The 60,948-nt window shown below is 41.9% G+C and overlaps 1 protein-coding gene across 1 annotated transcript; it reads right to left on the bottom strand.

Annotated features, from left to right (window-relative positions):
- Positions 1-5,154: 5,154 nt before the first annotated feature.
- znf469 (zinc finger protein 469) lies at positions 5,155-55,019 on the bottom strand. Its single transcript, XM_084734281.1, has 2 exons — positions 54,770-55,019; positions 5,155-18,374 (listed from the first exon to the last, which is right to left on the bottom strand). Exon 2 carries the CDS (start codon positions 18,183-18,185, stop codon positions 6,291-6,293), a length of 11,895 nt encoding a protein of 3,964 aa, XP_084590407.1. The 5' UTR covers positions 18,186-18,374; positions 54,770-55,019; the 3' UTR covers positions 5,155-6,290.
- Positions 55,020-60,948: the final 5,929 nt, after the last annotated feature.

The following is a 60,948-nucleotide window of genomic DNA, read 5'->3' as shown; positions in this document are numbered from 1 at the left end:
GGAACAACAAAAAAGCAGGTGGGTGACTGCGATAAAGGGTGAAAGAAGCAAATGGGGAGAGGCAGGAGCAAAAAATGGGAAGAGGGGGAAATTGATGGAGAAGAGAGAAGAAAAGGAGGAGTAAGTAGAATGAGGGTGGCAGTGGAAGAAAATAGACGGAGGGGGGAAAGTGGGAGATCAGATGAGACACGCAGGGAGACTCAGAAATGGAGTGAGAAGGAGAGAGAAGAGATGCTATTTCAAGACCATACTTACTGATAATGTCACTCTACTTCAAAGTGAAAAGCGTTCCTGTCATGCTCCTGCATGACTGTGCCTCTGGAGAATTTCCTCATAGATCAGATGATAAAAAGACGGCTGACACTGGTGTGCGTGCGTGGGGCTGCTACTCACTCACTCACTGTGTGACACATTTTAAACTGTGACAAAACATACTGAGATCTCTGCTTTCATTCTGTCTTAATCAACACAGTCACAGCTGCTGACCACTGGACCTGGAGGAAATGCATTCAGGTGCAGCAAGATCAAGCATGCCATGAAGATCAGGTAAAATCCAGGTAAAGACATAATATATGTAATTTTCCTAAAAAAACAATGTATAAACTCATCCCTTTCAGATGTCACCCACTAGTAGTGTGTAGGGGTGGCTGTATCTAGAGAGATTTTGCCCTCTGCCTGCGTTTGCTTATTTTCTTTTTTTTGATTTTGCTGTGCTTGGGACGCTTTACCAGCCCAAAATGTTGACGTCCTGGGAATGAGACTCAAAAATCAACTTGGCTGTCTTTCTGGTGTGGTTACAAACAGCTCGGACAAATGCTACCTAGCATCAGCCATCATTTTTGTGATAAATTACCAGCAAAACATGACACAAATCAGCAAAATAGATCAGCAAGTCCATTGTGTAAAATGTAGAGGTATTTGTTGGCAGAATGTGTCAAAAATGGATTATAATATTCATAGATTTTCATTAGTGAATAATTGCCTGAAAACAAGAATCACTGTGTTTTTATTACCTCATGGCAGTGATTTCTAAAGTCTGGGCTGTGGCCTCCTGGTGGGCTGTGAAGGTTAATTTTGTAAGTTGAAAACTGACATTAAATGTACGTTTAATTGTTAAAAAGTAATCAGAACTAATATAACAAAGTCATGGGACTGAAATTTCATATCAATATTTATTTTTCTGACCTAGTTTTTCAGGTGTATTGGGGGACCTGTCACATTAACATGGAATTTATCTTATATTTTATCATTGGTACGATTAGTATAGTGTGCTGATCAGAGGTGTGATCAGAAGTTTGCGTGGTCGTCAGAATTTCAAACTTGGCCATGGCAGTCTTGAGTTTGGGGATGACTGACTGAGTTTTTATTGTCATTATAGATTCTCCTAAATGCTCAGAAGGGGAGGGTTAGATGAGGTGTTTGCAGTCTGCTAGATGCCACAAAATCCTACGTATTTGTCCTTTAATGGACAGCATTTGAAATACATAAAAAGCATGTGTCGCTGTTATTTGGCTTCTATTATAATTGTTCAGTTTAACATGTTAATCACAGCCATTTCATTTTCATGTCTTGATGGCTCAGATGTCCCACAGTCATCAATCATGTAGCCTTCAGGCGCCACACTCATCATCACCGAATCCCTGACTGGTCAAGATTCATGCAGTGTAAAGCCAGAGATATACTTGCTGTTTAATCATGCGTTTGCATATGTGTGGCATTAATTTCTGAGGACGCGCACAGCCATCGCTGCAAATGGATGCAGGATACACGAGGCAGCCATGAAGCATCGGGATGCGTGGGGGTGCGTATGCGAACGTGTAGTTAAAAGCAAGTATACCTCCAGCCTAATGAATTCAATCTCAGTTTGGAGAATGAACCATGCCTCCTCTGCCTGATTGATTAATTGATTATTTAACTAGATTTAATTTTGCAGTATTCACATAGACACTCTGATAACATTGTTTTTGTGTTTTAGATATTATTAAGAACAGTACAAATTCTTCTATGAGTTTTTCCTATTTTCCATATTTTTCTTTTTACATGATTAAATTCCATGTTTAAACTAAAACCCATTGTAATTCTCAGTAAGTGTTCTCTTCTTTTATAACTAATGTTGATACTACTGCCACTGGATCAATGGCATCCATTTATAGCAGGAAGACCCACACACACCACAACAATAACAACAACAACAACAGATGGTCATCCATCTTCCCACTCTGATTCTTTTCATTTGGTTTATGCAGTGTGAATCTACAAATATAAGGACAGTCAATACTCTCCTGTGGTTTAAATAAAGAAGGCATTTCACAAAAATCACAAAGCATTTTATTTCAGTGAAACACTTTGATATTCCCCTGTTGACTCTCAACAAAACAGCAGTAGACATTTAACAGCATGTCAGCTGACAGCAATATCAAGTGTTTCAGTGGGCAGAGAGGCATTTTCAGGTGATTAACAAATGATCTGCAGGATATACACTGACTCTATATCTTATAAATCTTTAAATCTGAGCTCTCCAGTGCAGCTGCCTCTAATATAGCTTTGTTCTGACAGGAATTCAGAACTTTTTGTTCAATTTAGAGTAACAGATCAATAAACACAAACACTGAGTTCTTCATGACTGAGAAAACAAACTAGCACAAACTAGTATTAGTCTGATAAATGACAGATTGTCATAGTAAAAAATGGCCAAAACAGTTTGTCAGTATTGGTGTTTATTGTATGAAAAGACCTCTTACTGCTAACTTGATAACTTATATATGGCATGTACATCATTATACTGTATACCTTATTTCATTTTTGCACCTATTTAATTTATATGTACTTTATTTTTCTTAATTTCATTCTCTATATTTGTCTTCATTGTATTTGTGTTTTGGCGACACAAGTCAAAATAAAGCATACTGAATTGAACTGAATTACTGAAGGCAGATTGTTTAGATTATGTAAACTAGTGATAACTGCAAGTTTAACTATACAAAATACTTTCAAATACAATGTACTTGGTATTTATGATCCAATTCCAAGTACAATGCAACCAAAAATGGGCACTGAAAAACACTTTCACTGGCAGTGTATGCCAGCTAACAATATCTTGATTACTGAAACATCAATGTAATTGTGTCAGTCTCTCAGGCATTTGAGTGAGGTCAGTCTTAAGTTTTGGCATTTAAAAGACATTTAAGTCAAGAATTTCTGTCTATGAAGCCCATATCTAAAACGTTTAACTGAATAAAATCTTACAGGTATTACAATCAGATACCTAAAATTCTTTTATGTGTTTTATCCAATAAAGGATTCAAACATTTTCTGAACATAAAGGTTATTTTTGTAAATAAATGATGATGGATGCAGCCTCATTAGCTTGGCAAAATGCCGTCATGACAACTCCTCATCTGCTTCAAGGAAACTGAGAGTGAATTCATATCTTTAAGATGCTGTTCAAGACTTGATCTGTACTGTACTAACAGAGGTCATGATGTAACACATCAGGCAGCATACCTTCATGAATTTGAATTGTGTATCCTGGTGGAGGTACTTTGATACAGTGACTTGAGAGGAATAGACAAGTAGACGGGGATTCGGGCCTGTAATTTGCAGAGTTATGCCTGCTGTATTTTCTGTTGTCATCAGTGTGTCCAAAAATATGGTCTCTGCGGGTGCTGCCAAACCAGTATTCCCACCAAATTAATTAGAGAAGTTATTTCAACAACAACAGCAACACTGTGGTGGTGTTTCCTCCACACTTCCTCTGAATGTCTGCCATGGTCACCCAATTAACACATGAGCTGATTGTTTTTTATGATGTTTTCAGAAAGCACAAACATGTTCATAACACTTTATAAACTTTTATGAAAAATCAGTAGAGTGATTATGACCATGTGACATATTATGGATATACTGTAGTTATAAGCTATCCTAATGTCCATAATGAAACCTCATTTCAACTTATGATACATTATGCATGTGTTATGTAAATGTACAGTATATTATACATTACATACATATTATATGAAGAAAAAGTTTCCACATTTTCATATGTAAAAATATATTATTATCAATATACCAGTGGTGGAAAGCAAGTACACTTACTCAAGTATTGCACTTAAGTACAATGTTGATGTAATTGTGTATGTATTTTAAAGCTTTAGTTACTAGCTATTTAGCATATTTTGATTATCAATATATTATATGTATTATTATTGATTAAGCTACCCATTTGTGTATAATAAGCATGTAAAATAAGCTCCACCATTCCCAGATACAACATTGAAGTGATGAACTCATTAATGAATCGTTAATTATAATCCACTAAGTGTATTTTAACGCTAATACTTTTGTACTTTTATTTAAGTAGAATTTTGAATTCAGGGCTTTTACTTGTAACTGAGTTTTTTTTCACACTGTAGTATAGTAATTTAATTAAGTAAATGACTTAAATACTTCATCTACCACCGCAACACAGACTGGTGAGTTTGTTTATTAAAGTCTGTTGGTGTTTGGTCTTTTATCACAATTCTCAATTTCAGTCACATACTACTGAGATAGAGCGTTACCTTCTATTATATTCACAATAGCTTAATACTTGATAAACTGAATAAGCTCTTTTCTTTCTTCTCTCTGTCTACTTTTACCCTCAACCCCAATCTATCACCTGCTTTTCTTCCCTCCCCTTTTCTCAGATTTTCACCTCTCCTGCCCGTGTGTTTCTACATGTATGCCACTGTGTACTATGGCTTTTTATTCCTATGTGATGATGAAAAATGTTCGTGTAGGAATAGAAGCCATTTTACACGTGGTGAGAGAGCAACATGACAGAAGCATGACAGAAGCTGTAGCTCCTCACTGCCTGTTCGACAGCGCTCCTGGAGACTAACATATGGTTGGATAAATGTAACTGTCTTCTTGTTGAATGTTTCCCTGTAGTAAAGATACATTTATGCTCATCTTTTCATATGATGAGTGAGCCCATTGAAGTGCTTAAAAAAATGAAGTCAGACTTTGTTGTGTGTGCACCTGTTTTTGCCTCCAGGCACAGGCAGCTTCCACTGCTTGCAGTGTTTGATGCATGTGGTGACAGCTGCAGTCCGCAGGGATGGAAGTTGGAACATTTGCAAAACATGTCATGAACAAAAGGAAGAAAAGACCAAGGAGAGACCAATACAGATCTTTAATAACCAACTATAAAAGGAGGCACTTAGTGAACCACTTTACAACTTGCAAGAGGCACTGCATTTCCCTTTCTTCTTTTTTCTCACTCTGATTCTTTTGCACATTATTAAAATAAAACTTTGACATGAAGCATTACACCAAACAATACTCTACCTACACAATATTATACAATATAAGATACATACAGTATAAACAAGATAAAGCACCTTTGTTGTCCTAGTAAATACTATTCATTATTAAACAGTTGGAGTTACAGACACAGATGATTGAGTTTGTGATTTGTGTGTGGTATTATCAGTGCATGGGAAGAACTCCGAATACAGGTCTTGGGGACTGTGATGTCCTCGTATGCACCTCAGTTTATACAATGGAAGCTTTCCTATTCTTCTGTCAGCCTACATAAGTACTTGGATGGTTTACACAGTATTTTTAAAAAACAACTACAGAGAACCAGTAAAAACAGTCGGATGAATGTAACTGTAACTGCTACAGATCTCATGTTCCCTTCCGAGGACATTGGCATTCACATTACAATAAAACACAATGTAGCACCAGGTAATGTTTATACAAAAGGCTAATATGTTGAATGTCAATGCAGTACAGTAAAGTTAAAAAAATAATACAAAATTAGTATGTTGGAAGCATGTACAAAAGGTGCACAGACAATTGTCCAGGTCAGTTATGATGTCATTTTGGTCCTTTTGTAGAAAGACTTATGATCATGTTATGAATGCAAAATGAACATGCATTTCTTAGAAGAAAATATTTTACTGTAATTTCAAGTATTCTTTTTTTCTTTCCTTTAGGTAAAATGAAATATAATCTCTGAGACGAATATTATCCAACATAGGAAAAGTAGAAAAAAAAAAAAAAAAGTCCAATGATTTTCCCAACTAGCATCATTGTTGACCCAAAAAATTCATATCTGCTGTTCGTCCTCACATTTGTGTAATAAAAACACATGTACAAAGAAGACATAAAGTGACTACGTAAGTATTTAAAGATAACATTTCACAGAAAAGAGCTGTGCAATCTCATTCACCATCATGAATTGTCTTAAACATTTATAACTGTGAAATGTACAGTCCCTTATTCACAGATCCGTCACACCCCACTCAGTTAATAGATTCTGACGTGTCCTTCCGTAAAGGAATTTTAAAGCTTGTGAGTTTTTGGCCAAACAGCTGGCTTAGGAGGTGGTTCTGTGACTCAGCTGTCCGGTAGGAATGGCTCTCCATTGACCTAACCCCCATCTTTGGCCTAGATTTATTCAAAGAATTGTTCATGGGAACTGAAGACACTTTAGAAATAGGGGGATGCAAAGGCCGCCCCAGAGGTCCCTTTTTGGCTTTGTAATCCCCGTTAAGAGGACTCACAATCTCTTTCTTCTGCGTGCAGCTATCAAGCAAGCTTCTTTTTGACTGCAAACCCATGTTTGAAGTCTTGCACTTGGAAACGATTTTGTTGCTAACGACGTCGTCCCGTACTGAGGACAGCACAGGGTAGTCGTTTGGTCCGTCTGACTTTCTCTGCAGAGACGGGTTTGCACACTTGCTGGTACGAAATTTCTTTTTGGCCCTGGAGTCAACACCAAAGTTCTCTTGTGTGGCTGGAGAGGAAACCCTTTGCAGGCTGTGAGGGGATTTCATGTCTTTCCTCTTCTTTTGTGGTCTCACAGATTCCTTGTCCTCATTTGAGGCAGAAGCGTTGAGGGAAACTTTGGCGTGGAGGACCGGTGTGGAGTCCGCAGCCTTCATGCTGCTAGTTGTAGAGCTGTTTTTAGTGTTGTCGGCTGTTTTGGATGGGAAGACTTTGTCTTTCGTTTGACTGCTGCTTTCCTGCTCAGTACCATGAGATAAAGTCGGCTGTTTGCTGTCATTATTTGAAGCTTTTGACGTGAGATGCCACTGCTCATCATCCCTCTGCTGGTCCGTCACATCAGCAGCTAATTCATGCTTTGCTGACTCAGGTGTCTTTGAAATGATTTGATTTTCTCTTGAGCTGACAAAAGAGTCTTCGCCAGGTGGAAGTGAATCTGTTTTTTCTTCTGTCTCAGCTGTGTCACTTTCAGCATGGCCTTCTTTAGTTTTCACAATCTCATCCCCCGCACTCTCTTTAGACACTGACCATGAGGTTGTCTCTGCTCTAATGCACACTGACTCATTTTCCTCTTTCACATCACACGGTTCAGTAATTGATTTTCCATTAGTCTCTTTATCAAAAATAGGTGAGGTTGTTGGGTCAATTTCCTCTTTCTTTGGTGTAGCAGCCTCTGAAGAGCCCATATGAATGCATTTCTCAAGCTCTACAAGTAGTTCAGAATAGTCCTCAGCAATGTCCTCAGTCTTCACATTTGTGTTGTTTGTGTCAGCATGGTATTCACTTGCGATAGTCTGTGTGGAGTCGTCTGCTGTGGACACAGAGGCTTTGGAAGGCTGAGTTTCAGAGTGCTGATTTAAGTGCAGTGAGCTGACGCTGGCGATGCCACTGTCGGAGCTATTTTCTTGCAGGCTGTCAGAGAGAAGTCTCCTCTTCTTACTTGCAGGCGAATCACATTCATCTTCTTTGGATGCTGATGCTTTGACAGGTCTAAGAACGCCTCGGAATTTGAAGATTTTGTTCCCCCCTGACAGGTGCTTCTCCATGTGACGATCAAACTGCTCCTTCTTAGAGAAGGTATAGTTGCAGGTGCTGCAGATGAAGGATTTTTTAATCACGTGCATGACATCAGCACAGAGCTCGCAGGTGTAGAGGGTAGTGTGTTTTGAATCCAGCTCGTCCACCTCTTCATGTGCTCTCTTCAGATGGCATTTAAGCTCCTGGGCCTCCTGATAAGAGACGGGGCATTTGTGACACAGGAAAATCTTTTCCAAGTTGTGAACCACTAGATGTCTCTGGAGCTTGAAGGGTTTTGGGAATTGTTTCCCACAGTGGTGGCAGTCTCTTGAGGGGTCTTTGCAGTTGGGATGCATCTCTACACTTTTAGGTGTCTCTGTTTTGTGGAGGACCTCAAGTGGGGTTAATGTGCCTTGCTTCCCACCTGCTCCACTGCTGCTTTTAGCTTTGTGAACTTTTGGCTCAGCCCCCTCTGAGGTTTTCCCCTCTCCCACAGTGCTGTCTGCAGCAGCAGCAACAGCTTTTTCCTGCTCTTTAGTGGCTTTGCTGGACTCTCTATTGGTTTTGCTGGGGCGGTGTTGCATGATCGAGGTGATAAAGTTCTTGACGGCCGTCTCCTGCATGAAGCAGCCTGGAATGCCTAACATGGAGCCTTGTGTCTGACCCCTCCGGGCAAACTGAGTGGCATGTTCTCGTAAATGTTCGTTGTACATCCACACATCTGATATCTCCTTCAAGCACATTCCACAGGTCCAGATACCTGTCTTGTTCTTGGCATGTTTCTCCCTCAGATGGTCTCTCAGTTGCTCCCTGGAGCTAAACTTTCGCTGGACACACATGTAGCAGGTTGGAGGTGGAGAAGGGTTGTGGGAGAGTTTGTGAAAGTTCAGTTCACCTAGGGTGAGGAACCAAGTGAAGCACACCTTGCACTTGTACTGCTTATCTTTGACCTTTATTCGACCATCTTGTCGTTTCCTGCCTCGCCGCTCCGTTGCTTTCTTGGACTTTTCATCATCTTTGTTCTCTGTATCAACAGTTTCAATCGGAGGAGCTACTGAAATATCTTTATTAGAGTCAAAGAACTGGATCTCAGGAAGTTGAAATGTGGTGTTGATGTTTTGGATGTCAATGCTGTGGAAGGGCTGGATGCTCTCTGGTTCTGCAGTGTAGGGGGCAGATGGCAGGGGCAGAGGGCAGGGCACAGTTGCTACCTCTGCTTTACAGGTGCTGGGATCAGAGGTTACCGTTGAACTTGGATCAAAGCCATTGTAGTCACTGGATAAAGATTTATCAACAGTGCTCTCAAGTGGATTCAAGAGGCTGTTGCTAAGTTCTTTAATATCCTCATGAACATCCTGCTGATCACTTTGTTTAACAAGTGACAATGGCTTTGCATCTGACTTTAATGTGCTGTTGTGGCACATATTCAGCATGATGGCGTCATCAATAGATATTGTCTTGTATTCACAGCGGTTCGTCTGACTGTCAGTGAATGTCTGCTCTCCTTGGTTTTCCACATACTGATCTTTATTTTGCGTGAAGGTTTCAGAGGGAGGGTAATCCTGAGTCACGTTTGAATCCGGCGACAGCTTCTGTCGTTTGTTTCTTTTGCTGTACACCCTCGGGCACTTCTTCCTTTTTGCCTCCTCGTCTCTGGGGAACAGCTGTGAGAATGTGGTGTCATCATCGAGTAAGGCCTTCAGCTCGGGACTTAAGCCTGGAGGACTGAGAGTGGAAGAATTCAAACAGGAGAGAGGATGCACCTCGTCTGAAGGGCCACTGTTTTTCTCACATTTTATCTCGACTGCCACTTTGCTGAGAATCTCTTGGGCTAGGCTCTCTTCTGATCCTTTCTGTTCACACATCTCTTCTGCAGCACACAGACTCTTTCCGGACTCATCACATTCTCTGATTATATCCTTGTCCACAGATATAGCACTTCCCACATCATTATCTGTACATTCTTCCCCATTTGCCATCTCTGCCATGCCTGTACATTTCATCTTTTCCATATCAGTGGTTTGATTTAGCTCCATAGTTTCATTAAGTGTATTTGTCTCTTTTGCTGGAGATTGTGGTGAATCGTCAAAGCCAGACTTTGAAGCAACATGGTGTGGAAATTTCTCTGTTCCAGTAACTGTGCTGTCATTGATTTTCACCTGCTCCTCAGGAGATTTGTGCTGCTCTTGTAGTCCACTGCTTTTGAATTCAGGAGTTATAGCTTGAAGTATGTCTGTTTTTAATATATTCAGAAGCTCATCAGAGAAAGGGTCAGGTTTTATGTTTACCTCGCTGTTTCTGTTCTTTCTAGCTTTGTTGTTCTTCTTTGCTTTTGTTGGCAGCAGAAGGTTTTGATGGCCTATTTCATCCACTGCCACTGTACTTGTCTCTGTTGCCATTTCCTCCAGGACTGACTCAGTCTCTGCTGCTTTAGATATGAAAGTGCTACTTGTCTCAGGCAGCCCATCTATTTTTGTTGCATAGCAGGTCTGTGAATCATCTTTATGTTCTTTCTCTGTAGTTTGTGTTGCTTCATAAATAAGCATAGTCCCCTGATGGCTTGATGTTGTGCTCTGTGGGCCGATGTGTTTTTCAGTTCTGACCAAATGTTTCATGGCCTTATGTCTCTTTAACCCTGGCACAGTCCTGAAACACATGAGGCAGATTTCGCAGAGTACTTTCCCCTGTTGAGTGTTGTTCTGTGTCTTTTTTGGTGATATTTCTTTGTGTATGTTCTGCACTGTTGAACAGTGGCCAGCCTCTATTGTTGGTTGCTTCTCTGACGGGTCTGGTGGAAGAGACATTTGTTCATTTTCACAGATGATGAGTGGCTTAGGAGTGGGCGGACCATCTGAAATCTTTTTCCCGATAAGTGTACTGTCCTCAGAAGAAGAAGGCTTGTGAGAATCCAAATTTTCAGATTCAACATTTTTCATCAGGTCCGCATTGATATGCAAATGCTCAACAGGTCCAATTGGCTCACGGCAAACCTCCAAGTCTGTTTTTACACTCTCAGCTGAGGAGTCTTTGCTTTTGTTTTCAGGTGGGAGAACCAATGAAAAACATGTGAATTTCAGTGGTTCATCAGATAAATTCAGTTCAGCTGCAGCATCTGAGTTCCTTGCTACTGCTGTGTCTGTGTCTATTTGAGTTTTGTTAAAAATCAGTGCAGGGTTGACGCTCAGCTCACACGGTCCACAGTCATCTCTGGGACTCTGCTTGATGTCTGGAGTCTGTTCAGGTTTACTGGCTGGTGAAATTGGTATGTAGTCATACTGGTTCAGCTGTGGAGGTTCGTCTGAGATGTTGTTATAGTTGAGAGGGCTGAGCTTGAAGTCATACATCGGATCTCTCTTTTCAAGTCCGTCTGATGCTTCTGGCGGTTCTACTGAGCTGGTCACGGGAAGTGGAGAGGGAATGGTGGTTTCAGTGCTGGAGATTTTACATACCATGATTCCCAAGTCCAGAGGAGGGGGGCTTATCAAAGAATACTCCATTACGGCTGTTGTGTTAAGTTGTTCATCGCCGTTTAAAGCTGCTTTGATGCCACTGTTCTCTTTGTTGATTGGGGAGTTTGTGCTTTGAATTGATCCTTGGTTAACAGGCATATTATCACATTTGCTTTGTGACTGACATGAATCCTCTTCTACATCCCATTTCTGCAGGGGTGTTTGATGAGAGGTTGGTAAAAGCGGACTGGTTGCTGGGGCAGTGTGTAGAAAAAGACTCTCTTCCCCCTCGTCTCTGCATGGTGAGTTTTGGTGACTTGCCATAAAATCAATAGGAAGATGTTCTTTGATGTTCTGAACATTTAAAATCTCCTCTTGTGTCTGAATGGTGTCAAAGGCAAGGCTTGTTTCAGGTTTTATTGAGTCATTTAAGGGAGTACCTTTGCAGGGATCACTGTCAATTATGCCATCAGACTGTGAAAGAATCAACAGATTACTTTGTCCCTCTAAGCACTGGGTGTCCCGGGTGGGTGAGCAGTGAGTAGACTCTGTATTGGCTTCCACCAGTATTGGACTGCAGGGCTTGTCTGTGATCTCCACTGACATATCAGTTGTAGGACTGTAAATCTTAGCAGGGCTGCAGGTTTTACAGGGGGATAGTCCAATCAACTGATCCTGTTCAGCTGTTTCAACAGTTATTTCCTCAACTCCATCGTCTGAGCACTCCACTTTTGATTCACCAGCATGCGATAAACAAATGTCTCCAGAATTTTTATCAGCGGATTGTTCTTCGAGTACAGCTTTAATCACATCCTGAATTTTCTCGCCAATGTTTAGACTGGTGCCCGGTAGAGCTGGTGATAACGGATGGCTAACAGATTGACCAGTGATTCCCTTCACTGCCTTTGCTTCCTCATAGCCGTCTGTGGCCGAATTTTCTGGACCGTCACCGCTGTTTTTAAATAACTGACTCATATCATCTGCTGCTTTGCTATTCCTGCCGGACTCTTCCTCGTCCACATATGGGTCATGTGTACCCACACTTGTGCAGTGAGCAGACTCAATCAGATTACTATTCTCAGTTATATCCTCCTCTGAAGTGACTTTAGTCTCTGCCTTGCTATCATTGTTTTCTGTGGGCTCACTTGGCTGCGATGAAATTGGATGGTTTCCATCGACTGTGGGGTCAGTGCTGTTAGAGGGAGATGACTGTGACTCATTCAGAACGAATTCAATATCATCCTTCCGCTCATTGATATTTGGAGGTGATAATATATTCTCCTTCCCAGTAATTGCTTCCTTTTCACTATGATCTTCTTTCTCAACTGCATCAGTTGCCTGACATTCAATTTCTTGATGTTGTTGACTTGTGAGCGAGGTGACATTCAGTTCCTTGTGTTCTGATATAATGGGTTCTTCTTTGAATATAGAGTCGGAAATCACCTCCAGGCTTTTCATGAGGTTTTCTGTGTATCTCTTCTGTTCTAAAATTTCTTCCTTTGTCTCTGTAGGAGTCTCTTTTTCAGAGATTCTCTCCCCTGCTTTCTGGCTGTGGTGGAGCTGTGGGTGTTCAATATGTGAGCCTGTGCTGATCAAATTTTCATCTTCTTTTTCAGCAAAATGTTCAAGTGCAACTGGTTCATTGTGAATTGGAGTGTGGGGACTGTGGTGTGCACCCATTAGCTCAAACTGAAATGGACTGGCCCACGGTTCACTGAAAGGCTCTGAGGGCAAACTGGTCACTGGTACATCTATGGTTTGCACAGGGCACCTGATATCCAGACTAGTGTCTCCGCTCCCTGACTCATCCCCCAGACGTAAAGGTGAAAATTTGCTCATTTGCAGCTGCTTGGGGACATCCTGAGCTACTAAGGGTGGGCTTTCCATCTTAGTTGTTTGCAGCTGGTTTTCAAGCTCATTCACTATTCTTTTTATCTCTAGCTCATCCTCTGATGCGCAGCTGTTGAGATTTGCACTGTAGTCAATTATTTTTTCTGGCAGAGACAAAGGAACTTGATTATAATCCTGTTTCTTTTCACTTGATTTCTCAGGGTTGCTTTTATACTGAGATATCTCATCTGGTAGCACCGGACTAACTATGAGGTTCCAGTCTCTTTGTTCCAGAAAGGGAGAGAAGGACGACACAAACTCTTCCTTTTTGTCAGCTGTATTCTCTATCGAATGGAAGCCCTCTTTCTGAATATCTGAGTAAAGGCCGCTGTTGAATCCTGTGAGGTCGGCGAACATTGATGAGGTGTCAAATGAAAGTGGGGACTTCATGAGCCCCTGTTCCTGATCTAGGGGGTATGCCATGAGGTGAAGTGCATCTTTCTGTATCAGCGGTCCCTGGTTTTCAGTTGGCGATAGGCACACCTCATCCATCAAAGAGGTGCAAAGAGACGCAGACTTGAGTGTGTCTAGGTCATTGACTAAAGTAATAGGCTCTTTCACCATGCAGACACTATCACTCTGTTTTTCAAATGTGGTGCTATTTGATAGGTCTGGCTGTGCAGCTTGGGGCCCCTCTCTTCTTTTGCCCTTTGTGTTTCTGTCAATATTGCAGTCAGTTTCTTTGTTGATGGTAGGAGTGTGTGAATCAAACTGTAGTGGCTTGTTATCTGGACTGCTACACTTTGTTGGTTCTTCACTGGGGCACAGACTGTCAGTTCTCTGTAGGGTGTTTCTGTCTGAACTGACTGTTTCTTTTCTGGGAGACACTAGCTTCCCTCTTGATTTTGTATGAGAACTTCTGCTTTTTTCAGAGTTTTTGTTTGTGTCTTTTGTTTTTTGTGAGGATGACACAGAATCAGCAACCTCTGGATTTGAATGGTACTTCTTTGGATCCTCTGTACTGTCTTTGTTATCAGAGAGAATGGCTTTGTCAGTGTTATATTTCTTGACAGATTTGGTAAATGTCAGTGCTAGTGTACTGGACTCTTTACATAACTTCTGAGGGGAGGACCTTTCATATGTTTTCTGCTCTGGCGACTCTTTCTTTTTGATATCTGTCTTCTTCTCACAGTCTGAGTCAGTGCGGTCAGTGCTTTTGGGGCTGTTGATACTATCACTCGAAACACTCACAGATGTGCTGAGTTCACTGCTTGTGGATGACCTGCTACCCCTCCTCCTGAGTCTCTGGTGAGAACCATGTTTCTCAAGTGAGAGAGAGACCTCCTCGCTTTTTTTCACCTCAAAACACTCCTTTGACTCGTGTCGCCACGCTGCCTGGTCCCTCTCACTCCTTGCTCGCCATTTGCACTCTTTAGTGTATGTGTATTTACACCGACTACTTTGATTCAGCCGGCCTTGGCTTGCTATCTTTACAGGCTCACATTCATCATCTGAGTCTGAGACATAGTCATATTCTCCGAATGCAGGGTTCTGTACAGTGGGAGTCAGTCTCTCCATCACTAAGGAAAACTGGAGGTTTTTGGTACCTTTAACATGCAGCTTATGGAGCTTATTTTTCTGCTGAACTATTTTGTGAATCAGTTCTTTGCTCCAGGTGCCCCCTCCAGTGCTTTTCCTCTTGCTCTCTTTCACTGCAGTTCTTGAGGTTGGAGACATAGAGGCCTGTGAGGGTGTTGACCCTCGAAGTGCAGAGCTATCCTGAAAGCTTTTAACACCACAACGCTCAGAAAACTTGCTGGATAGGAGAAACCTTTGTGTGCTTGTGTTTTCTTCCTCACTCTTGCACAGTTTTCTTGCCTCTTTCACTTTGCTGTCTTGTTCTCTTGTCTTCTCCCTGGAGGCGATTCTTGAATTTTTATGAGAGACTTCTTTTTTTATGTTAATTTTCTCATCTTGTTCCAAATTCACAGATATTTTCTCAAGTTTGCTTTCTGTGTACTGTTTATCTGTCTCCGGGCTCTCGACATCAGAGTCATAAAAATACTTTCCCTGTGTGAAAGACCTGTCATCATCTGCTGCTTGTTTATTTTTGCTCTCAAAGACCAGGGATTCTTTGGTTTTCAGACATTGTTTGTTTGATGTTGCTTTTACAGTGGTGAGGTCATCGTCAGCGAATGCATCGATAAAGCTACTGTCTATCTCTGCATTGTCTGACTGATATCCCAGTCCGTTCAAGGCTTCTGTGATTAGACTGTCTAATTTGGCATCCTCCATTTCAAGCTCAGGGAGAGGCACAGGGAGGTTACCAGGACCAGAAAACAAGTTGAGTTTCATCGGATCATCCTTATTGTCTCCCTTTGTTTCACTATCAGATATCAGTTCTCCATTTTTATTGAGACCCAGCAGAGTTAGGTGAAGGTCAGATGGGCACCTTGACATAGAAACATTTGACCCAGACAGTGCTGCTTTTGCTGGTTCTGCATGAAACTTCCTGCTGTCCTCCATCTTTGATATGTCTTTGAGGTCATTTTGTGGAAACGTATGCTGAGCACAGTATTGCTTATGGCCTAGAAATGAAGCCAGGTTGTTGAAGTTCTGATCACACTGCTTGCACGTCAGAAGCACATCTAGCTGGTCAAGATTTGCAGTGGCTAACGAGGTTGCTAATAGCTGATGTGCAGAGTACGGTGGTGGAGGCTGGTGATGCTCCACCCCAAAACTGTCCATGTAACCTTTGTTGCTGTCCATCGTAGGCTTTGGATGTGTGCTGTTTTGCAGGTAGCTCATCATGTCATCTTTGGCTCTCTCTGGTGCGTAAGGAAGGTTTCGTGGAGTTTCAGAATGGAATTGGTGAGGGTGAGAGCTCAGGTGATCTGATGGTAATTGTGTTTTGGCTTGGGGCTGGTGATAAAATGGGTGAGGGGTGGCTGACTTTGACATTTGACTGTCCTCTGAGGTGGTGTTAACAGGACTGGTGGACGCTGGGGAGAGGGAAGAGCATGTACTACTAGATGCGGGGTTATGAACTGGTGAGGGCAAAGGAGATTCATAAGGCGACACCATCATAAGTCCCATAGGTGGGACCTGTAATGGAGGATAGCTATAGTTTCTTGATGGTGCTGCAGGTAGAGATTGGTTGAGTCCAAAATATACCGCCTTATTTTTGGATTCACATACTTGTGCATGGCTCATCTCTACTTTAAAAGTTGAGACTGTGTTACCGCTATGTTTTACAGCCTCTTGTCTTTGGTTTGAAAAGCCATCACTTGTTCTGCTGTTCTGAAATGAGTTAGGGTTTTTTAGTGAGCTATGTTTTTGGGACTTGCTATCATCCTGCCAGTCAGAGGGGGAAACCATGTAAGCCAACTTTTGACTGCTTATTTGCCTTGATAACTCGATTCTGTTTTGGTTTGGCATGGCAGAGGTTGGCCGTATCTGCTGCCAGGGCAGTCTGCTATTTTTAGATGGATTTGGCCTTTGGTCAAGTGCTGGCTGGTTCTGAAAATGAAACTTGTCATTCATATCTGTATACTGAATTGTATTTTGATCAGCTGGTGAATATGTCTTATTAGGCCCCTCCCATGAGTGTGGTAACCTATTTAGAACCTTATTATTGATGGGCATTGAGCTTGGGTGCATGTTACTGACTGGAGGACTGTTAAATGTTTTGTTGGGAAAGTGCATTTGGGAGCCTGGACCTTGTGAAATATTTCTCGCATGATGCCCACTTCCTTGAATGATTGTTCTTTGGTTGGCAGCTGTGTCTTTGGGGTGACAGTTCCTCTTACTCCCCGAGGTGATGGCTGCATCCCTACTGTCTGCCTGTCCAATAATGTCTGTGCTCTCAGGCAGGGCAGTCTTCCCCTGCTCTGACTGCTGTGAGATGGAGCCAGAGCTGTCACTGCTGGCTGAGTCCTCGCTCAGATTCCTGGGACACTGGATGGAGGATGCTACGCCTTGAATAAACTGTGATTGTGGGGGTTGAGCGTAAGAATTTCTGTCCTCCGGCTGCTGTTCATTACTGAACTGAGTGCTGTTTGGAGCAATGTTTTGCCCTTCTCCAGGCGTGAAGGAAAAGGAGTTGTGGGTCACATGAACAGAACCTAGGGAGGAGTCTGTAAAGTCTTGGGATTGGGGGTTCTGTTCACAGGGAAAAGAGTCAGAGGTTGATTCTTCCAGAAAATGATATCCATATTGAAACGGACCAGGCACAAAGGCACTTGCCTTATTAGCTTCTGTGAGGGCAGTGGATTTTTGTGATGAAACCCCATAGTTAGCACCATTAAAAGTCCTTTCAGGAGACTGCCATGTATTAGAGCCACCCAGCTGAAAATCAGCCAGGATCAGCTGGCTACTGGGCTGTGTGCCGTTGTTCTCCATTGAGGCAGGCTGCTGCTGCTGTGACAGGGGTGGATGTGGGTGGGATGATGTTCCACTTGAGGAAACCAGTGTCTGTGAGGTATAGCTTGGGGAGGTAAGGTTAGAGGAGGCCTCCTGGAAGCAGCGGCTGTAGGTGAGCTCTTCTTGCTGTAGTTCGGCCTCTCTCTCTGGTATACTGGGAACGTGGAATCTGTAGCTGCCCGAGACTGGGCCACGACTGGTCTCCAACTTCTTGGGTGGCGCAACCTTCTGCTGCGGGTAGGCGATGCCAATGGTTGGGTTGGAGCGTGGATTTGTAATGCTAAGTCTGTACAGCTGCTGCGGGTTGCCACGCTCCGTCTTTCCCGACCGCTTCCCCTTCTCTCGGCTGCGGCCCTTTCCGTTCGGGGACTGAGGGCTGCCTTTGCCGGTTGACCAAGTCCTGTCAGTGGCAAATTTTGATCGGTTCTGCAGTGACCTGAAGTCAATCTTCCCTGCCTGCTGTGGGCGTATGACAGCCTCACGCTGCTGAGGACAGTCCCTTTCCTTCTCTAGTTTGTCAACTTTGGCCCCTCTACCGTTGGCTCTGGCCTCAGTGCCGGTGCTTGAAAAGTGCTCTGAAGACTCCTTTGTGGTTTTGTCACTCTGCTGTTCCAGTGCCGTCCCCTCATCCTGCAGTTTGGACTCAGCGTCCAGCTCTTTGACAGCATGCATTCGCTGAGTCTCTCCTGCCATGGTGCACAATGCGTGCTGCGAAGGCCTGGTCCTCAGAGGTGCTATCTGGGAGACAGGGGCATCGTCTTCTGGATAGTATGAATCAGTAAACGTCCAGTGGCAGGAACTGCAGGGACAGGGCTGCTTGCTGCAGGCTCATCTCTTTACTTTCATTGTGAACTGCTGATCTGGCACTGAAGCAAAGCAGACCTGAAATGAAAAGAGAAGAGAGAGGGTCAGATGACAAGCTTTTACTGGTAAATTAAAGAAAATAATGAAGATGATTATATTATATATATATATATATATATAAATATATATTGTATTATGTATTGTATATGTTTTTAAAATAAAAAATCTGGCAATACTATCTAAGCATGCAAGATATTAAAATATGCAAATATGTAAAGTATGTATCTTTAAAATAAGCTATAAACATTTATTTACATTTACATTCATAACACTCATTCTTTAGTTATGGTGTTAGTATGGGAAATAGCAATGTGAGGAACTCTACATGAAACTAATAAAGTTATTAAAGGGCACGTGCAGAAGATAAACAGTTCAAACATCTACTTTCATGTGTGAGATTAAGTACAATTTCAATATTCAGTTTCTGCCAGCAGAGAGCACCATTGCAGCATTTCACAGTGGTGCCACACAAGGAATCAGTGTAATCAATGGGGAATTTAAATACACAGCCAAACGCCCAATACTCTGAGTCTTGGAGATACTATTAACACTTCTTTATTCCTGACAACAATAAAAAGACTTTTCAAACAAGTAAATACGGTTTCATCTGAATGTTGGAATCCACAACAGTGGATTGATGGCTGCACAAGTACCACTGTCAAAAAATCCTCTATAAAAACAATCACACAAAGAAAACCAGTTTGGTCTTGAAATGATGAAGCTAACTACAGTACTGAGGATGAGAAAAATACAGCACATGGATCCAAAAAGCACTGCCAGTAAATGAATCACAGACTCCTTGAGAGCAGGGACACAATGCCACAGTGTTCTATTGCTACAGAGGGCTGCAGGTTTAGATCATGGAGGAATATCAGGGATTAGTCAGTCAGCCATTAGACAGTGAGAACTGTGGGCACACTGACGTTTGCTGCCTTTCCTCAGGCATCCCAGACACAGCTTCTCAGGTCCCAGTTTACTTTGGCCCCACACTACCTCTGCCTCTTTTGAGGTCAGACTGGATGAAACTTTGAGTTAGCACCAAAATGTCATTTTTAGGCCTGGTAAACAAACTTCCATCCTACCTCTTGTCTATTTCCCCTGGCTATGACCAAAGCCATTGTTGGGGGTGGCCTGGAGGTTGGAGAGAACTACACCTAGCCAGAGGATTTTGGATTTCAAGCCTCTGTTTTGGCTACCATTCACACTGCTGAAGTGCCCTTGAGCAAGACACATTCCTGGCAGTTTAGAGGTGGTTTTATGGTTTTCTCAGGAGTGTAAAACCAGGGAGGAATGAGTAAAAAACTGGACATTTACACTGCAGTACTGCTATATGAATGTGCTTTCTTTTGGCCTCTCCATCAGGTAATGACTGCCTACCCTGCAGATTGTCAAACACACCTTCAGTAGGATGCATTGCTTCTCTTCACCATTCATTCTATACCAGTTAGGAGCAAGCATCCAAAGTATTAAAAAGTTATGTCCTCAGAGTGCAGTGGATTGATAATTCTGGCACTTAAATTAGTTTACAAAATGATCCATAAATTAAATGTCCTGTTATCAAGTCGAAGCAGGAATATGTTTGAATATATATCCCCTGTGCAAAGATGCAATAAATATGTCCACCAAAACTTCATCCTCATCAGTCTCTCAGGAGATTTGTTGTTCTACGCTCTCAGGGCCATTTTAAGATTAGCATGAGATGTTTCCATCCTGAAAGCCTCTGTATCAGTCCAGGAGCTTAGCCTTTATCAGCTAGCTTACAGTAATGCACTAATTTAATTAGGGCTATACATCCAAAAACATTTTTTCGTCCACACTTTTTTTTGCTGCTTAAGCACCTTGGTTTATGAGAAAAGTAGCTGCAAAAACATTTTCTTTGTTAGCAAAAAACCAAAAAAAAGACTGTAAGGTGAGGCCCCAAAGCGAAATAATTCATGCAATGGTTTTATAAAACATCCAACTAAAGCTACTACAATGAGGTTTTAACTGGTTAGAAAATAGTCTCAGTTTAATACTGATATCTCTATATGACCTACATACAAACAAGACCATCTGTAATAAGACTGGCTATTTGGATATAGTTATTCTTAATACTTGCCACCAGGTCAGAGTCAAATCAAATCAAACGAGTCTGTGTTTACATTTTCCCAGGCAAATTCACAGTGAGTAGTTTGTTAGTCAGTCAAAAGGAAGCAGGAGGAGATTTTTTGGTTATATTTTTTGGTTGTGGAAACACTAAACATACTTTTGCCCACAAGGGCCTCCAAAGTAAACAAAATATGAAAGTTCCTGGTGGTAGCTTTAAGGTGAGTATGGTGAATATGAAATGAGGGAAAATTCTATTTCAAACATACACCAGTATCTCTTGATTGCAGTTAGCTCTATGGTGGAGTAAATGTACTGCCTGTGGGCCAGAACTGGCCTGCCAAAGGGTTCAGTCCAGCCAACTGGATGACTTTGCAAAGTGTAAAAAAGTGCAGAGCACTCATTAATTCCAGACCTGAATTCAGTTCTCTGAACAAACAATACTGTGGTCATATTTAAAGATATTGAACATTGTGCAAAATATTGTCAATCAGTTGCTTTACTACAAAATAATCTGTATCAGACTGCTGTATAGTGAGGCTCCATGAAGGAAGAAAAAATGCACTTTTTATTCTTTCTACAAGACACGTAGATTCCTCTGGTAGAGATCGTATCTGATCATCTCAGCAGTGAGGTTATGATAAGATTGTTGACATAACATTACTGCTGATAATCAGGATGACGATGACAGACTGCACACAAATGAATTCTTTGTGAACCATTGTAAAATCAATCAACAAAACCACCAACAGTCATGATGAAATACAATCCTGTTCACAATTTAAAGCACTGAATTTCTTCAGGACATGTCTTGTTATCGTATTAACGGTATGTATAAAAACTACATGGTGTGTTGACTGGTTTACAGTCTAAATGAGACCCCACAGCCCCAGAGGAGCAGAGTGAAGAGGCTTTAGGGGCCCCTGCAGCCGACACGTGGTCCCAAAGGGCATATTTATTCCATGTATAAAGTGAAGGCCCTTTCACAGGCAGAGAGAGGAGGACACTGAAATCAGATAAAATGGCATTTTATCTTGAGGCCTATGTTTATATCCACAGATCAGTAGCTCAGTGTGTCCAGATACCAGCTGACAAATGGATTAGTGAGACATGACCCTTCACTTTTACCCAGAGGGACAACTCTCTGCCATGTGTTTCCTTGTCTCATCCTCTGGTAAACCTCCCAGAGGTATTTAGCAGGTTGGGAGGGAGGCTTGAGGCTCAGACCTGGCTGACTTTAGGCTGGTTGTGAAAAATCACATCCCCTCTACAGCTCCAGAGAATCTGAAAGCCGGAGTGTCTGCAGCTATCTCTGCCACCGGCTGGGGAGACCGTTGTGAATGGGCCCTGCCAGCATCTGGACCAGGAAGTGCTTGATCCAGCTCCGCAGAGTCAACAGTCACAATCATACATCATAGCCCCAATTGTATTTGCCCAGACTGGCCGCTGAGGTTTGGGGCTGAGGATGAATGCCTCCAGCAACAGAAAGAGCAGTATGAGGATCACAGAGGCCTTACAGAAGTAGCACCAAAGCCTGAGCTGTCAGTTTACAAAGAGTAAGGAGTCATTTATATCCTAACAAATGCCTTGTCCACTTCCCCTACAGCACTGAGAAGCTCAATAATTCACCAAACTCCTCCACACAAGCCAGAATTACTCCACATGCAGACTTTACGCATATCAATGTGCCAATTTGCTGGCGTCTTTGGTACAGCTGATTCAGTTTTATCTTGAAAAGTATAAATTGCTCTTGGACTGCGTATAAAGACAGTGTGGTGGTGACACAATTGCAAGCTGGGCACAAGTTGATATCAAATCCTGTGTGACTGGTCTAAAATTTGTTCCATAAAAGTGTGTTTTAGTGCAGTTTTACAAGTCAATTAAGGCTGTGCGAGTATGTGTGTTTGTGTGTGAGTTTCTAAGTGTGTGTGTGTGTGTGTTCCTCAGGCCTCCTGTCAAATCACCAAGTTTCTGGAGCAGCGGCGCCCCATATGGCTTCACCACAACACCACCCTGATGCTTGAGACTGCTGAGCGTTGAGGAACTGGTGTGTTTGTGGTATAGGTGCATGTGTGTTTTTGTATGTGTGAGTATGTAACTAGAGCAAAACTGGAGCAACTGGAGTTTTTTCATTACTTAGACACACAAGGGCATGTATTGGTTTTTCTCAAAGGTGCTTGAATGAAAACTCAATTTCCTGCACGTCTTTTTCCTGTCATTTTGGTGCAGGATGTATGTGGTGTTGGCTTGAGTGAAAATATGCTGGTAGCACAGTGAAAATCTCTGTCGACTCATCACATCAGGGCCTTAAGCTCGTAATTGCTTTTGCAATTTCTGTTTTCCAAGAGGCCAAAGCCCCCAATAAGCTCCATATCTCTCAAAGTCAGTTAACTTAAAAGACTACAGGCTCAGCGCCTCTTTCTTCTGAGCTACTCAACATGTCTATAGATGTGTGTTCTGTAACAGGAGAGCACCCAAAGGTGGTTAAAAGAAATCGTAAAAGCAGACCATAGCTATCAAGATAGGCGAATATAACAGCACGGCAATTTAACATTTGCGTAAAATACCACACAAAAGAGTTAGATCGTGAAGACAATGACCCTCTGGAGACACAAAGCATTATTAGAGCCAAGAGAAGGGCGGCAGCAGGCCGAGCAATCCACTTCTACAAACAATGGTTCCCTTTATAATAATGTAAATCAATAACTGGCATTAGCAGGAATTTCCCAACATGTTCAGCTTTTCCAGATGCTCCCCTGCTGAAATATCACCACGCAGTCATCTGAAAGACCACTGAGAGAGAGAAGACAGATGAAGATGACAAGAGGTGATGAGATCAGAGGTGATGGAGAGGAGAGGAGAGGAGAGGAGAGGAGAGGAGAGGAGAGGAGAGGAGAGGAGAGGAGAGGAGAGGATGTTGAATGTTCCAAGCACAGTAAAACTATGACAAATAATAAAGAAATACAGACAGAGGGCAGGATCTCTGCAGATACAGATAAACAAAACCTACAAAAAGTGTAGGTGTAGTGTGACTTATTTCAAAAGTTGAGATGGCTTCTATTAATTATATATCCTCAATTAAATAATTCATTTCAAAATAATTTAATGGGGGAACAACTGTCCATCACTACTATTAACTGGTAAATATAATTAATTATCATTCAATTGTTTGCTAAAAGTGAAAAGGCTATTAACTGAAAGTTGAATTAACTATCAATTTACTATCTATTAATGATGGTTATTATAAAATATTACCAAACAATAATCTTGACAAGATCAGTAGGGAAGCCAATAAAGAGTAGGAGAGTCATACAGAGGGATGAGTGTCAAGGGCGGATATTCCTTACGCTGCGTAGCACCAGTAGGCTGTGTAATCAGAGGATGCAGGGGGGAGGATCAGGTGGCAGAATAGAAGCTGTCTGACTGCTCCCCTCACACCTCTCCCAGCGTGACTGGTCCAGCGAAGGGAATGCGCAGTGAGAACGGCTGGCCCGGGCGCATACTGGGGCTCGCCGCCAAAACCTCAGTCAGCGTGCCTGCCTACTCTTCTTTATTTTTGGAAACATCCATTATGCAAGCAATTTGCCTTTAAGATCTCTGCGCATATGTCCATTCGAAGGCAGACTAGGAGGAGAGATATGTCAGCGGTGTAAGAGCTCAGCATGCTTTCACAGCTATCCCACCACACAGTTATTAATATAAAAGCTCTGGGTGTAGGAGTGTTAACAGTAGTGGTCTGTCAGTAGTTTACAAACTTAATTTCTCCATTTATGATTTACAGAGAATAATTAATGAGTCATCTGTCCTCCTCCGCAGTGGTGACGTTTTGTCAAAGGCCTTCAGAATATTTGAAAGATGCCGGGGAAACCGACGTCTGAGCACTTCAAATGAAACAGTGAGCACAGTACTGAGAGAGGCTTGTTATACTCCCTACCTCCACCACCCCTAACCCCACCCTTAACCCAATGTGGTTAGCTGCGCAGTGGGGAAGATGGAAGAAGTGTATGTGTGTGGTGTGTGTGTGTGTGTGTGTGTGTGTGTGTGTGTGTGTGTGTGTGTGTGCCTGAGTGTCTCAGTATGTGTCTGTGTGTATGCATGTGTGTGTGTCTGAGGGGTTCTGGTGTGTAATTCCAGAGGCTCCCCTTACCCCCTCCCTACTTTTTCCCTTTTTCTCAGACGACTTTTTTCTTTTATTTATTTTTTTTCTAACCACTGGATTCTGGACTCAGTCTGTTTCCATATTGGTAACCACAGCATTCCACAAACATGATGGAATCTTTGTTTTAGAGTGTTTAAAGGTTATTTTTTCCTCTTTTTGACACAATTTCCCTTATTTCTGCATGTCGATAGAATAATGCTTGTGTGGCTGTGCAAAAAACAGCTATAGCGTCTGATAGACTTTACAACATGACTGAGTAGAACAGGATATTAGTGAAAGGGCCAAGCTAGACAAAATTTCCTGACTCTCACTTATAGCCACGATAACCTTATCCTCAATGGACAAAATCCTTCTTTCGGGTTTTATTCCTCCTGCATTCCTTTTTTCAGCGTATCAATATTTGCTTGTCCCTTCTTCTGCCCGGGCCAAAGTATTTGGTTGCCTCTCAAAATCAGCAAAGTTTTATTAAATGTAAAAGAAACTTTGAGGTGGGACAAGGATTCATTAAATACAGCCTTCATGTCTGAGGCTACCCTTGTGCATTTTAATGGGTGAATATTTAACAAAGACACAGTTTATAAAAAGATCACCTCTTAAAAAGATAATTCTTTCTGGCTACACATACTTAGATATTTAGAAAGTAAGGTACACTAAATTAATATTTTCTTTACCAAACCACACATCTTAAGAGACGTCCTGAACAGTAATTAAACACTGGTTAAAAAACAACCAGCAAGAGTGCAATTTTAAGGTGGTTACTGGGTGAAAAATATTGAATCTGGATGCGGTGGATGGACCCCCCACACACATAAACAAGAGGGGAAGGATGAAATATGGCAGACTTGACTTAAACAGTTTCTGCCACATACTACAAGGAAATCATATAGTTTTAGTTTTTATTGTGCTTTAACATACTAAAGTCAACCAAACCAGCAAAAAGCAACAAACAAAAAAGATAAGAATTCTATCTCACATTGTCAGCTTTCACATATTGCCATTCAGCTATGAAAGAAAACTCCTTTAAATTTTTGTTTACAAAAGTTCATTTTTATCTGCAGATGTGTCAAAACATTTCCTCTCCTTTTCTCATCTTTATGCTTTTGGATCGATATGGACAGAAATATGTGTGTGCAAGCAGCTCATACACATAAGAGCTACAATAACTTGTAGCTTTATATATAGAAGTATGGATTTTAAAAATTTATTTAATATAAATATTTTTTTTTTGTAGTTCCAGCAATTTCCAGTTATTCCATTCATTACTTGACAGGCAGGTATACTGTAAAAATGACCTAACTTGTCTTTTTAGATCCAAATTCAATGCTTATAACTTTAAGGTGGCCCACACAACAACTGTTTTACGTCAAAACAAATGGTTTACAGGGTTTTACAGGGGAAGCCTTTAATTTATGTAGGAACTGAATGTTTTGCACATATCCTCTATAACGTGGAAGCCAAAGGCAGTGAGAGGAGTTTGGGCCCACTACTTTCACATAGGTGAAAGTCCAGAGAGGAGACTGGGCCTGCAGAGGCAGAGTTACAACCTGTGGCCTCAGGGGACTCACCCTTTTCTCAATGACCCGTCACCCTCCCTCTCATGAATCAATGAGCAAACTCACCTAAGACAAGCAGGCACGGGCAGGCAGGGCTGTAGGTAACAGTGTCACTAACCCCACAGAAGCTCTTTTATCCTCATACGTAGTGCATAGATGGCAAAACACTTATTCAGCAATACGCATGCTCCTATTGGTACAGCATAACTAAGGCTAAGCTCAATGAGTTTTACAGGTGACATAAGGTTGGCGCATCACAGTATGGGCTAATGTTTCAAGCAGTCAGGAAATTCTATATTCTCCTGCAAATGCAAACCTACCAGCATCTGGAATTTGACATTTCGTGTGTTCTTGTGAAATAAATAAGTTACAAATACAATACAGACCGTATAAAGTTTAATCTTGTCTAAATGACACCCTGACTTGATTTGCTTCTCAGGTACAGAGCTGTGACTGAGAGCTTTATGGCTAATGAGCGTCCACTATTGCCTTGAGATTAGTTAGTTTTTTATGACAAATAGTCAAGAAAAAAAATTATCTTTGTCTTTGGAGGAGTGATGTTTGGGGAGAACTATTTTGAAGTTTGACTTGGGCAGGTTGGGAGTGGCAGAAATCTATCAGAGCATATCAGGATAAAGTTTGTTTGGCCTAAACCTCAACATAGCTACAGGCCACACTCATAACCTTTCACCTTCAGGTAAGACCTTTGCTTGTAAGACTTAGAGGGAGGTGTATTTGCGTATACCTCCAGACAAGAGTGCCGACAGTCAAGTTCCAACACGTGACTGTGAAAGGGGTTTTCCTTAAACCTTGAGAAAGTAGGCTACGTAAATGCACCCCATATCAATGCCAAATGAAACAAGCTAACTCTCATGAAATACAGTTTCCCAGTGAGAATACAGAGCCGGGAGATATATACAAAAGCACTATTTGTGAATGAACCTTTGGTCTAAGTTCATGTTTGCAATTAGGAGAGAAGGAGAGCGTTTCAGGTTTTACACGAATGCACTGACTGCGTGTGAGTACAGTCGCACACTCAATTGGGTATAATTGTACATATGTGCATCTCTGTGAGGGTGGTTGTGCAGCATTTAAGTGTGCAAGTGCTTTCATGTATAATTTCAGTATATATTCTGTGACTGGCATGCAGTTGGTAGTGAGTTTTTTTTGACTTTTCTAAGCCCCAGTAGATGGATCAAAGTGATTCAGTCAAATTTAATGCTGTCTTGCTGGGGTCACAGACTACCACACAGATATTTAAAATGAAAGGGTGAGCAGACTCTTGACAGGAAGAGATTAATTTCCTATAGACGTGGCACCAGGTAGTATGAAGTAAAGTGACGTGAAATCATTGCCTGTGTAGGCGGTGACCTATCCGTGTCACATATGTCTACATTCACAAGTTCATATAGCACATGGACAGAGAAAATCAATGGTGCATATTTCCTGAGGAAATTACAATAATAAATTACAATATAACAGATCTGTGTGTATTTCTCATTTTCACCCTGATGGTCTGAATACTTCGCGAGATTTGTCACTCAACTCTTAATTCACGTATTATTTTCCATACATAACTCATACTCATTTAACTTTGTTTCACTCTATGTTTCTCCCCTGCAGTGGGTGGTTTTTAAGGCAACCTGAGAGTGGACAGTCTGTTTGAAAAGTTTGTCTAATATATTGTCCCTCCTGCTGGGTTAGATCCTGTAGGTTAGGTGTTGGTTTCCCCTTAGTGACCACAGCCCTTTTTAATTCACAGGACAATGTTGAAAATCTTTTTCAAGTAAGAAATATCTATGCTGACTGCTGCTGTTTAAATATGAAAAGTGGAGGAAGTGAGTGATCCGACTCTGGAGCTGAGCATCATAGTAAAACTATCTAAAAAAAAGTCTTTACAACTGTAGATAATATCCACGTGGCATCAATATGTCTTTTAAATAGACTTTAAAAAACAGTAGCCATGCTACATGATATGAAATATGGTGAGAGAAACAGCTAAAAAATAAAACCAGGAAGGTGGGGTGAAGAAAAGGGCCTGAAAACCATCATCAGTAAACTTGCACCTTCTTGAGTTCCTCCGATTCAAACCACAATGCCAGATGCATCATCCTACTTCTTTACTTCATTCTGTCTCTATTTCTTTCTCCAACCCACACACGCATGGAAGCAAATCTCTTCAGTTTGGCATGAGGTCACAGGAACTGAGGGGCAGGTGGGGGTTGTTGCTAGAAGGAAACAAAAACATTTGTAGAAGATTTAGGATGGACGTTAGTAGAGGAAGCGCATGATTGACAGTCATGGCTTAATGCTAGAAGCAACACAGCTAACTCGAAGAATAAGACCATGAGCTGAGGTTATTTGGAGTTAAGTGTTTTGGGGCGAACCTGAGTAGTTTTATTCCCCAACACAATTCCAGTACATATGGTAAGAGAAGGGTGGAAAGGGTTGCAAAGAAAAAAAACATTGCGTAATATTTTTTTCTCCCTTTTTTGTTCTTCAGTCCAATTTGCACCAATGCCAAAATCAGTAGTCCCCTGGCCAATGGCACAGAGGGAATTCCAGGCACAGCGTGCGTGAGTCAGTACCAGCATTTTCCTAATTCACCCTGCCTGCCTCCCTTTAAATAGTCCAAGGAAATGTCCAAATGACCTAATTACGACTCAGGCTTTCCTAAGTAGCCCGTGTCAATGCATGACATGGTATTCAAAAATACACATAATCACAAAACAGCAGGGCTTTGGTGGCAGTGAAGCATGTTTTTCATCTGTTTGGTTTTATTAGTGTTATGGTGGGACAGTGAGCTGGACTCTATGTCTATGTTCCTCTCTGTTGTGTCTCGCTTCTCAAAGCTTTCCCTGGCTTTGGCAGACCTTAAAAGGCTCGCCAGAACTAAACGATTTGCCAGAGACATCGATTTGACCAGATCACTTCATCACACTGAAATCTATGTCACAATAATACAAGCCACCAAATCTGTTTCCAGTAACGCTACTGTAGTTCCCACTCTGGCAGTGATGGGCACTCACACACAAAAGCTGCCCTGCCCGAACAAACACCATTAAATAATTGTTTCTATTTTGGGGCCCCGACACTTTGGTCCACTTCAACGGCTTAGTTGCACCTAAAGTAGTGCTTGGAAACAATAACAAAGAATCCTGTTCAAACAAAAGCCTCATTCATACCGAGTGAAGCTGAGCTGAGCTGTCATTTAGTGACATTCTAACTTTATCCTTTTACTGTGTTTGTTTGTGTAGCACTGCGGGAGACGAGGTGGTATGCATCCTGCTCAAAACCACTTTATGGTAATGGTTTGGAAATAGCCAAGACAATTACAGCAAAATGAAGGGGAAAGTGATGGACTGGTTCGAGTGCCTCAAATTCCTGCTCAGTGTTTAAAATTAGTGTTTTGTCAATGGGCCACCTTTGTGAGTGAGGCTCTTTTTATTTGCAGCTGCAAAAACCATCTATAAATACCGAACAGGGGGGAATGATGACCTTGGGCAGTTACAGGATCTGAAATCAGATATAACCAAATTCAGCAATCCACCTACAACAATTAGGTCACTTGGGAAATCCAAAAGTCCACAAGAGGGAGGGAGGAGAGATACGAGGAAGAGGAAAAGAAGTCAAGCAGAGAGGAGACAGATTTCCAGCTCCCGGGGCTTTGAGCGCTGACTGCCAATCTACCTCAGATCCGGGATGGGATAATACACCAGCTTTTCTGCAACAGACAGATAAAGGTCAACAAGTTCCTCCATGATGTGCTGTGGAAAAATTAACCTGCTGTACACCTGTAGCTTGATCTCTTTCATGTCCGCTTCAGTATCATTTTCATCATTCCTTGCTTTGTTACAGTGGAAGATTTCATGGATAACAATTTGGACTATCGTGCAGCCATGTCAAATCTTGGCAGAGGCCTCAGCAGTGCTCTGGTAAACATCTTTTCCTATCTGATCAGTGACCACAGTAGCAGAAGCCTATACTGTCATTCCCCTTGCACCCAATCCCCTTTCTGCATCATTCTCAATTTTTCTTCCTCCTCTTTCTATCTTTTCCTCTCCTATCTCCTCATCTCTCTGCCTATTTGTCCCATGTGGGTGTGGCCTATATCTCACTGAGGCTGCAGCAGGAGGACTACCTGATGTGTCGCTGTGCAGAACGGGACCAAGGGGTCTGCTTTTGAAAAGGGGCTCTGTGCTGCATCTGCAGATCGCCTTACACAACCACTTCCTGCTTCCGACCCACTCCTCACAGGCGGCCCTGTGTGCCAAGGCCGAAAAAAGCGCAAACAGAGGGGTTCAGTCCAACCAGGGGCTGAGCACAGGACCCTATTCATCCTCTCCCCAATGCTCCTCCCTGCTTCTCCCCTACCAGCCTCAGGATGGCTTTATTTTAAAATTCACAAATATTCCCCTCGCTGAGGCATTGAGATCAACTGGATGCTCATTCCCACTTTTCAGTGGTACTTGACAGATGAGCTGTGTCAGTGCTGCACCCAGACTGAGGAGGTGAAACGTGCTGCTGTTAAGTATTTGTATGATGTCTGTCTGTCTGGCACAGCCATACCTCTGGCATCTGTGTTGTTACATAAGAGGGGAAACAGAGGCGCATGGGTCATAGATAAAAGAACAACTTCGGGCTGAGAGTTACATAGAGGCTTCCTGGATAAATGAGTGTTCTAGTTTACTGTGGAAAAACAGTCACTGAATGGGAATCTGACAGTCACAGTTAGAGGTACAGAGGAAAATTGGTGCAGGTTTAAATAATCCCTGCCTGAGGGGGAGGGGAGCAGGTAGGTTTGGGTGTTAGAATTGTGCTGCTATTCCTGGAATGCTCACTTTGTCCCATGTAGACCTGGCAACAGTGGGAAGGACAGGAGCTTGGGGATAGTGGACTCCTACTGAGTTGGACTATTTAAGTAGGGACTCAATGAGGGCCAAGGGGGCAGGGGTATTTAAGATTCTTGGGGAAATGGCAAAGTGGGCAAATAACTCTTAAGACAAACAAACCGAGAGCATTAATGATGAGTCTGTCGCTGGACTGGATGTTTTCGCTTTTTCTCTGTACATTGCAAGGGGATGGCGACCAGCCTGAGCCATGGTCTGTTTTCACTACTGTCCTTGTCATTCCTACCTTCGGTCATTGGACACTGCCTTGTTTTTCTACTTTAAACGCATTAAAACAGCACCCGATACGTCCATTCCTACCAGGGGGATAGAAAAACATTTAGCCTGCCGGCTCCCTGGGCTTCCCCCTCGGATGTCAGCCTCAGATGAGGGTGAGAAGAATGACGCTCTGTACGGCCACTGCAAGAAGCCATTCATACAGCCACAGCTCAGCCACAGAGAGTGTGCAGCACTGACCCACGGTGGCTGGAACAGAACCAGTACTGATCCAGTCCCTGCTGTCCCAACACTACACAACACAAGTATTGATCTAATCAATGCTCGACAGGAGAGGACTACTGAGACAACATGTCTACTGATTCAGCAGGATCACTGCAGGGTCCGACCAAAGTAGACAACACCGTCACTGATTCAACCGGACAGACAGACTTCTGCTCGACTGGCTCAGCCAACACCTGCATGGATAAGAAGGTACATCAAGATACATTCTCCAAGACTGAATTACTACAGGCTGTCAGAAACAACACTGCTATTACTGGCCGAGCTCTATTAAGGTATCTACTAACCCTGTGTTTACAGGACTAATCTCTGGTTGATCAACAAACTCAGTCAACCCAGACTACTGTAAATTCTTTTCCACTCTCCCCATTGCCTTTGCCATGTTGAACAGGAGGCCTTATTATAGGTCAGTGGCTGACTGGAGGCTGAGGAACAAACCAAAGCCCCTGGCAGAGCTCACGTTGTTCCCCTCAGACCTGCTCAGGCTCACTGGAGACCAGTGCTGGAGGCCGGGATAGAGAAAGTGGCTTCTGTGCTTCAACCATGCCCAGCCTCTCTGGCTTCACATGCTTGTGTGTGAGGCAGGCAACCGGGCCAAGCCAAAGAGCGACCCAAAGAGAATGCTGTGTACTTTAGAATATTTTTTTTCAACACATGTCTTATGGAAAATATACCAGTTCAGGAGCACTTAATAGAGTATTTACATAAATTGTATAAAGATAACATAACATTTTTCATACCAGGATAAGATAACTTTTCTGAGAGTGTATAGGATGAATGAGTGTGATTTATTCAGACGATAACTTAAAGTGCTTCTGATACAAGCATGGCTTAAGGTGGGCATACATGGCATGATTTGAGCTAATATGTGACCAGATTTTTGAGCTGCATGATGCTTTTTAGTTGTACTTACAGTAATTTCAGCTTCATTGGGCATTGTTTGCCATGCAGTGTACAGGGGTGGAGCAAAGACTGATCAACTGCTTATGATGTCAGACGTTCAGATTCATTTTGACATGTCAGCATTTTGGTCAGCCGTTGACAAGCTCTTGCACAGTCAAATCAGAGCCACACGTTGACTCCCTAACATTAGTGCCTTTTCTTTCACTGCACCTGCATGAAGTGGCAAATAGAGTGCCTCTTTTTTTTTAATAAAGTTCTGGCACACAGGATGGCACAGATGGTCAAGGCAGCACTTTTTTGCCTTGTTAGCATTATTGATCGCAAACAACTTTCTACCTGCCTGGGAAACTTTCATATTAATCTTTGTTGACAACTGTAACACACAAGAATGGTTCAAAGGCACTGATATGGTATTTCATATTTTACACATACAGTGTGGCATAGTCCATCAGCTGCACCCCAGTGTGAGCACTCAGGTCATAGCTTAACAATTGGACCAGTAGTGGTGGTTTTATATCGCAGACAATTTACTTGTATAGTAGAAGTTGTAATTAAACAGCAACATTCAAAAGCTGTACAGTGTATGCCCAGCATTAGTGGAGCCACTTTATGGCAGGAGATTAAAAAATTCTCTGGATACCAGGGAGAGTTTACACACTTTTTTTTGCTAACCTTAAACACACCACTAGCAGGACATAATTCATCATGAATAAAAATCACTATGACTGTAATTGTAATTTTATCAGCCCGTCTTAATAAACAGCTATCCCCTTATCAAACCTGCCTTTTCCTTCACTCCATCTATCTGAGTCACTATGGGGGCTGGCTGATAAGGCCTGACGTGGGCACATCATTTGAATCCTCTTCATAGTGCAGCAAAATAGTATGAGCAAGCTGGGGTAATCCCGTCCTCCATCACATGAATCATACTTTCCCTCTCCTTCCTATTTTTACAGCTGCTGTGCATCTAGATCTGCTCAAATGCTTTACTCCTCGGTGACTGAGAAAGACAAGAAACCCAGAGTGTTGGAGACTCAGGTTCTCACAGTCATTCCACTTCCTCACAGTCTTTGCATAAACAACCACCAACAATTCCCTCTTGACCTTCAAACACACAAAAACATTCATGCCCACTACTGTGTAAGCATGAGCATAATGCTTCACGCTCCAGGAAAATCTAATCTGAGCATGAGTACTGATTTACAAACTCTGTTTTTCTACTTTGATTAAGTCTACTGACTTTAAACTGCAGGAGGTAAAACTACAAGCATGTGATGCCATATCAGACTGTCACAAAATCAGCACTTGTAAAGCATTACACAAACACTGAATTGTTGTGCTGACAAGATCCAGTGCTTGAATCAGAGACAGGATACAACATATGAGTCACTCAAGACTGATAAACCTTTAAGGATTACCAGAAACAATAGTTTCTGAAATCAGGAAATAGGATAAATCAGAGACACACAGATACACAAAAGATAGATAGAAGATACACAAAAGTGAAATATTGATTTAGCTCATGTTTTAAACTGGGAGTGGGAACTGCTGTTTATATTTCTCACTGTTTAGATGTTGTACTATGTATTGTTGTAATGATGTTCCACATCTCTGTCAGCTTGTAAAATCACAATCAATAACACAAATGAAATGACTATAGTGCCTGTTACTATGCCAGCTTTCTTTCCTTTTAGAGCTACATGCATCAATCAGATGAAAACATTTGGATTTTCACAAGCTGAGGTAAGGATAGCACACTGTAATTTATGTGTCAACTTTCATACGCATGAAATGTGCTAGCGTTGAACCCCTGAGCAGCTCTGATGAATAAACCATTTGGCCAAGCTGTTGAGATCGGAAGCCTTGTCACAGACCATTAAAAGGCTGAGACAGTGGGACAAGCTAGGGTCTGTAACCCTGCGCCTTTGACCTCTCAGCTCAGCATTGTGGTCCTAACGCTGCCTTCGTGCAGCTTCACCAGAAAAACTGCCAGTCTGGGCTGTGGTCTGCCTTTTGCCCTTTTGCCCTCACTTCAATTTGTCATGCCAGTATCGCGTGCCCAGCCATTTGTGTTGGCACAGCTTGCATCTCTGGGGCAGCAGGAAAGCCATTAATCTAGGGCTAGTGGGTCTTTAGAGGCCATGTGAGGACCATTGGTCACCCAAACACACCCTGATCTTGGTCAAAGATGCAGTCAGAAATAGGCGCCATAATTTAAGAAATGTGTATAAATATTTGAGTCTGTAGAAATGCTAAACAAATAGGAGCTGTTCACATGTAAAATGTGATTACTTTACATGTCTTTGATCCTACTTTCCTGCTCTGTTTCCACTCACTGAGGATTGACTGTGTCTGATGTATTTTAAATGTGCATTGGATAAGCCTGCTTTTGCATGCAAGCATTGCACATCACAGACATAACATAAATGTAGGCTTGTCATATCATGAGCTCTTCATCTGCTGCAAAATTAATTTTAAGACCAACAATTACATCAACATCTCCTTGTTCTCACAAAAAAGACACATTTTAAGTTCATGCACTGAAAACTATGCAGAGGAGTACATGAATGCAACAGTTCCAGGAAATGAATAACAAATGAATATATTCCCATCTGATTGGTGTTTTTTTCCTCCAGAAAGTAGATTCTCTGCATATCCACCTCACCATCATGCACATAGACAGAGGAGCGGAGAGCAATTAAAATGAAATATAACGTTGTAAAAGTTTTGAGAGGACTTGTTAAAAGCATTGACCAATCTCAGAGAGTAAAAATCCAAATCTGTGTTGTGGTGTTTTAAGGATCAGTGAAAAGTTACTGCAAAGATAGAAATGGAAAATCGACCAAAGGAAATGTTCTTATCTTATACTGAAAATACCATTCTTTCTATGGTAAGACTGGTGACCGTCATTCCTTTAGAGCAGCAGCGGAAGAAAAGGCATGAGGACAGTGTGTGTCTGTGTGTAATTGTGACTACAAAGCAACAACAGTCCAAACACCAAAGGTCCTGTGCACTTGGCTACAATTTAGGAGGAATTTATGAATGGCTTTTGGTTGGTCAGGACCTTAGCTAGTTCTGTGCTGTTTCATTTCTCTGCTGCTCCAACAGGCTTAAATAACCTCAGTGATGCAATCTCTCCACAGACGCCCAGCTGATGTTCCATTGTTAAAAAAAGAAAAAAGTAATGGTGGTAGGTGGTTAGCGCCCCTGCTTTAAGGGGGAAAAATGACATCACGGTAGTAAAGAGGCACCCCTGGTAAGGTATGTGACTTCAGTATATTTGTGCGATCTTGCTCTGGACTTGAAGGGTCCATATGTCGTTTATCAGCTGTGCTGGGTAATTGCACCACTGTGATTGTGTACTTGGCAGCCTGCTCTGCTCTTTATGTCGTCTGAGAGAATATCTGAACAATATGTAATTGCTGGCAATCACAGTGTGTGTGCATAAAACGCAAGCAGTACGGATGATGGGATGACTTTCCTAGCCCCTGCTTAAACTGGAATTTGGAACTCAAACAAGCTGAGGGTCAGGTCTTTAAAAGTTCAGTGTGTAAGATTTACAGGGATCTATTGGCAGAATATGATATTCATATGTATGTTTTCATTAGTGTATAATAATCTAAAAATAAGAATTTGTGTTGTGTTTTCTTTACCTTAGACTGAACCCTTTTTATCTACAGAGGACTACGGAGGGTTAGCTATGGGTGATATGTTTTCCACTGGCAATCACCAACATATTCATGTATGTGTATTCCCCCTCCTCGCTGCATCTAGATTTGTGCAAACAAAATTTTCTACACCCAATAAACAAATTGAACTCACAAAGTGTCAAGAAAGGAAATGTTCTGACAACAATTTTCCTTATTAAACAGAAAACTACAACATTTGAGTTTCTCTCTTTTACTGAACTAAGATGCACTTATAATCGCTCATTAACCCATCATAAAAAACACTTAATTCAAACTTGACAGATAAACCTCACCAAAACTGTATTTGTTAGTCTTTCCACAGTTCAAACAATCACCAACCCCGGTTTGGTCAAACTAAATCCTTGATTCACCGTGTTAGCTGTGAAAATATTCTGCCTCAACAAGCTGTTTTCCTCTAACTTGTCCTCCAGCTTAGTGGGTGTCTTCAGCGAATGAAGTGCGTTGCTGAATAGTGGCTTTCATTCTGCAGAGCATAAAATTTACTAATATAAAATGACAAAAATCGCCCCAAAAACAAGCGACGAACAGACTAACCAAACACTGGCTTTAAATACGACCCTTTGCAAGCTCACCTCTGGATGCCACTAAATCCTACACACTGGTACTTTCATGCAGATCAGAGGAAGGGTGCAAGCACAGTGAATGCACCTGGTCGAAGCTGTGCCAGATTTGCTCCAAATTGTTCAGAAATACAAAAGCATGGGTGTGTGCAGTTTAGAGAAGTGTCATACCATTGGCCAGATGGACGTTAGTGAATAAAGCCAAAGATTGTTTTAGTTTCCGAGGGAGGATCTCAACGTCCCAGAGACAGCGTCTAGTATTTTTAGAATCTGTTCCCCTCTTTGTTAGACGCTTCTCATAAGTCTTTGGCGCAAATCACCAAATCCCAGTCACCACTGAAAACAAACTGACACTCACCTGTTCCATTCATTTTCCTGCCAGTCAGGGGAAAAAGAACAACGTAACAGTAACAGAGATGAAGATGACACATCAGGCTGGGTGGCTGGCTGACCTGGTACAGTAGCGAGCTATGAGTCAGAGACTGAGACTGGAAAGCAGGGAGGCATCTGAAGAATGGGTGACTATGTGGTGTGTGTGATTCACTGCTTGTGTGGTGATGATGCTCAGAGAAGGGCCATGCCACCGGGCCCCGTAAAAGCTTGTCTGTTATTCCAGCATTTCCAAGCACTAGGTGCTTTTATTGCAGCACCAAGACTCACAAAAGCCTTAGGGCCAAATAGGTGTGTAATGGCACTACACCGAGCTCGGCCGGCTGGCTGACTGACTGTTGAAGTCCAAGGGAACAGTTGACAACATAGAGTGGAGTCTGATCCACTCAGCAGCTTCATGAACTCATTCTCACTCTCTCAAAGATTCATCTGTCCCACATCTTTCCCAGCACTCTTCCTTCTTTGCCTTTTTTGCTCTCACACCGCATCTGCCCTCCCACTTGTGCTCCATTTTCCATCTCAATCCCTCCCTCTTTTGGTGTCCCTTTTCTTTTTGTTTGGTCCTCTGCAGCACTTTGACTCCCTCTCTTTGGAGACAGACTCTTTAACAAGCCTGCCCCAGTGGGCAGCAGACAGAGAGGGGAGGTTATTTTTAGATTGCTAACAGATTAAAAGTGGAACATTTTTCTTCATCCTTGTAAAGCGTTCTCATCCCTCTCTTTCAGTCTGTAATGGAGTTTAGCATCTCTGTGGGGGATCTCGTGTTACTTCCCCCACACATACTCTTCTCTTCCCCTCCGCCAGACTCATCTCACCCCCCTACCACCAACACACTCATCCTCTCCAAACACTGACATCATTCGACAGACCAAACTCCTTCCTCTGCCTGTGGGGGCTGTTCTGTTCTGTTCTGTTCCGTCTGTACAGCATGAAATGGGTGAGACTCCACTCCTGACACAAATCAGGGAACGGGAGAAAAAAACAAGCTGTCAGAAAACACACATCTGCTGCAGGAAAGAGAGCCTGATATATCATTACATCTTTGGTGCAGTTGTCCTCATATGACCCTTTCCTCAGCGACACTACCACATTACACTGGTGGTGGCTTTTACACACACACACACACACACACACACACACACACACACACACACACACACACACACACTATTAAAGGGGTGTTAAAAGAATACATAACACAACTGTATTAGGCACAATTAGGCCAGAGCTTTATCCGGGAGTCTGGAAGGTGACGGCTGAGCTTACTTCAGCGTTTTCCTGTCTTGGACCAAAACCAAGAGTCTGACTTTTTCCTCTTTACACAAACACACACACACACACACACACACACACACACACACACACACACACACACACACACACACACACACACACACACTTCCCCCACCATGTGGATCACCTCATCTCTGGGCTGAACTGGTGAAGTGAGAGGGGGGAGACATGGCCCTCTGGGTTTTACTAGTCCCACTCTCACTGACCCATACCGGGGTCTAAAGTCGGATACAGCTCCTGTTACTTTCCTTGACTATGGTCCCATTCCTTTGAAAATATTCTGTTTTTAGCATTGCAGCTTTTTCCCTCGCCCTTAATTTGAAGGAGTGAGCTCTTAAGCAGCGGGTGATATTGCGTGGTAGAAGTGCTGGCAGGCAACAAGCAGGAAATCTTTCATTAAAACTCACTCAAGATCCGTCATGACTTGAAGCTCTGTGTTAGATATTGAATATTAAGTGACATAGAGCAACTCTGTTGAAGGGTTTAAATGCCCTCTGTCAAAGTCTGACTGATGAACCCTGGGAACTCAGTTGAAAATCCGCAGTCTAGATAAAACAGACTGTTCTCATTCCCAAATACTCAAATACCAATGTTTTGTCACCGCCTCTTGGCGACTAGGCCAGCCTAACCAGAAAAATGTGCGTGTTGGTTGCATGCAAGCAGCTTATTCCGACTGATTTGCCGATTTATTGCTGGGAGATGACCTCTAGTGGTAGCAAGTGTGACAGAACAAGGATAAGGACTGAAAATATGGACGAGGTGGGGTGGATGGACAGCTCAAACAAACACAGGACTTTCACCAAGGAAAACGAGTCCAAAAAGTAAACGTACAGTTATCAAAAGTTTTGAGCAACTTAAGTTTCATTATGGAAGTGAACTCCGTCATGGGAGTGACATCACTTCCGTCACATGATATACGTAACATACTTATTTTAATCAACTATGAGCATTTTTCTAAACCTACCCAAGTAGTTTTATTGCCTAACCGTTTTACAATGTAAACCACAGGTGTAATGTCATGTTTAAGTCCAATAAGCCTGTCCTCGCTGGTACTCTCTACCGGCTATTTGTTGTTTTGGGAGTAATTGTTAATGAACCTATTCTGTTGTGCAGGTATAATGATGCGTTGTCGGTGACTCACACAGATTCATACAGTACCTGTTAACAGCTGAAAGAGATGCACCGGGCTTTTCCAAACAAACTCTGGACTTTCACCCCAGAGAATCATCTCGTGAGACCCTTAAGTGATGTCATGTGAATTATATATCCTAATACACTTATTATAATCCCAAGCATAGTGTTATTCTAAACCTACTCAAGTAATTTTTGTGCCTAAACCTACCTAAACTATGACAGTTCCACAACTTCAATCACGGGTTAAAAAAGCTTTCTGGCAGCATCTCATACAGCCACTACAGGGTGTGAGCTGCCGAGGGGCGTTGAGAAAACATCAATATGTGATGAGTTGGGATGAGAATGGGTTGGATAAATCATAGATTACTGTATAGACTAAAATTTTACCTTCTGATGGACAGCTGTGTTTGAAGTTGTCTATGGGCCTGTGTGTGCTTGATCAAAGACATTTCTGTCTGCAAACGTTCAAGATGTTTCTTACAATGCAGCAGGAACAAAGAGCTAAGAGTGTGAGCTTGCTGAAGCTGTAAAAGAAGAGTGAGAAATGAGGAGGGAAAGTGATAAAGACAAGCCAAAGGATTAAATGAAGTCTAATCACACAGTACTTTGGTGAGTTACACAGCACATCAAACCACTTCAAATTGCTCCATCTCAAGCATCTTTTATTGATGCTATGGGAGTTGCAGTCAGAAAACTAGGAACACATTTGGGCTAATTGTTGATCACACGTAAAAATATCTATGTGGGATATGTTACTTTATCCAAAACATATGCAGTGAGGAGCTGCTCTCAAATGAAACAGACGTATCCAACTACTTTACCAAAACACTGCCACCCCAGCGCTTTCTTATCCTTCCCTTCATCTCACTCAATAGGAAAATCGTGGAAAACAAAATGTCAGCAATAATGCTGAACGTCTTCCATGAAATAGAATATCTTGGGCCAAGCATGTTATTTCATAAGCAGAATGCACATGAGTGCCTCTGGGAATATGAAGAGCCCTGTGGCAGCTCTGGCTCAGGCCCAGGCTTTGCTGTAGATTGAGGGAAACCTGATAGTAAAACCTCTGCTCTGCCCACCCCTCACCGCTTCCCTCTGGGTCTGTCATTCTAGCAAAAGGAGGTGCCTGGGCCACAGTGGCAGTCGAGCATCTCAAAGAGCCATGAGGGTTTAAAAGGGCTGGACTGAGGTGGCTTTGCCTTGCAGCATCAGAGGCTTCCCCTGAAGCATCACAGACTGAGGGCCTGCGTTTACATAGGGAGTGGCAGAAATGGAAAGAAGACAGAAGAGGAGCAGAGGGAGGAAGATAGCATCAGTGCTCTGTGCTGATAGTCAGACAGTCCGGGGATTCCCTAGCCCTCTCTCCCAGGTGTATGCCTGTGTCTACAAGACAACTAAGCTCCTTAGATGTGTTTAAGCTTCTCAAATAAAAGTAGCTGAGAGAAAGAGGCATTTGTTGTCCCGGTGATCATCTGACTATTAGGCTTTCTATTGTTAGAAGAAATGTGAAAGCCCAAGGTTTCCTTTTTCAGACCTGCAGCAGGAAAAGCCTTTCTGCTCCAGGGCTACAGAGCGTTTATGTTGTTAGCATACCTGGAGCTGTGCCTCCTGCAGAAAACATTCTCATTAAGCCCACAGTCTCTGGGAATTATAGGCAGAAGTATTCTTTCAATGTGCCTGGCTGCCACATACAATGACTGGTAAAGCTGAAAAGTTAATGACTTGATACATAAGTGCTGAAGGTCTCAGATGTGTTGTCCTCTTAGGGCGGATTCACACCTACAGGTCCACTTCTTGAATGGAGCCAGTGTGAGGATGATAAATTGCTCTCTTTTCCAACTGGTCCAGTTTGCAATCACAAAAGCAAAACTCAAACAGTCCTGAGATTTTAAACACAGGTTGTATGGTGGAAACTGGACATTGAGTTGGTGAGTAAAAAGACAACAAATGGCCCAATTTCTATAGTACATATCAGCAGACTTTAGAGGACCACACATGTTAACGTCTCTTAAAACAGAGGGTATTAAATAATTTAATAATGCAGAGATTTCTTGGTCACACCAACACAAATGGGGTAAGGGCTCCAGGGTTCAGTTCAACCTGACTAAACAAGGCTGGTGTGAACCCACCTTTAGTAGATTTTTAATAAAATTTTCATCTTCATTCTAGCCAAAATACAGCTCTTAGTTACTGCAACTTTTACCTGAACTACTTAATCCCATTCATGTATTATAATTAATGGTGTAACATACTTTAAATTTCCAGGGTTCCTGCCTGCAGAATAAAACAAATGTCTGCAAAAACACAGATGCACATTATAAAGTTACCATACACAGAGCATGATGACACTTTTGAGAAGAATTTGAGCCATACATAGCTTTCCAGAGTCAACATCCTTACGATAATGCTGTCTGCATGAGATGATTTAATACTGTGTTAACATGTATCATGACAGCCTTCCCAGGGCTACATAAACACCACACAACCCAAAGCAGCACCAACCCACTGCACCTCACACTGATGAGGCCATTGTTAGCCCACTGTGAGTGGATCACTCCCATAATCTGTGAATACATCCGCCTCCACGGTACCGTATCTGTATCTATTGTATTTACTTGTAATACCGCTGTGGCTCACAGACAGAGGCTGTTAGTTTAACCCAGCTGCACAAGCCCACTCAACAGATCTGGCTAAAGATGGAAGCTTTTGAAAGTCACTCCTCTGACAAAAAAAAGTTTGATTTCTTACAACCTACTGAGCAAAGTGGGACTATGTAGCATGACAATATTTGCTCCAGAAAAAAGTGCATTTGCTATCCTGGTCTCAAGGAGAACCTCAAGGGCTAATATAGGTTAGATCTACACTTATCTCTGGAATCAGTGGTCATTTTCGGCCTCAGTGGTTGTCTGGGAGCTGATAGCATCTCGCAGACTGTCAATCTCATGTCTGACATCTGATGGAAAGTGAAATAGATTGGCAGATGAAGCCACACTCCTTGAGTTCCTTGCTGCTTTAACCTCTCCCATCTGCGTCAGCAGTCACACATGGTTCACATAACAAATCGCTTTCTTCTCCTCCGCAGTTTAAGGCTACATGCAAACACGGAAATGAGATATACACTACTGTGCTGGGGCTGAATCTTGAGGGGTGGGCACCAACTTTCTTTCTAATGCAGAGATATAACCAACAGATAGCCATGAGAAACCACAAGGGGCCATTTAAACAAAAGCACATGTAGGTGTGTGTATACATGGCTGCACACTCACTCATACAGTATGTACACACAGACTCAGTCAGTCAGCTGTGTGGATGAAGAAGACCATTCTGCATGGAGTCAAATGGGTTCAGCTTCAGAGAAAAAGATGCTACATGAAACAGGATTGCCTCCACTGTGACAGGAAGCCAAACGTTGCCTCTGGGGCTGTTTTTATGTTTAAATGAGACTTTTTTCTTGGATTTCTTGGATAGATAGATTTCCTGTTTCTGCGATCAGTGAAATATTTATTTGTGGCTTGGCAGATGTGACTGACCACTGATGAAGAGTGGTAAATTTACATGAATAACATGATTTAGTATTTCCCTTTTCAAACCCTTTAAATTTACAGCTTTCCTGAATGTAAAAACAAAAGCATAACCTGGAATACAAACAGCAAAACCGAATCAAGCAAATTAAAGGTACATTTCAACCAGTCTGACACTCCCCTCAAATGACAATGTTTAACTTTAATTTACACTGAAGTTTGTCATTACTCCACCCCGTCACTTCATCCATCTGTGCCTCCCATTTCTGCAGCCCAGCCACCTGTTTTAGCCCTATAAAAAGTAAGTGTATTACCCTTGAAAAGTGAGTGTTTCACACTCAAAACGTTTGTGTTAACACACTGCATTTTTTCCCTACTGTGTGGCTGTATATACTCCGACCTCTTTCTTTGTTTCCTGCACAAATACATCTCGATCCACTCTCATGTGAAGGGAAATGGATGAATGTGAAGGGAATGCAGACAGTCAAGAGCTTTTTAAAGAGATACAGGCTGTTGTAGATCAAGATAGAGACCGCAACATTTCAATAGACCTTCTGGCACTGACTGAATAAATATGAAGCAATTGGCCTTATTATTTTGCCAAAAATAAATAAATCCAATCCAGTCTGGCTAAATCTGTTTAGAGAATTAAGAATTAATTGTGAGAGCTTCCATTCCCATGCAGTGTTAGCCTGCATGTAAATCTCTGCCAGAATTTGTGAGTGTGTATTCTTGTATGCATTACTTTTAGTGTGTGGGTGGCGGTTCAGGATCCTTTAAGTTGAGGGAGTTCACACACGCGCACACACAATCGCACACACACCCTCCCCCTAAAACAGACTGTGAATGTTTGGTTGTGCCAGCTGTGTGAGCTTGAGGGTGGGTGTGGGGTGTATACAATTGTCTCACAGACTGCATGGTGTGTATACACATAGTCATAAACAGAATCTGGAGCGGAAGCCCTGATCACCTAGATGTGCTTGACCTTCTGCCCCCAGGGCTGAACTGTTATGCTTTGACTATGTGTAATACTTGGCTTGTGTGGCTGGAGGAAACACTGGGCCCTGCACTGGACCACAGCCAGAGAAACTGTTTGTGAGTGTGTATGTGAGACGAGACACACGTGCCGGAATATTTTCCTGATTTCATCTTTTCGTTCATGGTCTTGTATGGAAGTAAATATAAATGATCCAAAAGTCTGTTTGCATGTCTGCGCATGTGAGTGTGTAAACATGTCTGTGTGTAAGTCTTTGATGTTGACCACAGTGGCACTGCACTGCAGTGAACTTTAGAGAGAGACCCACAAAGACCCACATTTTTGTGTCAAAAACATCTGCATTTATATATAACTATTCCCAAAAAACAAGAACAGAATTATATGTGTGGTGCAAAAGTGAAAAAAAAATCTATCTATACTGCCAGCTCATTTGAAGAGAACCTCCTTAAAGGAATAATATGCAACATTTCCTTAAAAAAAAAAATAGCAACACACAGACTTATACAAACATAATATTTTTCAATCATCACTTATGACCCATGTAGTGCGTGGTGGTGTCTGTATCTGCAGAGACCCTGTCCTCTGCTCTTAATTTCTCATTATTTTGCAGTGGTCAGGACGCTTTTCTAAACCAAAACTTTGGTATTTGACATCCTGGGAATAAGACTCAACAATCAACCATCTTTCTATGTTTACGAACAGCTCAGACAAATCCTACTGATTCTATCTTTACATATCCCTGGACTAAAGCAGCAACAGTTCTGGCTAAACACCTGAGAGAACAAATGAACAGCTCACCTGGATTCTTAAGGCCGTCATACCACACAGGTGAGGCAAGCAACGCTTCTAAAAACATTCAAGAGCCTGTTTTCATAAGGTGACAGTTTTACCTTCTAACCTGAGGGATCTACAGTATACCTTTAAAACACTTGTGGCTGAGTGTCTAGGAGCAACAACGCTATTCACAAACAAGTGACTGAAATGCTAAGCATTGTCAGGTGTGGACCTTTTGACCTGATGCAATGTGACACAGGTCACTGGGAGGCCACATATAGAGGGAATGTCTCTGGCTCAGTTCAGACCTGGTATTAACATGCATCCTGGGTGATCCAAGCACAAGTGGACAGCTTTGATTGCTCAGATCACATTTGGAGGTGGTCTGGCCTGCATGTGACCACATTCTTTCAGCAATGTGTACACAATTACCCCTGCTGCATACCCAAAAAGAGGTATGAAGACTTAATTTACTATAAAGTCTTCACAATACAAGTCCCCCGTTATTTTGTTATTGAAATGCCTTTATTTTGAAGCAGCTAAATCATGAAATGTTGGGTTTTTATCGGCAGCACTTAACATGACCCCTATCCAGCTGAAACTGAACATGAAATAGTGAAATAAAGCAGAAACCTAAATGCACAAACAGCAACAAACTAAACTTCAAACCACAGACATTTATTTAGAACTATTCAACTGACTCACTGTAAGTAGATCATTTGGCTTATTATAATTCAAATTATGTCTGTCTATCCTTCAGCAGATATTTGTGAATGCACTAGCAACCACAATATCCCCAGACACCCTTAAAAAAATCACGAAAAGTTCAGAAACTTTGTAGAGCCCTCACTGCTTTTTGTAAATTCAGCAAATGTTATATATTAAGTTATTTCCCTCTTGGTGGAAAAACAATTGTATCCGTCTCTTCCAGCATGTTGGCTACTACTGTTGGGCTGCCAGTTAAAAACAACACATTTTGCATGTGTTCATTTACATATAGAGTCGCAAAGTGAGATACAATCAGAATGCATCTGTAGACACATTGTAATGCCAGGTGTGAACTCATATACTTAGAGCTGTCCACATGTGATTGGATCACCCAAGACGCATGCTAATACCAGGTCAGAACAGGCTCTATATGATCCAAATACTGTCAGTGTGTGTGTGAGGATGTGCACACGACAGAATGGAAATAGGACCATCGTCTGTCTGCTAGCACTTCATGTCATTCCAGCTTTCAACTCCCGAAGGGCCATGAGGCCACTGTGAACTCCTTGAGCAAACACTCTGGAGTAAGAAGAGCGAGCACACAGAATGGGATGAAGATCTAGCAAACATGCCCGTTTGAACCGGAAATATTCAGTGGGGTTAGAGCTTATGGCTTTTTGAACCAGGGACACTAGAGAGGACCTGACAAATACATGTGTGTTTAAAGGCCAAACAGTGCTGAAGGCAGAGCTCCCATGGGGAATCTGACAGTAGAGTCTCCACTACACTGACAGTTTAAATAAGACGGCACAATAAGCTCAGTCATCAAGGAAATGATCCCCTCATCCACCCATCTGTGAAGAAAAGGTGCCATTCCTGACTCCCCTATGGCTGGAAAACAATGGATTCTTTAGTATTATAGTAGTATTTATAGAGCAGTGCAGAATACACTATACTCTACATACGCATTGGGAGACAGAGTGAGAAAGAGACTCATTATCCCATTCTTCAATGGCATGAGGTGCCAGGTTCATTGACTGACAGAGCTAATTAGAGAGGCATGAAAGTTTAAGCAGCATGTGACTCTTCTGACCCATAAAAAACCTGTCATGTTTGTTGGTTCAACTGAGGGCATCATCTATTCATTTGATCTAACAATGCCAGTATCAAGTTTCACTCAGTTGTACCATAAACAACAGTGCAAGCTTCAAACAAATACGGCTGGGTACTGAACTTCTATACTTTTATGCAAGTGACCGAATTGCTTCATTTATATCGACTATTAAAAAATGTCTTGTCATCCTATACCAAATTTTAATATTTTTGGAGTAAATCTACAAGATGTGGTTTATTTTCTTTTTGTAAACTGCTTTGAATGAAAAAATGCCAACTTAAGTTCAACCACAGTGTGGTAAATAGGTTTATAAGTTTACATTATGAAATTGCTATGAGTGTGTAAAAAGGATCTGAAGAATGAAAACTAAAGATTTGTACTATCGCGTGTAAGGTAACTTTCATTGATAAAAGTAATTTTATAGTATCAAAAAAAAAGCAGCGTTCAAGAATCGGTATCGAAGTCAAGGTATTTGTATCTATCAAAATTTTTATGACAATACAAAGCCCTACAAATAAATCCCAGTTTTGTTTCTTTGTGTGAGTGGCAGATTATTCCAAATAATAGCGAAACTGAAATAACTTCAGTAAACCCAGTAGGCAATGTAAGATAAACAAAACAGACAAAAAAGAATCAATCTTTTTCTTGCTTTTGTGAAAATTGTTGCCTCCTCTCTGAACCTTTTCAAAATGACGTGTCTGTCAACACTTCAAATGAATGTGGTCATCTGTCCATGACACAGATTGCTGTGCCACGGATGACAGTCATCAGTAGTCCTAGACAGAAGCTTTGAAGTGAGACCGCAGTGCGCTCCTTTTCCACCCAGTTCTCATGGCTTTCCCTTTAAATAGAGCATGACATCAGACTCTACGCAGGTCTACCGGCCCGAACCCAAAACAAATGTGTCCAAACAATGCCACATCTGGAGCGAAACCCAGGAGTGAGAGGGGAAGAACAGGAATGCAGCGGAAAAGGGGTTGAAAAAGGGAAAGCGGTCCTAAAGCTGTTTAGCTCCAGGACCCTGGCCAAGGCGTCTGGGGATGTGCCTGAGCTATAATTTACTGGTGATTCCCCTTGCTTCCCTCCTCCTGAAGACCTGATGTCACTACTGCGGACCCAAGCATCAGGCAGAATGAAGATCTGAGGCACCTCTGCCTTTCTTAGTGTGATGAAGAGATGTCTGTTCTATTTTAATCTCAGTACACTGAAAAGTCCACTACAGTCCACCAATACTGACTATCACACAACTCCTACAGACAAACGCTAACCACTGTGTTACTTGTATGGTGATATCCCAACTTTAAAAGGATAGATTGGATTAACTGAAGTGGGGTTGTACAGTATGAGATAGACCCCCACCAGTTTAGAAAAGCAGAGAGGAGTGCCAGTATATTTATATAGATTTTTTTTAAGGCTGACTTTTTGTAAGTGGCTAAAATTGCTTTTGTTGCTGACCCTGTACACAGGAGTACATTGCTTAGATCCCAAGCTGGTACTCCTCTCTGCTTCTCCAAATGGGGTTTGTGCTGACTGGCATCTACTGTAAGTAATACACTGACTATCGATACATACCTCAGATCACACCTCAAATAATCCAAACTATCCTTTTAACAGTATGTCCACAAAGTTTGCAAAGAAGTTCAGAGAGAAATGCAATCTCTTGTTTGATTTGGCTCATTCTTCTAACTGTTCTGTGCAAATGCAGGAGGAGGTCTTCAGAAAGTCTTCTCAGGCAGCCTGTTCTTGTTGTCACTGTCAGAAGCAATCAGAGCTGCTGGGTCTGCATTCACACAGCAGAAGGAGCAGAGGAGCAGGCAAATATTCAGGCCAATTTTCTGCCTGTTGGATAAAGTGTCTCATAAACACATGACGGCTGATCCAACAGTTATTTGTCAGTGGACACATAGTGTGCCGCACGCAGTCTGACACAGATACGTGGAACCATAAAATGTACACAACAGTACACACAAACACATACACATACATGCGCACAGTATAACACACACACATCAGTCTGAGAGTGGATTTGTGTGGGAGCTCAGGGGGCCTTTTAGATTGGAGGTGTGACCTGACAAACAGAGACATACGGTAGGATGGAAAATATGCTCAATGTGTCCTGTTTGAAGAGGAGGACACAGATAGGGAGGAATAGGAGGAGATGAAGGAAGTGGGGAAGGAGCTCAGGGACTCCCCTCTCCTTTGAGTCATGTGTTTTACATCTGCACTGCACTGAGTCTACTCAGCTTAAGAAACCTCAGACTCCAAATCCTATTTACAGGCCAAATTCAAGGTGGTTAGTCACAGTGCCACTGGCTTAAGAGGCCATCAGAGAAGACGCAGGATAAAGTGATTGATAAGTCTGATGCACCTTTTATTTTAAAGGCCCTTCAAAGAAGAATCAGATGAGATCATCTATGTTGTGAGTGAACAGGTGCTCATAGAGCTGCCTAGCTGGGGAAAAAGGTGGAGACAGGTCTGCATCAACAGCTCAAGCAGTTCATCTCTGAGAGCATCCTGATGCAACACGTGACTACTACCTCTATATACAGAAATAAACAAAACTAAGAGGGTTGCTTTATAGTCAGAGGTTAATCATGCTGCCTAGCCTTCAATATCTACAGCCTAAATAATGAAATGACATTTGCAAACCATGATAATATAGGCCATGAAAATCAGTTTACTTGAAGCATAATGAGAAGGGACGCTCTAGCTCATCACTATATATGTTCCCATGCTCAGCTATATCAAAAGATTACTACAAAATCTACATTTTTAATCAGGAGGGCAAGTCTTCAATTATGTCTTTAAGTTTAGCTGAAAATTATATAGGCAGTAAGACATTAAGGTTTGGCTTTCTAATATGTTTATTATAGCTTTAACCACCAACTGATGTTATCAAAGTTAAGGAGACTGGGAGCAAATCTGTGTAGCCTGTCAAATTAAATATAAATCTGATTATTTATTAAATTTAATACTTGTGCCATTCAGGTATGACCAAGTTATTTCCTTCTATTCTTTCTCTCATTCCTGATGCTGAGTTTTTAAACAACAATTTCAATCTCTTCGTCTTCTAATCCTAACCAGGGAGAGAGGAGAGTGCAGTTCCCAGAGGGACACATCATATATCTATTTTTCTCCAGGGGAATTTCTACAGTACACTGATGATAGCTGTCAGCAAAACTGTAAGAGTAACGTCTGTAACACTATGGTATGGGAGTGAATTCATGGTTTACTAGAGTCACAAAATTAGTTTCTCTGATTTCATTGTGACAATAAGACACAGTTAAAGCCTCTTGGGTGATTTCAGCAAGGTGACACTATTTTATATCTATGAATCACTGGAATTGGTAAATAGATTAGATTAGATTACAAGAGGGATATGTATCTGTCTTTGTATGGCCTCTTTTGGTGTGACTGCCCCTATGTTTTGTGCCAGAAATTAGGGATGGGCAACATTATCAGTATTATAGTATATCAACATTGTGATGCATTACAGTAAAATGATGCCACTTATGACGGTTTTAGCTGTTTCATTATTTACCTTTACCTACTTAGCCATTATATTCACATTACTGATCATTATTTATCAAAAATCATTCTTGCATAACATTTTTGTTATAAAAGCACCAATTGTAATCCCTACAATATTCCTGCAATATAAATTCAAGTATTTGATCAAAAATATTGTGATATTTGATTTTGTCTAAATTGCTCAGCACTACTTAAAATATTACATTTGTACACTTGTTTAAATCTAAATGAACAAATCAATGAACGCTATGATGAGATGGATAATATTGTGTACCCAAGACAAGCTGGTTCAAATGTTTAACCCCGAAACTTTGTATAACTGAACTAATACATTTTAATTTACTCATCACCTCCTTAAATTCTTAATCAGTCACTTAACACCATTACACAGGTGATGAAGGGCAGATTAAACCACTGACATGAGGATTTTCTTCTGAGTTGAGGTCACTGCCCAGCTTTCACTATTGACGCCTAATGAAAGTCAGCTCAGCTCTGTCAGAGGGGAGGCACAAAGGTCAGAAGTCGTGACTGCATCACTCAACATGGGAATTAAGGGATGAATAACCTCCCTGGTGTTACGTAACCTTAGAGACTGATCTAGACAGTACCTGCTGAGCTGATAATAAACCAACCTTATTGCCATTACCATGCCCCATAGACGCCAAGATAGATTTAATACAGAGAATGAGTCGTCTCAGTCACATTAACTGGCTGGGGAATTATGACTAATAGTCTTTAGCAGGGTAGGATGAAAATGTAAGTGTGTATTAATCATAAAAAAAGAGCCCCTCCTTGGAGTGTTAAATCACACTTCCTGAGGTCATCTTTCTGACCACCCTTCAATCTCCACACACTCTCTGGTTACAGAGAGAATTTTCATCCCAGATCCCTGTAGATGTTTCCTTAGAAGACTCTTTAACTATGGCCTACTGTTGCAAGAGTTGTTCTTTTCATACTTCTCTCTCCCCGTAATCATGCGTGCGAGTGTGGTGGTGGTGGCAGCGGAAGAGCGGGGGTGGTGGTGACCATCGGGGAGTCTAGAGTTACATTAACGGGCAGCGTGAGAGACAGGAGGTGGTAGTGGGGTCAGGGGTCACGGTGCCCTGACAAACAAAATGAGCCACCCAGTGAGGAAGTCAACAAGAGATGCTTTCCCTCTACAGCCCCGTGAGCCCTAGCAACAGCAGCTGCTGGCAAACATGTGTGTGACAAATGTGCCATCTGAGCCAATGACAGGGTCTCAATCATCACCATATGGGGTTGCCACACAAACATGACACACAAACACGAGGAGGGAGGGAGAGATAGACTGCAGGGGGTGAGAAGAGACAGAGGAGGAGGGGGAGGCAGCAGAGACACCAGACACAATAAAAGAAATCAAGGAGGATATTGATAAAATATGTCAAGTATTGCGATGTGGAAGGGCGGCCAGACTTCCCTGTTTTATGAGGTCAGTCCCCATGTTTAGTGGCTGGAGTTGTGTCCAGAAATGTCCCCATTTTTAATTATGGATTAAAGGGACAGTTCACCCCTAATCAAAAATACTTATTTTTTTTTTTTACCTGCAATATATTTATCCATCTACACTGTTTTGGTGTCAGTTCAAAGTTTTAGTACAAAGTTTTAGTAGAGAAAAAGAAAAATAGATTGTGCATGAAAGTGCTCACAAGGTCACCAGGTCATGATTTCTGGAAGAGACATTACTGTTGAGTTTTGAGCACCACAAGCAATTTAATCATATTATATTGGAAAGAAAGCAGATATCTCTACAGCCGATATCACCAAAACTCTGCAACTGATACAATAAATAAATTAATTAATTAATTAATTAATAAATCCAATCTGATCTTTTTTATAAATGGAACTATAGACCAGGGGAAAAATATGTATTTTTGATTTTGGGGTGAACTGTCCCTTTTAAGATCACTGAGCAGTGAAGGCGATAGAGGAGGAGAGGTAAAAATACGATTACAGAGCCTGACAATTTATTATTCCAAACAATGTTTTTGGGATAATATACAAAAATGATTCTGATTTACTACAGGTAAGAAAATATGTATTTTGGGGAATCTGTCAACCCAAGTATTTTATCTGATAGTGCACTATTCAGTTTTAAAGACTGGAGAGGAAGGAGAAAGTTGTGGTACTGTAAATTAGGATTTTCTGACATGGTTACTTAGTGGCAGATTTTATCATACTGCCCTACAAAGCCTAATTGCAGTAACGAAAGGTAAAACTGACCTTTAAAGTTTTTTTCACTGACCATATTTTGTAGTTACTGCAATTTGTAAACAGCTTCTTCTCTAAAACAAAGCAAAACTGAACTAAAATAGATATCACAAAGTTTATTTTTTAGTTATAACTCAATTCTGACCAAAAATTTAGTTACTGCAGTTAGTATTTGGAGTGCAGCACAGTTTATTACAACACAGTTACCACAAGCAAAACACATGACACTGGAATTGTCCCTCTATTTTATTTCATATATAATAACATTGGATACTGTACCACCAAACTGGAAATGTCCCCGGTTTTCATTTCAGAAATCTGGTCACTTTAAGATATGGGAAAGGCAATAAAATAGAGCAAACTCCCCTGAAGGCGCACTGGTGGTCTGTTTACAATGCAGCCACACTCACAGCTGAGCAGACTGTTTCAGTAGGGTTAAATGTTATGATGACTCCCCATTGGGAAAATCATGGGAGACTTGTTACTGTTAGCTGGACTGCAATCAAGCAGGTTTTACTGTGGGTTCTATTGTTGCCCTTTGGGGCTTAATGACCAGCAAATAGTCTCATGATGGCCTCCTCCTGCCATTCCATCCTACTAAAATCCCCTTTTCATACACACTGTCCTGACTTACAGACCAGATGAAGCCAGAGTGGAGGTTCACACACACAGCACTGCTTTCTTTTTTCCTCCAAAAGATTTTTTATATAATTTTCTGTGTCCCCTGATAATTCCATTTCATTCTCCTCCAAATCTACATTATAGAGTGCCCGCACTGTTTTCAATCAGTCCTTTTGATTTTCCACACTTTCATTTGATAATTTTATTTGCCTCAGCCTTCTGTCTGTCCTCTATCTCATGCTCTTTTTGTATTTTCCTCTGGTTCTCTTCCTCTCCCCCTCGCCAGCTCTGGAAAGTACATTCGCACAGTTCAACTGTGACACAAGGACCGTCTCCTTCATGGCAGACCATGCTTGTGTTTTTTCAATTAAGCCGGGCTCCTGTACACTATTCATTTGGGAAACCATAATTCTCATGGCCCAGCAGAAACTAATGGAAAGTCGCTTAGATTTTTTTTCCGGGAGAGGTATCGGAAAGACCCGTTCCCCAGAAGCGTGTCTGACTTAGTGGGGATGGAGAATAAAACCATAGGAGTACTGCTTGTAAGAATATGAGAGGTGTTGATGGGAGGTGAAGGCCTCACCAAGGGGTATCAGGGCGCAAGAACTCGTGGGGTGAATGGGGGCAGGAAGGAGGTGAGTGAAAGAATACAGATGGATGGATTTCCAAGGGAATGTGGATGAAAGTGAGTGAGTCGCAGGCCGGATCTGAATTGCCCAGCGGGGAGGAGGACAGATCCACTGAAATCACTTCAAAGCCTGGTGTCACTGGGCTGCAGATGAGGACAGACTGTCTCCTGTCCTCTTTTATTTACAGAGATGAGCCCCAATAGCATCTGCCTTAAACCACAATCAGCAGTGTAAATAAACATCTCCACACGTGCCCACATACTGGAGTCCAGCAACACTGCCCTGTCCAACATTTAACAGCTCAGTCAAAGTTAGAGGGCACTATATGCACTATGCACTATGGCTGTATACTACACTAGTAATAACCCAAACCAGCAATTAAATGTAAAGAGAGTGATATTAAAGGCATAATGTGCAACAATTTCCTTACTTATAGAAAATAAACAAAATCTCTTTCAATCATCACTTCTGACCCACTAAGAGTGTGTGGGTGCCTGTATGTCCTTTTCTCATTATTTTATTTTTGCTCAGGATTACCAACTCAAAACATTTGTAACATCTGACTCAACAACAAACTATCTTTCTGGGATAAATCCCGTTGATTCTACTTTTAAATGTTCCTGGCAACATAAGACATTTTGAAAAACAGAATTATCAATAGCTATCAACTGCCAGTCAACTCTTTCCAAAGTTCCCATCCCATGACTGACCTTCCTTTTTCCAGATTGTCTCAGCCTCAGTCTGACCCCCTTCCTCGCCTGACCAGTAGGAGCCATTTATCACCATTAACATAAACCTTTCACTGAAAGCTGACTCAGTCTGCGTCCATACGTAAACAGTGCAGGAAATGTGCACAGACACACATGTGCATGCTCACACATGCACAAACGCACACCTACCCACCTACCATTGCACATTACTGTACGTGCACACTCATATTTAAAGTGGGAGGGACTTCAAAACTGGACAGCCCACATTACACCCCCCCCCCCTCCCCCACCCCCCACCACAACAATCAACAGAGACAGACAGACAGTGAAGGAGAGACAGGCAGGAGCAACAGCACACGAGGAGGAGACAGTCTGTGGTCTTACCTCAGGAGGAGTAATGCTGTGGAGCCGATACAAGGGAAAGCCTCATGACTGTAGCGGTCTCTCAGTCTCAGTCTCCTCGGTGTCTTTGTATCTCTCAGCTGTGTGGCAGACGGGCTCTGAGGCACACACACACACACACAAACAGGCAGCGCAGAGCAGAGCAGAGCTGACTGACGTTCGGCACACTTTACAGGCACAGACAGCAGTGGAGTCGCGCAGACCCCGGGCCCGTCCGCTCACACTCTGCCTTCTGAGGATGAAAAGAGAAGACTTCATTACCAGCTGCAGACCACGCCTCCACCCCTCCAGTCTCCCTCCTCCCAAGCCCTCCCTCCCTGCCTCCCCTCCTCCCTCACTACCTCCCCGCTTCCCTTCCACACTCCCAGCCAGTAGCACGCTCCAGGGCCTGTCCCAAGCCAAGAGAAGGGAAACAGACTGCCAAAGAAAACCTCCCATCCCACCGCCTGCCAGGCAGCACTGTGCACTGCACACAGAGAGAGGGGGACAGAGAGAGATGAGGAAGGAGATGAAGAGACAGAGAGATGGTGACATACAGCATATGGTGTGAATCCACAAACAATTATTTGTTTGTTTTGAAAATGTACATCGCCTCAGAGTTGTTTCAGGTTAGGGTTAGTCAGCGGAGCGCTTAAATATGCAATAAGGATAGGTAGAGTGTGTGTGAGTATGTGTGTGGGAAGCAGGGGGTGTTAAATGAGTAAACGAAGAAGGAAAGTAGAAGGAGGAGAATTAAATTTGGACCAAGTGAGAAGTGTGAGGTAGCAGAGATTCACTTGAGAGACGGAGAGAAGGGGGGAAGGACGCAAACAGGCAGTCAGACGGAAAAAAAAACACAGACACACACACACACATTGAGCAAGACGGGTGATCAATTTGACAGCTGTAGAGAGAAAAGTAAAAAGTGAAGAGACATATTTAACCAGGGGTTGCTGGAACTTCTAATTAAGATTTACTGTAAGATAGATCACATCAAAAGACTGTCGCACAAGAAGAAGTATGAGCGTCTGTGTGTGTGTTTGTGTTCAAGGGGGTGGGGACAATGTCTGTCTCGGTGTGTTTGTGTGTCTATAAACCTGTCTCTTTGCAAACTGCTCCCATCGTCATCACCCAAAATAAGGATGACAGTTTTTGTCCATCTTCAGCCCGTCTTTCCCCTCCTCCTTCTCATCCCTCTCTGCCTTTTCTTCTTCTGCCAAAGTGAACTCTCTCCCCATCAGACGGGGAAAACAGGCCTAAAAGCACTAGCTGTTTACTGTCTGTAATTATGAGGGGCTGGGTACACTCAACCCAAGCGAGCTCTGCACCCTGCCCCCAGTGTCACCACACACAAACCTAGCTCTACCAAGTGTGCCAGTTAAAAATGGGCTATGACACAGACAGAGAGCAGCAAAGTAAAAGAAAGGAAGAGTAAAAACAGCAAACGTTTGAGATTGACTTGTAATTAGTAAAACTGTGTTGTTAAAGGGGAATTCCCCTCAATGTACCAGACACAGTCACAGTATAGTCTAAACAACATATAGTTATGGGTTCATGGAGGTCAAACTGTACTGCAGGCCCTTGACATGACATAGCAAAAATTAAAGTTCAAAGTAGTGATTTCCCAAGAAACTGAGAGAGATAATTTGCTGGTAAATGCTATTGGTCAAGCTCCAGTTCATAGACTGACAGTTGAGGCTTGATTCTGCTGAAAATTAGAAAGAGACACCACCGCAGCACATCACTACATCCACCAGGACAGCCACTCCTGCATGTGGTGTCTCATTTGAAGTACTTTCACAGAAGAAGACATCACTGACTTTAAAGCTATGACATGTAACTTTTCCAGTCTAAATTGTCTAAAAATGCTGGATATATATTATATATTTGGTTGATTTGTGTATTTAGATTATCCCAAATATTTCCAAAAATGGTAAAACTAAAAGAAATTAAGGTTATTCCAGGTAATGGTGAGTTTCATGGTAGATGCTAGTTGCCATAACTTCCGGGAAAACAATGGACACACTGGATAAATCTGCCTGAGCCGTGCCGAGTGGATTTTCAGCAACTGTGGTGGATGTTTTAAAGTGAAGACAACTCCAATGATCTCACACCACTTCATGATATCATCAAAACTACATCTTTTGTTTTTGTATAAATGTGAGAGACTTTTGTGGCAGAATTTAGACATTATGCATTTAAGAAAAAAGGAAGTAAGTAAGAAAGTATCATCTCAAAAACTTACAGTTACGGATTCATGAAAGCCAAACTGTACTGTAGGTTCTTGACATGAAATACCAAAAATTAAAGTTCAAGCTGTGATTTCCCAAGAAACTGAGAGAGATAATTTGCTGGTAAATGCTATTGGTCAAGCTCCAGTTCATAGACTGACAGTTGAGGCTTGATTCTGCTGAAAATTAGAAAGAGACACCACCGCAGCACATCACTACATCCACCAGGACAGCCACTCCTGCATGTGGTGTCTCATTTGAAGTACTTTAACAGAACAAGACAGCACTGATATTAAATAAAGTTATGCAAGTCTAAGATCCCATAGTATTTTCTTAATTGCTCAATAGGAGTAAGCAAAAGAACAGCATGGAGAAACACAAATACTGTATTCTAAAAGAGTATTGCATAGCCACCAAAGTACCCGGAACTTTTAGTCCCTGGGACTTCTTTTTGAAAAGCTAAAAGATTCTTGTGGCCAATTGTTGTCTGCATTTCCACCGCAGTCTAAAGACCCATGAAGGCTAGACAAATTAATCCAAGGATGTATGAAAAGGCAATACAAGTAACTGCACCACACCTCCAGTCCAATAGGTGGTGGTAAGAAGAAGATGAAGACTGACTGTACAGCAATGATGACACCATATAAAGGAACAGACAACACTGCAACAGTTAGCCAGTTAGCATGGTGTTGTTTCAAGTTGTGCTGCTGTTGATATGAGGGATTTTTTATGTTAATTTAAAAGAATATATGTCATGTACAACTCCTAAAGTAATTACACTATAATAAATTCAACAAATTTGTTAACTGTTCAAAACTGTCAACCTCCATAATACCCCACAGAAGAAGAAAACAACAAACCTGATCATGTTCACTGTGAGCAGGAAGACAGTTTTGATATTGAATGACAAGACAGAATATGTTTTTAATGGGATTCATCTCAGTGAGCTCACACTGATGGTGCAGCTTTGTATATATACTTTCCTTTCTTACCAAAAATGTTTTGGGCTGATCAGGGGTTAAAAGTTTCAGAACCACTGTTCTATAACAACAGTGCAAGAGGATTGCAAGATCAGATTTGGAGCTATTCAGCAGATCACAGAAAGGTACAAAAGGACCAAAGAGTCTGCTTAGTGTAACAAAAAAGGGAGCAAATTTTTAGGGCAGCATGTGATGAGGTAAGCGGGGATTAAACAGATCTTTTGGCGATCTCCCACACTAGCATTAACACCTACACAGACCCTCTCTGTGGCATAATAGTGTCAAATTTAAACGGTCCACAAAACAGTACTTAAGGTTATGGGCTGCCTTCATTGTAGGTTGTGAAAGCGCCAGCCTGATGTTGGGGTTTGAGACCGGTGGAGTGGGTTGGTTGAGAGAATGACAGAGAAAGGGGAGACAAAAACTCATTTCAGTGCACTTTATTGCTAAGAAACACTAATCCCTCCAAAAACCAGAGACATGGACAGCCCCTCTGTGGTGTTTTATGTCTTTAATCTGGGGCTTTAGTGACAGAGAAAAGACTAATCCAACATCTGAAAGCTGTTGTTTGTTTACAGTCTTACTATGCAATCAAGTAGTGTCATTACCATAACAATAGTGAATAGATAAAAATAGCACAAAGTGGCCACATAATGAGGAAAATTAGAACAGTAATGACAGGCTGTCAGTCACACTTTGCACAAAAAGAAGTGATTTTACTTCAAGAGCTAAAACTGGGATTTAGCACTGAGGTGGAATTTACTGAGTGCATACAATATTCTATCCAGCCACTAGGGGCTGAATTAAGCTGTGATATACATACAGCCCATTTACAGGCAGGGATCAGACAAAGTTTGGCACTAAATGTTTTAAGCAACATGTCTCTCACCCTACTCCCTGTTTCTGTTTTGGAGAGGATGAACCTTTGTGCCTCTTGAGGTTACTGTACCTAGAAATGTTTAGGCTGGGTGTTCCTCGCACATTTATTTCAATAATTCATTTAATCCAGTGCAACACACACACACACATACTGTGAAACAGCTCATTAGGAAGATTAAAAATAACAGATATGATAATTTCCCTGGAATCCTGTTACTGTAAACTGAATTCAGTCCAAAGACCCAAACAAACACAAGGCTGCATGTGTGATGAGAACACCACATGCTGTGAAAGTCTGCTTATTACAAACAACAGATTTCAGCGCTTGAAAAAGAGAGCTGTATCCAAGTGTCTTCCTGACTGCATATGAAAGCACTGATTATGACAGGTTTACTAAAGGAACAACATGAAATTAGGGCTGCCCCCAAATAGTTGACTAAACCGTTTAATTTATCAATTAGTTTGCAGGAAAAAACTGTTGGAATGCTGCAAAACAGACCTTTTCTCTTGCAAGATGGAAGTCACTATGATTATGCGGCACTTGTATGTAACTGGAACTTAGGGAGCACTTGTGTTTGTTTACACTGCTAGCACAAAAGGTTTGAGCTGCTGGGAGGAGGAGGCTTTTCAGGCCTGGCGGGGAGACCAAGCAGGATATGCCAACAGGGAGCATCACTGGAATGAGCACCAGAACCAGAGCTGTGCAGGTGGGAAAATCAACCGTGCTCAGCAGCCACTTAACTCATCAGCGCACTGCTGCTAACTTAACTGTGTTGTAGCTGCTATTAACTAGTTAGCTCAGTTAGTTAGTTAGTTAGTACAGGCAACTGAAATATGTTGCTTCCTTTTGTTTGCTGGTTTGATGGAACTCAGCTGTAGAGACCAAAACTGTTTTCTTTCTACCAGGCTGTAAACATGTTTATTTCTGCCGTAAAAGTAGACATTTGAATATAGGGGCGTATGGGGATTGACTCGAGGCCACTCGAGGAACTGGAGTTTTTGGCACTTGCGTGTTAGCTTTACTTTTCAGCACTGGAGGTTACCACTTGGTGTGGACAAGAGGTGTGAAGCAGTTGATGAGTGAGTTTGTAACAAGTTAATTTGGAAGTATACATCATGTGTTGATAAGTTTGTGAGTATTTGTTTTTGTGAAGGTAGTAGAAGGAAGTTATTTATTCCGGTATTTTGAACAACAAAACTTGTTTGAGGTTGTGCTGTGTTGAAATAAATGAACAAAATCGTCAGAGTTCTTGTTGGGTGTTCAAACACATTCACAATAATTTCTGCTTTTGCAGTTATAGCATTAACAGGCAGCTCGCTTTGTGTGGAAAAAAAAGTATATTTAAATAATCATATTCACTAGTCAACATATCACTTAAACTAATGACTAGTGAATGATAAAATCTTAAGACGGGGGCAGTCCTACATTAAATATAAGAGCAAGGAGACACACAGCATTGGTGAATATCTTAACACCACTAGGTTAAATATACCCTTTATACAGAGTAGGCTGGAGGAAGAACAACACCATCATTTCACAAAAACTTCAAGTTACAGCAAAGCCAAAACGGCTGCCTCTGTGATTGGATTTCAAAAGCCACAGGAAAAGGTCTGACTGTCAGGCATCACACACATTTGGCAAAACAAGCAGGCTGGGATGAGCCAAAAGGGAGTACTATATTATACTGCTAAGACTGAAACGTCTTAATGCCAGTAACTCCGAGAATAGTTTGTGGTAAGCTCACAAATGCATGTGAGTGAACTAAACTGGATAAATGGAACAAGAACATACAATAGGATATAAAGTTTATGAAGTGCATCAGAGATAACTTGCTTTTCTTTGGATGGCAGCTGGAATCATATTAGACTTCAGGATTCAATCATAGGTTGTTGTGAAATTGAAATTTCACCCTTAACAACCTGAATTGAAAACAGAAAGGAGGCGGATGGAAAGAGAGGGGACTTTCTGTGTTGTTAACACAGAAAACCTTTGTGAGATGTATCAAAGTGAGCGAGCCTAAGATCAACTCCTCCAACATTTCCAGGATGAATATGGAGATTGTTTAAATCCAGCCCTGCAGGGGCCTGTGCA

Source organism: Lutjanus erythropterus, chromosome 13, assembly GCF_056507025.1.
Source record: "Lutjanus erythropterus isolate fLutEry1 chromosome 13, fLutEry1.hap2, whole genome shotgun sequence".
Taxonomy (NCBI): Eukaryota; Metazoa; Chordata; class Actinopteri; order Lutjaniformes; family Lutjanidae; genus Lutjanus; species Lutjanus erythropterus.
This window is presented reverse-complemented; position numbering and strand designations above follow the sequence as displayed.

What these genes read in the sequence shown, in the direction of transcription:
- znf469 (XM_084734281.1), bottom strand. Translation starts at nt 18,185, where the DNA reads ATGGCAGGAGAGACTCAGCGAATGCATGCTGTCAAAGAGCTGGACGCT.